Here is a 60,948-nt window from a genome sequence, read left to right as displayed (position 1 = left end):
CCATTTTCCTCATAGCAGTTTGCAGGTAACCCTCACCTGGTGAGAGAATAAGAGCAGAGTCCCCTTTATTGCCTTTTGCCCATCTCGTGTCCCTAGCGCCCCATGGAACATCTGACCCATTCACCCATTGGTTTATTCATAAATACTTACGGAGCACACGCCACATGTTTTACCACTCTGGACATGCTTAGCGCCTGTCACACAGAAGACAACTTACCGAATAATTGGTGGATTAAGTTGAACTTATGGAGAACCCATCCACACTAATGAACTGGTTTGTTGGTAATACATTAATGAAGTCCCCATGGGCCGTGACATTCTCACAGGTCCTGAGCAAACATATAATCCGGAGGAAGCTCGATCGGTACCTTGAATCTTCACCATGAAAGAAATCTTAGAGCTCACTTAGTCCGTGGGGTCCCCACTCAGATCTCCAGGTGATTCTGATGTACTGCCAGGGTTGAAAGTCACTCACCTGGTCCAAGCTCTCACCCCCCAAAAAATGTCTCTGCTAAGTGTCATGCCCCTCTTGCCTTGCCATGGTCCACAATACGCGACGTGATCTGGAGCCTGACTGCCCTCCTTTCCCGCTGCGCCTTCCCTCCGTTCACGACTTCCAACCACCGTGGCCCCCCTCCACTCCTGAGCACAGCAGTCTGGGCCTCGGCCCTTGCTGGGCCTTCCGGTCACACGGGACATCCTTAAAGTCATCACCTCAGAGACACCTTCTCTGACCACACAATATAAAGTTCGATCCACTAAACACACACGTGCACACATAAACACACATCCACATGCAAGCACACACACACATATACAAGCCCACAGTTTTTCTTGTACGTCCTGGGCTTATTGTGCTGCTGACGATTGTCCTTAGCTATGAGTATCTTTTTCACTATTTGTTTGCTTCTTTCTTGACTGTCTCCACCACTGGCATGGAAACTGCATGACAGTAAGAATCTCACATGTCTTTCTCACCCCACATTCATGTGCCTAGCACATCGAAGATGCTTCATTAGTACTAGTTCAATAAACGAATGTATTATCAACAAGTCGTCATTGCATTGGTGGAAAGGGATCCTTGAACTCCTGCTTACGCACTGCTTACACAGTGATGGTGGGAAGGATCTCTCTCCCACCCAAGGCAACCGCTTCCCACTTGTGGCCAGGTGAGATTGTTAGAAAATGCTTCCCAATATCGAGCTGACACCTGCCTCCCTCTCCCCTCCCGTTGCTGGCCCTCCTTTCACTCCCTGTAGCTGGTCCTGCTGCCACATGACAGCCCTTCAAATATTTGGAGACTGCTCTGTTTCCTCAAAACCTCCTATTGTCCAGGTGAATGACTTCCGGGACAGGCCGTCCAGAAACACGGCTGTGCCCATAAAACACTCCAGCTTCCTGAATCTGCAAATGGCCTGTGTTTTTATTTTCCAGAACAGCTGCCGCTCATGACCAGGGTGTGGCCTGTGCTTGCATTTTCCCATCTCCGAGCTGTCACTGATAAGGGTCCAAGTGTCCCCTGTAGATGTCTGAGAAACACGCTTCTGGCCATTATGAATTTCTATAAGAGGTTCTGGGGGCCCCTTAGAAAAACAAAGGAGAGGGACGGGGAAAGGAAGTCTCTACAAGACCCTCGGCAGTGTGGGCATAATGAAAAAACATAACGTTTGTCTTCCTTCCAATTCTACCTTTATCTCCTGCCCCAGCCTTCTGCCATCATCCTTTCCAAAAGAGCACACACTCCCAGTCCCAGCACTTCCCGCCCGGGTCCAGTGCTTTGCTTTCTTTACAGCACTGGCCCTGTTTATCTACTTAGCCCATTATTTACTGTCTGTCCCTCAGCCTAGAACATAAGCTCTACGAAGACAGGGACCTCAGCTGTCTTACGGAGCGTGGTAGCGTGCCTGATGCGATGTCAGGGCTCAGCAGCCAAGGAGAGAGTGAACGAATGGTCGTGGGATCTTAGACCAGTCACCTCCTGTCTCTGAGCCTTGGCGTTCTCTTCTGCAGACTGGGGAGAGGGAGTCGTGACCCTGTTCTCCCCAGGCTGTGGAAGGAGGTCCCCAGGTCCAAGTCCACCCAACGTTCACGATCCTCTGTCATATACTCCTGCAGGGCTGCTGCCACAAGCAGAAAAAATCAGTGGCTGTCCCCCGGAGTGTGATTCCAAGGGCCTGCCCACCCCACGGGACTCTCCCTGATGGTTTGACTCTCTGAAAATGCCACCATTAGACGTTCCTTTCAGCACAGGCTTCGTGTTTCCATGGAAACAGACACGCTCCCCTCAGTTTGACAACAAGAAGGTAGAGATAATGGAGGAGGAGAGAGCTTCCTTTCTCTTGATCTCAGCTCCTATCAGCCCTGCCCCCGAGTCTTGCTCGGGTTTGCGACACTTAGATGCGTGGGCCTGCCCTACTTCTACGGCCACTGTGTTTCAAACTGAGGGACGGACTTCGCTACCACCGGCCTGTCTTTCCAGCCTGGCGTAGCACTTCAGAGGCATTTTCCCTCTGGCTGGCTCTCGGTCCTGTCCTGCACACATTCCACAGGAGGGGGACCTAACCATCAAGTGTTTCCTGCCTCCCTCTCCCGGAGAGAACACTGGACTTTAATGACGCGACCCCAGGCAAGGCTTTGGCTCGCTCAGACAGCCCTGGCGGGATTTTCACCATCTGGAAACAGAGGCAGGGTATCCCCTGTGTCTTAGGCATGCTGGGAAGAAGTAAAAATGAGAGAAGCATTAGAGCAGCTCCCCACCGTGAGGCCTACACTCCAGCCAGCCCTGCTGCCTGCCTGCCCTTCCCGAGATCCTCCCTCCTGCTCCCACATTCCAACCCTGGCGCAGTCCGTCCCTCGAAATGCCGTCATTGGCAGGGGTTTGGCTCTGCTTTGAGCTGGGAGCATATGTGATCACTGACCTCCAAGACCTCAGAGCCAATTGCAAGGACCAGAAAAAAACAGCAAGCCAAAGGCAGAGCAACACACCAAATCCTGGGCGCTGAGGTGCTCAGAGGGGGAAATAGAGGGTCCTCTTGGAAGGTCTGGGGATGCCTGTGAGAGGAGGTGGTAAGCAAGTCTTAAAGAACAAATGTGAGCCAACCCCAGAGGCATCCTGCAACCCTAGGGAACAGAATATGCAAAGGGAGAGTAGGGTACCTTCAGGGTCATGCAAGAAGTTGTTTGGCTGGACTGAATCATGGGGGTGAGGCGGTAACCAAGGAGACCTGGAAAAGCCAGTGGGGTCAGATGATGAAGACCTAGCATGGTGTGCCAAGGGGTCTGGCCTCATGTCATGTCATGTCCCTTATACCCTAAAGAGGGAGCCATGAAGGGATTTAAAAGGGACCAGGGTTGCATTTAGATGAATTGCTGAAGCTATAGTTTGGAGAATGGTTCTGGAGAAGGAAGCTTGATGGAAGAGTGGAGAACAAATAAGAAGCTCTGGTTTAAAAAATAACAAACACCTCAGTGATGCTAACACCTGGAATAAGGCGGTGGAGCTGAGGGGAGGAGCTCAGTGTGGGGTAGGTTGCACCCCAGGGCTTTGGAGTCAAATGGGCCTGGATCCTTAACTCAGCAGTGCTCTGCCTGCTGGTGTGGCTCTGGGCAAAGCAGAAAGCTTTCTGCCCAGTCCCTTTATCTGGAAAAAAGGAGATACTAAAACCCAACTTTCCAGGTGGTGAAAATTTGAGCTACAGAAGTCAAGTACCCAGTACAGAGTCAGGCACATAGTAGGTCCTCAACACACAATAGCCTTTATGTTTATCCTTACTACTGAGGGAGAGAGGACCAAGAGGCTTCATCCGCCAACCCTTTGCATTAGCAATGCCAAGTCCAGTGGTTATGGACTACCTGACACTGTATAAGACTCGGAACGTCATACCTAATCCTCAAAAGGTGCAGACAACTTTTAATGTCATTGTCTTAATAAGGATAAAAACCAACGGGAACCCGGGCAACCATCAACCCACAGGTATTTGGTTGCTGCCTTCTGCACGCCTAGCCCTGCATTAGAAACCATAGAGACCCAAAGAAGAACACAACAGAGTGCTGGATGTAGCTCTTGACCTCAAGAAGTTTGCCATCGGGCTGGAGAAATCAATTACAAACCCATAAACCCACAGGAGAACAATACCTCTTTTCATTTCTTATCTTAGTAGACTTCTTTACAGCTTTGTCCCTTGTAACCTTGCCCTCCTTCCTGACTCACTTCACCCTTAATTTCTAGAGAACCATTCTCTATACTGATAGATTTTTTTTTTTTTTTAATCTCTTTTCCTGGTTCTTCTTCCACCTGCCTTTAACTGTTGCTGTTCCCCTGGAGTTCTTCAGTTTCTTGTCATTCCTGCACATAGCTTCTTATGAACAGCACCAAGTTCATGACTGCAGCTAGCCAAACCTCTATATTGAGCTTAGAGCTGAACTGCTACCCCTACTTCTAGGCAAAACCCTGGGGTGCCCCACATAGGGCACACATAATATCTCTAAGGCTGAACCCCCTGTTTTTCCCTCAAACCCACTCCTCCTTCAGGTCATACCCAAGTTCATGGTTTTACTATTCCCTTAGCCGCCCAAGATCTCTTAGGCAGGTGGTAGGTAACATAGTGTTTAAAAGCACAAGCATCAGAACTAGAAAATCTGGCTTCAGGTCCCAGTTCTCCTGATCTTCTCTGTGACCTGCCAGTCACTAGACATCTCTGTGCCTCAATTTCCTCACTTGTAAAACGGGCACTTCCGTAGTAGCTATATTATAGAATTGTTGGGGGGATGGAATGAGTTAATATTTCTATGAAGTGCATCAAACCATGTCCGGCACATTGTGAGTGACATTTTATAAGGGTTCACAATTATTATTATTATCTCTGATTCCTCCTGTTCCAACAAATGATTTGTTCTCAACTCCAGTAAATTCATCGTACATAGATTCGCAATTCTTCATTCCAGTTGCTTCTGTCTGTGTCTCGGCCACCACTGTCTATGGCAGAGATTCTCAAAGCAGCTGCACCTCATTCCACACCTGCACACTGAAGGTCCCCAGGGGTTGAGGCCCAGGTGTCATCTGGGCAATGATCATGAAGCTAATGCCAAGACTTTCTAACTCTCAGATTCTCTGGTTCTAAAACCTTGGTGTCTAGGCTAGGTCCGCATGGGTGAGTGTAGGGTCAGAAAAATGCTGCCCGCTTCACACCCACTTAGACCCCCAGATTTCATTCCCCTGTCTGCATCTTTTTTTTTTTTTTTAATTAGTATTGAGAGAGAAAGTGGAAGGGGGAGAGAAAGAGAGAGAGAGAAACATTGATGTGCTGTTCCACTCATTTATGCATTCATTGATTGATTCTTGTATGTGCCCTGACCTGGGATCAAACCCACAACCTTGGCGCATTGGGATGACGCTTTCACCAAACTTCCTGGCCAGGGCTGCATTCTTCCTACTTGGTTTTCCTTCCTTTAGTCCTTCTTCATTTCAGTCGAAAGACAGGTGGGAAAATGAAAGCAACCTGGCCTTGTGGATCCCACTTGCTGTCCCTGAGGGTCCCCTCCCTCTGCATTGATAAGGGTGAGAACATTAAGCCACAGATAAGACCTCAGCTCCCCAGCTCCTACCCCTCCACTCCCTCTGGCTCAGCTTTGAAGTTCCCAAAACCCTGCCTCCATAACCTGATTGTGTTATCTTCACAGCCAAGGTGAGAGAGGGTGGAATGACTTTATGGTTTCCTGTAAGCAGCCCTCCCCAAAGCCATGATTTCTTATAACAGGAATTAAGTGTATGCAGGGGCGGTGGCCTGAGAGGGAGACCAGCATGGACAGTACTGTCCCACACAGAGCAGGGGCCTCGTGTGGGTTTAAAGTGTGGCAGACACAGAGCAGGGAGTTAGGGCAGGGGTCCTCAACCAGGGGTGACCTGCTCCCCAGGAGACATTCGGCAAATCTGGAGACATCTCTGATTATTAGAATCTGGGGGGTGGGGTGCACTGGCATGTGGAGGGTAGAAACCTGGCGATTGTCCTAAACATCCTACCACGCATGGGCCAGCTGCCATAGCAGAGTTATCTGGTCCAAAGTGTGAACAGTGCCGAGCGAGACTCAGAAACCCCAGTTTCCAGAATGGAGGGGAGAGGAAAGGGAAGAGAGAAAGATCCATACTTCTGTAAAGCATAACATACCACAGCAACAGCTACTTTGTAATCTCCAAGTACCTACTAAGAGGTCTCCAATCCCGCTCTGATACTACAAAGGGAATAGGCAAAGTAAAATTCGTGCATTTCTTGTCCCACAAGAGCTGACACACTCGTGCGGGCGAGGACACACGTTCATGGTTCCCAGACACCTGATTCTGTCCTGGCTCAGCCCCGGAAAACCAGCCACGTTCGGGCAAGTCACCTCAGTGGGCCTTTGTGCCAAAGGCAGCAGAGGGGCGCTGGCTCCTGGCCCAGGGCAGAGCTGGGGGGCCTGCAGGGGCTCAGGCAGGGGGCCTGGAGGGTGTATGAGACCTCAGGAAAAGTCGCAACGGAGATGGGCCCAGGACAGGGCAGGACAGGCGTGATCTGACAGATCGAGACGAGAACGAGGGCTTTAACCAGAGAGAACCTCCCGAGCAAAGGCGCGCAGTGGAGGGGCTCCTCAATGCTGGCCCTTTTCTCCTGAGGAAAAACAAGGGGAGCAGAGGAAGCTGAGTAGACAGGGACCCTGGTCATGTGACCTGAGAGTCGCCCTAATTACTGCCCCAAGGCAGGCTGTTTAGTAACGCCTCAGGACAAGAATCTCGGAAAGAGCGCCAAGACCACCTGCTTCAGTGATTTGCCAGCTCTCTGGGCATGAGAACCCCTTTTCCGTGTAATTCCTCATAGCTTTTCTCTCATTCATATTGTCAATTTATGGGCATATACTGGTAAAAAAAATTGAATCCTGTGAAGTAGAAATGAATTTGTGTTTTTGCAATCACAGTACCCATGGGATTTTTTTTCTTTCAATAGACTTTCTTTTTGGTAGGAGTTTCAGGTTCACAGCAGAATTTAGGGGAATGATACAGGCACATCCTCCCCCACTACCAGCCTCCCCCACCAGTGTGGTACATTGGTTACAGTTGATGAACCTACGTTGACCTGCCATTATTACTCAAAGCCCATAGTTTACATTAGGGCTCACTCTAGGTGTTGGTCATTCTATGGGTTTGGAAATTGCATGACATGTATCCCCTAGTATGCATCATACAGAGCAGATTCAGTGCCCGAAAAATCCCCTGGGCTGTGTTTATTCATCCCGCCCTCCCCCAACCCTGCCACTAGGAAATAAACTACATCCACAGTTTTGTTTTTCCAAGAATGTTATACAGTTGGAATCATACAGTATGTAGCCCTTTTGGGCTGGCTTCTTTCACTTAATAATACACATCTAAGGTTCCTGCATGTCTTTGCATGGTTTGCCAGTGCATTTCTTTTTCAGCACTGAATCATATTCCATCGTCTGGCGATATCACAGTTTATTTATTCATTCACTTACCGAAGGACATTTTTGTTGCTTCCAGTTTTGAAAATCATGAATAAAGCTGTTATTATAAACAGCTGAGCACAGGTTTCCATGTGGATGTAAGTTTCTATCCATGTGCTTGTGAAAAATAGCCATGTATGTATGAGGTACCATTGCTGTGATCTCAGGGCAAGTATTCATAGAATAGATGGCTGGGTTTTCTGGAGAGATCCTGCAGACCCCATAGATTTTTGGCACATAATAGCTTGTTAGTAACTGGTAGCTAGAAAATAAAAACTCGTGTTGCTTTTGTTTGTCTGGTATTGCGGTTAGCTGGCTTTATGTTCCCTGAGCATGGCAGATATTTAAAGCTGACTTGTTTTCTTAAGGAATGCTTTTGGGAAAGCTTTGGAGACCCCTCTCCAATTGGTGGGGGTCTCTGACTCCAGCTCCCTTGATGGAGGGCATGCATGCTCCAGTTCCAAATAATGGTTTTCTCCTTCCACATCTCCTGAGAATGTGGCCCTAGCCCCAGCCAAGGGCTGAACCCAGCTCTTGGCAGCCCTCTGGAACAGTCAGTTCCAGTCCCACATCAGCTCTCTTGCACATGTATCCCTGCCTGGCCCATGGAAATAGTCATGCAGCCTTATCCCTGACAACCTCCCAGAAGACAGGCTGCCCAGCACAGCTATCTTCCCTTCATATCATCCAGCATAGCTGGCCAGCCCATTTCTCGCCCCTCAGATGTCCCAGAAGGGAGTCATACTTGGGTCCACACAACCTCCAACTTCCAGAGACATGGTCAATGCTCTCTAAGTGGTCCTGCTAAAGCTCCTCTCCATATACTTAAGGTGAGGGCCAAGCACCCCACCCCTACCCCTTCAAAGTGTCTTAAAGCCCAGAAAACAATCTTCCTCTGCCAAGTTCTCTTCCCACCAAATCATCTATTTTACCAACACTCTCATATCCTGACATGGGTGAGGGCTTACGAGGTAGCCAACTGGCCCGTGACCGCCTACTTTTCACAAATCTTTCTGGGTGGTCCATTTCATTCCACATTTTGGTGTATGATAATCTGTTGCCTTATGATCTCAGCCAAAACTTCCATGTTGATGTCCTTTTTATATAACTCCTGACTGTTCTATAACTTCGCCATGAGCAAAGTCCTGATCTCTTCATCTTTGCAGCCCAGCCTCAGACACTGTGTTCAAGAGTCATTTGTTCAAGGAACATTTAAGATCTTACTCCAGGCATATGCTGTGAGTTTGGCTCAGATAAACTCTTCTTTTTAAAAAAAAATTTTTAAGTTGTTGGTTGAATGAATGAACAAATGAACTGATGATGGATGTTAAAGAGATATACAAAGCATGTTCCTGTAACATGAAAACATCAACTTGGATGGAATAGAAAGGTTATTTAGTAAAAAATCAGAAGCTAAGTTAGGAAGAAAGACTCAGAAATATTTGGTGCAGAAAAAACTATAGAGATTGAGGACCAGAGGTAGGAAAGAATGGGCATCAAGAACAGACAGATCCAGGTGTACACTCGGTTCTGCCACTAAGATTAACCGTGGATCAGAGACAAGTGACTTAATCTCTTCAACTCTTAGCATTCTCATTATAAAATAAATACCAACACTCTTAGCTGGTAAGGCTGATATGAAGTTTAATGGCAACAATGCTTATGAAGCACCTGCTGTGGCGCTTATCACATATGACATATGGTCATAATAATAATTTAAAAATCATCTTTGAGTGCAGCCTATGATCAGGGACTGTGCCAAATACTTTATAGGCATTATTTCATTTAATGTTTATATTGCGGTACAAAGCCCACGAGATAAGAAGCCAGTTAGTCTGACTTTAGCACAAGACATTGAAGGTAGACGTCTTTCTCAAAATCACAGAGCTAGTGAGAGGTAGATCCAGGGTTTGGACCCACATCTCTCGTTCTGCAGAGCATGACATCCTCATGTACCTTTGATGAAAAAAATCATTGCATGTCTCAAGTTAAGAGACTCCAGGAAGCAAATGAAAATGGTACCAGATCTCAAAGAGCTACCATGCTTCCATGCCATGCTAAGAGCAAGTATAAATTCTCTTTTCTTGATTAAAGAAAAATAAGTGATGTTGGGACTAAAATAGTTTCTGAAATTTCTAAGGAAAAGGGACAATGGACCTGCAGGGCCATCGAAGAGGGTTACCCTAGGGGAGCTCCCGGTTTGCTTCCAGATCTGAAACTCCGTTATCCTTGGACATGGTGACTCCAGCAGGTCCCAATAAACAGCAACAATAACTACAGGAAGCTGCAAAACGCTTTGCCACTTACACGTCTCTTTCAGATACATTACCTAAGAGAACACTCTGCCAACTTGCACTGCTGCAAAGAGGAATCCTTTGATTGCTTGACTTACTCATTGCACAGATTCCTTTTGCAAGCCTGCTATATTCTAGTCGTTGTTCTAGCTGCAGTGGATACAGCTGTTCAAAAATAAAGCAACCCCAGCCTCAGAGGGTTCATAATATATTAGCTGGAAATAGGTAATAAATACTTGTATCAGGTTGTGTTAACTTCTAAGAAAATAAATAAATAAAGCCATGAAAAGGCATGGAGGAAACTTAAATGCGTATTACTAAGGGAAGGAAGTCCATCTAAAAAGGCTACATGTTGTATGATTTCAACCACGCAACATTGTGGAAAAGGCCAGACTATGAACGTATTATAAAGATAAGCGTTTGTGGCTGGAGAGAGGGAAGAAAAAAACAGACACAGAGTTCTGCTGGGGCCCTTTAATACTGAAGATTTAGAAGTCAGGGGACGCTACCAAGCAAGAAGGCTCTCACCACCAAATGAAGAAATGATTTCAAGACGAGGATGATTCACAGGTGGCCAAACGAGACCCCCTGAGGATGGAGCATGAGGCTGAGGGTGCTAGCATTGCGGAGGCCACTGGTGGTCTTGGTAGAAGCTGGTTTTACTGCAGTCAAGTTCACCAAAGCCTGCTTGGAACATGTTGAGAGAGAATGGGAAGAGAAGAAATGGGAACCTCAAGTCGATACAATTCTTTTGACAATTTTTCTATAAAGGTTTGTAGTGATATGCGGTGGTTGATGGTAGGTGTTCAGAGTCAAGGACAAAGCAATTTCTTTTAATCTTCTCTTCCAACCACAGTAGCTGTAGAGAAGAAAAGTTCATTTCTGCGGGCTAGAAATGATCTATTGATTGATTCATGCTGGCTATTTAATTATCTAGGGGTCTGTATTAATGAGACACTTGCCTGGATGTGACACACTGGACCACCCACGACTACAAAGAGCAAAGAGGCCGCTTTGAAAGTGTCCCACACTGAGGTGGGCACAACACCAATTATCTGCAATTTTCTGAAAGAAGAACGCAGGGGCGAGCAGATAGGTAGCACAGGAAGATATCGAGATAGAAATTCGGGCAATCTCAACAAATCATTACTTGAAAGAAACATTTCCTCAGCAATCTTCCCTTTTCAACTGGACAAAAGTTGGAGTCGCTCAATTTAAAAACTTCATTTAAATGTAAATCCGTTAAGCCCTTTAAGCCTTCTCACCCTGTCACGAACAACACCAAATGTCTGGAGACAGGACAACCACTTTGTTTTGCGAACAGAAGCTGCAGGTCAGGACGCAGAGGGCACAGGGGAGGGTGGCTCATCTCTGCCCCACATCTGGAGCCTCTGTTTGGAGGACCCGAATGGCAGCTGGCAACTCTGTGGGCTGAGGGCTGGACACATCTGCAGGCTATTCACGCACCTGTCTGGCTCCTGCCCTGGGATGGCTTCAAGGCTGTTGACCAGAGAGAGACCTCTCCAATGTGGTGATCCCATGGCAGTCGGCCTCTTACCTGTGTCTCAGAGTTCCCTGACCCAACGCCCCAGCACAAGTGGCAGAGGCTGCAGAGTCTTTAGGACCCTGCCTGCGAAGTCACAATGTCACTTCTGTTATACTATGTTGGTCAAAACAGTCATACCCAATTCATCCAAACTCAATTCACCCCAATCAATTGCATTTTACCCAGATTAAAGGGAGGGGACAGGGTCCTCTCAAAGAACCTGCAGTCATGTTTTAAATCCACCGCCCTCCATTTAGCAGGGGGAAGAAAATTAAGACAAGGTGGTTAGGTCACTCGTCCAAGGTCATACAGCTGGGTGCTCAAGGTTAAGTCTGGCTTCTCAGCCTCTACACTCCACTCCTTCCTGACCACCCTATACAAAGAGCAATCCCATTCCCCTCCCCTCCACGGATCCCGGTCACACTGCTTTGTTTTCTCTATAATACTGACCATCCCTGCCATGACCCATGGACACTGGGACGTTGTCTCATTCACTCTTACATCTGTCAGCTAGGAGAGTGCCCGGCAGGTAAGAGATGCAAATTAATTAACTAATTAATTAATTTAATTAAAAAAAACCAATCTTGTTTACTTGACCAATACTAAATATTTAAAGAAACTCTAAAGTTCCCAAGAGGTCAATCTTTAAAAGCTAAAGTCCGCTCAACCACAAGCCTTACAGGTGGGAATCAGAAGCCCTTCAAACACTCTCAACCATATCTCTCCAGATACTTGGATTTGTCTCAAGGAGGCATTAGGGGGGTTTGCTCTCACACAACTATTTGAGAGGAGGCATATTTTGGGGCTGTACATTTTCCTGCTGATAAGGAAATATAACCACCACCACCCTGATAATACCTTTCCTACACCTGCTTTAGCTAGCCTTCATAAGAGCCTGCTCTTTTACCTCTACCTGTTCAGGTCATTTGCTGAGACCTTCTAATCTCTCACCCCATCCAGCTTCAACCTCTCCTCGTTCCTATGCAGGCCCTAGGCACCAGCCCTCCTAAACCCCTTGCAATGCCCCCCAACTATGTCATGTTTCCTATGCCTCTGTTACTATTACTGCAATGTCTCTCCCCTACTCTTACGTGGTCTCCTGGTTCAAATTAAGCGTAGCCTCCTGATCCCTGAAACCTGTGCATGTTACCTTGTAGATTGCTACCTTTGCAAATGTGATTAAGTTAAGGATCTCCAGATTATCCTGGATTATCTGTGTGGGCCCTAAATGCCATCACACGTGTCCTTAGAAGAGAGGCGGAGAGAGAACAGGCACACAGAGAAGAACAGAGGTCATGGGGCCACAGAGGCAAAGATTAGAGTGATGGGGCTACAGATTTAAAATAAAAATAAAAAAATTCAGGCAGCCATCAGAAGCGAGAAGAGGTAAGGAAGGACCCACCCCTAGAGCCTGCAGCAGCTCAGCCCAGAGGACACCTTGATTTCAGCTCCGTGCCACGGGTTTCCGACTTCTGACCGCCAGACCACTGAGGGAAAACATTTTTGTTCTCCTAAGCCACCCAGTATGTGGCAATTTGTTACAGCCACCACAGAACACTAACACACCTTTCCCAGAACACCTGCCGCAAACAACCCTGTCCTCCAAGTCTCCACTAGGTGGTCCCGACTGCAACCTGTGCCTCCTTCCAGCAGAACTAGGGGCCACACACTCACCTCTCCACTGGAGAGCAGGTAACATCCGTGTGTGAAGCGGCTGGGTGGAGACTCTTACACACCAAATGGCACGTCCTGCAGAGTACCAAGAAAAAGAGAGAAACCACAATAGAAAGATGGGAAGAGAGGATAAAAGATACCTTACTCAAGAGGCTATGCAAATGGCTATTAAGCATATGAAGAGGTGTTCAAATTCATTAGTAATCAAAAAAAATTAAAATAAAATGAGATGTCACTAAAGCTGGGAAACACCAGAGTTGGTGGGACTAAGAATTTTGGAATGTCCACACCCCACTGGTGGGTGGGAAATGCAGCTGTTCTGGAGAGAAAAATCAGATACATATGCAACCATATGACCCAACCCTCCCACTCCCAGATGTGTTTCTCCAAAGAGTTCCTCCCACAGGTCCGCCAGGGGAAGGAACATGGTCACTCTGATGATCACAGCAAGTCACAGAGAATGGGAGCAGCCAGGTAGTCATCATTGGAGCCAGAACTAGGACTACGCAGAGGACATTCACCCCAGAGGACCAAGTACTAGCAGCAGTTAGAAGCTACCACACACACACACACACACACACATGCTCACACTCACAACAACAGCATGACGGATCTTAAAACCCAAGGATGAGTGCAAAAAGTAAGATGCAGAATGAGATTTCTGTAATAACACCTTATGTAAATTAAACTCCGCATATACAAAGCACTGTATATCATAACAGAACACCTACGGACAGAAAGATAAATGTCAAATACATTAGAAGGTGTCCTATGGGGAGAGGAGGATGGGCATTAAGGAAAAGCAAATAAACGGATAAATAGATGCAACCATAAATGGGAAGGGCTGGGCAGGGACCGATGCTATTAAGAGGACAGTGCGCACACTCTTTGGAGATCTGGGGGGAACAAAAAGGCTTCCAGTCCCTTGACTCCTTCCATCGATGTAGCAGAATGGATGCTGCGTGACTTCAGAAGCTAGGCCACGAAAGGAGTTCTCCCTCCAGGACCCTTCCTCTCCGAATCCAGCTGCCATGCCCCAAGATGGAAGTCAGGCCACACGGCGACGTGGTTCAGATATGCTCGGTCAACAGTCTCCCAGCTGAGCCCCACTTTAAGTCATTTCAGCCCAAGAGTCAAACATGTGAACAAAGACACCACGTTGGAAGGAGACCCTGAGCTACAGCTCTGCCAGCTCCCAGCTGTTGGAGTTACCACCAGAAAGTCTTCCCAACTCAGGCCCCAGACTTCATGGAGCCAAGACAAGACATCCCCTTCTATGTCCTATTCAAATTCCTGACCCACAAATCTGGGAGCCTAATGAAATGGTTGCTTAATGCCACTAAGCTTGAGGATAATTTGTAACTCAGCCACGGACAACCAAAACAGGCCTTATCTCTAGAAGCAACTGCTATTCCACTTCCAGTGCAATGAGCACCTAGATTAGCTAAATATTCTGACTTGTTTTTTCAAAAGAACTGGAAAACTCCAGGTATTGTTTATGACTTTAAAATGTTAGCAAATCACTCAAAAAATTTTCTGAAGTACAGTGCAAGGGAACCAGATCCCACCTGTGCTTCCCAATTAGCCTGGGCCTCACTGATTTCTGCATCTATTCGGGATGATAACCAAGTCCTAGAAATGGATAGTGGTGATGGCTGCACAGCATTGCAGATATACTTAAAGCTGCTGAACTGTATGTTTTAAAATAAGAAAATATTTAAAAACATCAATACCAAATATGATTATTCTACTTCCAATGTATAGGAAAAACAAGACACAGAGTCACATGTGAACTGATACCACTGGGATGTGGTTAAAAAAAATAATTCCCAATTTTAAGAAACTCAACAAGCCACCGAAGGAGAGATGAAGGGAAACATGTAAATTATAAGAGACTTGGAAGAAAGATCTATATGGAATCCTAATTTGCATAAAAACAATTGAGGCAATTTAAATACTGAATATTTGATGATCTTAAGGAAGTACGGATCATTTATTCTAGCATGATAATAATCTTGCAAGTATGTTTCCAAAAAGAGTCTCTAAGATGCATACTGAAACACAGGTGAATGGATACGATGTCTAGGATTTGCTTAAAAACAGCTGGGAAGGAGACACAATGTGTCAATAATGTATATGCAAATGGCCTGGGGATTTAATTTGCCCCAAGATCAATATGAGCCAGGAAAGTGAGGAATCTGCTATAAAAGTTAATCCCACCTTAGGCTAACATCCCAATAAGATCCTCTGTGTCTAGGCCTGCTCAGGTATGTCTAAGGTATTGGGTTCAATTCTGGACCCCAGAACTTACAGGGGCATTGTCAGAGTACAAGCTACTTATTGCCACATTAAGTCTGGAGAAGAGAAAACTCAATTAAGGATACATTGGTGGACATTCCAGGGAAGCACCTTTTGGCTAAATATAGGGATAATCTCCACATCAGGAAGTAGCATGGGACATCACAGAATTTTTCAATTTATTCTACTCCCTTATCTCTAAGAGCAAAGTAGGAGGATAACTCTATTCCATGTGGTAGCAGCACAAACTAAAAATGTCTCAGAAATTCGTCTGCTGTTTAAAAATCATGTGAATTTCCATTCTACACAATAAATAGAAAGATGGTGATGTAGAAGCACGCATGCCTCTTGTGGTTTGCTCTGTCACTCATACACTATCCCTTATTGCGGTGTGAGAGGAGCTTTACCCCAGGCTGGAACTCAGAGAGGTGTAGACAGAGCTCCTGCCCCTTCTAAGCTCCGTGCCCTTGAGCAAGTGATTTAACCTCTGTGGGTCTCGGCTGTACTCATCTATAAAATCGGACTACTTATACTTGCTTTACTGGGTTGAAGACATGGATGAATGATGCTCTACATAGCAATTACAACTGTCATTTCTTGTGCATTTGCTGTGAATCCTGTATAGCCAGTTCTGCTATAATGATTATTTTGAAAACAGGAATTTGTTCCAGCACCACTGATATAGGAGGGAATAATTTGAGAATAACGCCAATTCCATGTTTACTTAGGTAAGATTCCATCTGCAAGAAAGTCTAGGTGCGCCCAGCCAAACCACGCTACGTGAGAACACACAAAACACCGTGAACATGGACCAGTTCCCTCAGTGGGAAACACAGGGCGTGTATGTGAGCCGCACCCAAGTGCATCTGGTTTAGTCTCTACACCTGATTTCAAATAACTCTTCTCTTACTGCTGCACAGTAACTCACAAGCCGCGGTCCTGCTGACACCCACTTACGCAAGTAAACTTTAGGTCCCTCTTAAGATGAAGTGCCATTTACTGTGGTATTTATACAGTTCTTAACCCTTTAATGAGCCAAGCTGTGCTATCATTTTATTAGGTCCTTATCATGTATGTATTTCACTGCTGAAGTTTTTGGGTGTTCTTCCCCAAACCCCATTTTTCCCTAAGCCCTGTGGTTTTTAATGTGTGATTTTTGCAACTTTGCATAGTATGATGAGTTTTAGGAGCACCTATGTTGTGTTACAGCAGATCTGGCTGCACTAAACAGCTTGCGTGCTTTGAATTTCCAGTAACTCGGTGCAATGGATGCTATTACTGTCCTGACATTTACATGACAGCTGCTGCTGTTACTAACAGTAACAATTAAGAAGGTTCAGATTTGCAAAAAGGCCCCTTGTCGGTGCCTAGGGCACTTGACCTTCATGGATGGTCTGGAAGTTGAATGAGCAGTGATAGGTTTTTGTTTGGAGGTGTGGACCCTCCCATTTCTCACAGTCTCCAATTCTGGAGTTCTTGGGCCTGGGAGACCCAATGAGAGGCCTCCATGAGCCAGTGCCCTGTCTGCCACTCACCTGCCTGACAGGTCAAACAGGCCATGGCCTTGGCATCTCCCTCCTACTCAGTGCTGGGAGCTGCCTTCTTAATGTGTGACTCAGTCTCTTCACTAAAAGATCAACTGATCGATTGTTGGAGATGCTTATTACAGTTCGGCCAAATACTTTTCATAAAATCTGCATGATTACTTATGGCCCAGATGTCTGAAACATCTGTCACTTCCCGTCCCATGTTCACCATGAAATGAAGGCCCAAAATGAGTCATTGGAGGATTCATGTAATGGATCAGAATTGTTTCCACATGCCCTCACAGGTCCCTGTCATTCTCAGTGTGTCTGTCTCCATAGGCCTCCCTTCTGGGGAGCTTTTTCTGGAATAAGTGACCCCTTGAAATCAAAAGCTAAGAAGTTCATTTCTTCATTAGTCAACACATTTGATTGACAGTCTCCTATGTGCTAGAAGCCATGCCTGGTGCTGAGAGTGCAGCTGGAGGCAGTATAAATACAGACAACGCCATCCACCTACATGGCATGTAGTCTAGTGAGGCCCTAAAATCGAACACAAGTCTGCATGTATATTTTAGAGACATGTTTGCACGTTCCATGTGGCATTACGGGGGAAATGCCCACAATCTCAGATTTCTAGGGTAAAAGGGCGGGGGGGGGGGGTGAGTTACAACACCAGCTTTGTCACTTCCTAGATTTATCTCCTAGAGTGACTTGTTCCCTCCTTGGTTTTCTCGTCTGTACACGGGGACCGTGCCTATATTGAAGTGTTGCCATGCAGATTACGGAGTCCATGGCGCAGAAGCCCTGGCCAGGTTAGAGCACCATCCTGACATGCCAAGGTTGCAGGTTTGATCCCTGGTCAGGGCACACACAAGAAGCAACCAATGATGCATAACTAAGTGGAACAACAAATCAGTGTTTCTCTCTCTCTCTCCCTCCTTTCCTCTCTCTCTCTAAAATCAATCAATAATTTTTTTTAAAAAATATATGGTGTATAAAGCACCCAGCACAGTGGTACATATTAAAAACATGTCTGTTGTTTCGCCCTTTCAACTCGGCCATCAGGCGTTCGGGGGAGCAAGCCCAGGGGTGTCCGAGCCAGGGTTTTCTGGAGGCTCACTCATTAAGGAGCACTCTGGTTACACCTGGGAGCCTCACTCCAGTTCAGGTCCTATGGACCGGGGTTCGGAACATAAGCAAGCCTGGGACTGAGTCCAGAAAAGACAGTTTACCGAAGCCTTGGTGTGAGATAGCCTCATCAACCTGCAGCCCCCCACCCCTCGCCTGGCCCCTGGGAAAGCCTGCAGAAAACCAACCATTTTGTTGATAGAAAAAGAAGCAACAGAAGCCACAAGCCCTTCCCCACCCACATCTGCATTTGCTCCTCTGAAACTGAGTTTTCTTGATCCTTCTTAAATGGTAGTTTTTAATCCATTAATCCACTTCTTAACTGTGTTCGACATAAACATTTAGTTGCCGGCTCATTTTTCACTGAGGGCTAAGGAGGAAATAATTCTAATATCAATCAAATTCACAAAAGGTTATTTTTTTTCCATTACGAAAGGCAATAATACCTTACTTTCCCCAGCATTGTCAGGAAATGAGCTGCAAAGAACCAACTGTGTTACCTGAGAGCCATGACTTAGATTTGGGTTTAGGCAAGAGAATTGCCAGATACAATATTGCCCCCAGAAGTGACTTTTCCTGAGAACGTAACGGAACTTCATTAAAACATATTGAGTGTACTATGTGCTAGAACCTTTCAACACATTAGCCCTAACCTCTCCACACCCTTGGAAATAAGAATTATTCTCAGCTTTTTAATAAGGAAACTGAGGCCCAGGGGTTGAGGCCAAAGGATGCTTGCTCGCCCCTTTTTTGGAATGGCCTTTCTTGACTCTACTAGGTCCCCGCAGAATTTATGCCACAGAATCCAACTGTGCTCATGGAATTATACTCATCAAAACTGTATTCAGCAATCCAGTCCATTTTTTGTTGTATTGTTTTTCCCTCATCAGTCAGGCCCCCACAGGTAAGGATGCTGTTTTTCTTGTTCATTCGGTCAATAACCATGTGTGTCTCCTGAGTGCCAAGCTCCAATCAAACCACTGGAGACTCAGTAGTGAGCGTGATGGCATTAGGGCTTCAGGAACTTCTAGTCCAGCTCACAGCCCTGCACTCCCCAGCCCCCGGCTCAGGGCCCCGCACACAGCAGGCGTGGCATAGATACCCTGAGTGTCCGAGGGCCCAAAAGTCAGGTTCCCTGCTCCCAGGTCCTCCTGTGCTCATGCCTCTCCCTCTTCCTGTGTCCTTCACAAAGTCCTTTAGGAGCTGCTACTTCCTCCTGCTTCTTTCTCACCGTCTCACCTGCCCTCTTCACAACTCAGCCGTGCCAAACCAAACAAGCCTTAGTCAAACAAGGCTCTCTCGGGTCTCCCTGCCTTGGAACACACCATTCCCTCTGCTTGCATTGCACGGCCCACCGGATTCAAACCCCACCCAACACCAGCTCCTCTCAGAAGCCTTCACTGCAGACGAAGCCGTCTCGCTGCACCACCCCAAAGCACCTGGCTTGTACCTATATTAGGGCATGCGTCCCACTGCGCTGGTGGTATTTCCTGGCTGCCTTTGCAACTTGGCTGGGAGCTCTTTGAGGATAGAGAGGGTCCACACGTTGCTCACTTTTGCATCATTTTGTGTCTGCTCAGTGGCTTCCAATTCCAACTACAAGTAATAGCCAATGCAACTAACTGGCTAGAATAATGAAGACATTCGTTATCTTACAAAATAAGAAGATTGGGGTACAGAGATCACAGGAGTGCTTAATTCAAAACTTAAATGAACCCTTCAATGAATCAACATTTTCCGTAGTCGCGCTCTTTCCTCCATTAGCGATACCTGCGCTTAGTGATGATAAGATGGTGGCCACAATTTCAGGCCTCTCACCTGGACACAGTAATTAATGTCAGCAAAAGGAAACATGCAGAATGGAAACCTCTTTGTAAGATTAAAAAACCCTTTTGCAGGCAATCGAGGAGATTTCCCTTCATATCTTACGGGCCAGACAAATGGCACTTGTCCATCCCTAAACCAGTCCCTGGAAAGGGGAATGAGACCATGTTGATGGCAGATACTAACTTTTCTCTCCTTCTGAAAGACATAGCTTCAGGGAAGGGTGAACAAAGTCAGGGATCTGTTAGCAGGGAAGAATGGATCAGGTTGACACACCAGTAAACATCTGTCACACCCCTGGTGACTTTTCACTCTTCTCCCAAATAACACAGGTTCATGGCCAACAATGGACTATTGCTCATGGTAGACCTGAGACAAAACTAGCTTGTTTATTGAAGGAAGTGACCGGGTCAGCTCTAGTTGGTTTTTCACTACGCAGGCCCACCTCCCTCCAGTCCTACTGCTCATGCTGGATCGGTGCTGTGAAATTTATTCACTCACTCAGCAGAAATGTGTGGAATTCCATCATGTGACAGCTCATGAACCAGGTGCTGGGGACACAGGAAATAAGCCACAGATCCCACCCTCAAAAAAATAGGGCAGTTTACTGCTCAGTCTCATTTGTCTTTTTTTTTTCCCTCTCTCTCTCCAGAATATGAGATAGGCCAGGAAGCTATTTCCCTTGTACAGACTGAGAAACCAAAGTACAAATTAGCAATGTGATGTTCCTGCCAGCACAAAACCTCGTCTCAGACAGAGATGATCAGAAATGCAACTGGCCAATTATAGCTCCAACACCAATTTCAGTCAGCTTGCAGTGACCCTATCTGAGATCTACTCCAGGGATAACGTGGGAAAAGAAGCATTTCATCCTATGAGATGTTCCTGGGAAGGAAAGGGTCCAAGGTCAAATAATTACGTGAAATGCTGCCTGGGAGCCCTGACTTGCCCTGAAGAGTCACAATTTACGTTAATGGACTGAGGGCTCTGAGAAGTCCTACAATAAATAAGTTAGATTCGTTCATCAGGTCAAAATTTTATTTTCTCACAGAGCACTTTCTTACTGCCTCACCCCTCCGAGCATCATTTATCCATGAAATAGTCACTGAGCATCTTCTACGTATGTGACATGCACTACATACCTGTGAGCAAAGCATGGATCTTCATGGACTGTATACAACAGTGGTTCTCAACCTTCCTAATGCCACGACCCTTTAATACAGCTCCTCATGTTGTGGTGACCCCCAATCATAAAATTATTTTTGTTGCTACTTCATAACTGTAATTTGGCTACTGTTATGAATCGTAATGTAAATATCTGATAGGCAGGATGCATTTTCATTGTTACAAATGGAACCTAATTAAAGCATAGTGATGCATCACAAAAACAATATGTAATTATATATATGTTTTCCGAGGGTCTTAGGCGACCCCTGTGAAAGGGTCGTTTGACCCCCAAAGGGGTCGCAACCCACAGGTTGAGAACCGCTGTTAGACAGTAACAGAACAAAATCCCACATCAGCAGAAACAGTGCTTCCTGGGGTAATGAATAGTAATAGGAAACAAGGAAGATCACGTGAAGGCGGGAGAAAGCAAGGCAGGGAAATATGTAATTGAATGACAGGGTAGTCAGCCAGATTACGGGCTCCCTTGAGGGCAGTTACCCCCTGAAGGGTCTGGAAAAGAGGATTTCTCCTGGCATTTTAAAGGTCTGTTAACCTAGATGCACAAGGACAATGGATGGGGCTTGCTGAAGGTGAAGGAACAGCTTTCAGAGGCTTGGAATTGACTGCCCTGTTCAGTTAGGAATTTATGATCAGATCCCTCTCTGAGGTTACTTTCGGTCACTGAACTTGTCAGTTTATTCGGTAGCCCCTTTTTCATTCACACCCACTCCTGGCTCCTGTAAGGCCCTTTCCACACTGCTGCTTTTGGCCTTTGAAAAGAAACCAAATGTGTGTGTGTGTGTGTGTGTGTGTGTATGTGTGTGTGTGTGTTCATATACATAAATAGTCAATCTGCTTTCAAAAAGTGGAAGGACCTTAGATTGTATTTGGTTCAGTGTTTTTCAAACTTTATGTTTAATCATAAGAATCACCTTAGGGCACTTGTTAAAAATTCAGGTTCCTGGGCCCCACCCTCAACCTACTTACTAGGAATCTCCTAGGGAGGAGCCTGGGAATTCCTTTTTAATAAATACCTCAGGTGGTTCTTATGATTAGGCAAGTTTAGGAAATCCTGACATAATCTCTTAGTCGGAGTGAGATTCAGCTATGTTGTCTGTAGGTGCACAATCTTGACATAGGAGGGCTTAAATAATATAAAGGTTGAATTGTCTCATGCCATGGGAAGTCTGAAGATAAGTCGTTCTGGGTTTGGTTTAGCAGCACTGCCCTGGGCTGGCATCTTTGCGAGTCCCTTGGTCTCGCCTCATAGTTACAGAATGGCTGCGTCAGCTCCAGATATCACAGCCTTACCTGACAATGTCTCAGGCAGGACAAGAAGAGGGATGGGAGCAAAAGAACCTTTCCTTGTGCCATGTTCTCCTTTTATTAGGGAGAGAGATTTCTTTTTTTCCCTGAAGCCCAGAAGCAGGGTCGTGGCCAGAGCAGAGTCGCATGCTCGCCTCTAATCTAGACCAACCACTAGCAAAGAGAACTGGAACCGCCATGGTGACATTAGAGCAGTGGTGATTGGCCCCCTACAGCTTGGCACACGACCACCCTAACAAAGCCAGGGTTCCATTAGCAAAGAAGAAGGGGAAATGACTGTTGTGGGCCCTGGAGAGCCTCAGTGCTGTTCACGAAATAATTCTAGTTCTCCGCCCCTTCCAGATACATGTGGGATCACCCTTTTCATTTCTGTCCAGTGAAATGTGAGCGAGTCATGTGTATAGCTTCCACGAAAAGCTTTATGAGCCAATGCAAGATTTACTACATTCCCTTTTCCTGCCTGGAAATTCATGGAACCAAGTTCATGGGGCTTCTATTGACTGGGTCCCTGAGTGACGACCTGAACCTCTCTTGCCAACCCCGTGGACAGGTAGCATGAGTAAGAAAGAAACCTTCATTGTGAGAAACCATAGGGATTTGGGGGTTATTTGTTACTGCAGCACAGATCAGCCTGTCCAGCTGGAAGGAGAACATGTAGACCACTCCAGCTGGAAAGGGCAGGCCAGAAGCACCTGCTGGGAAGACCGCACAGAAGTACCTGCAGGAAAACGTCATTTGGTGGCAGCTGGCATAACAGCTGGACCATCTCTCTCTTGACTGCGTTTCTGAAAAAAAGAAAAAAATTCTCCCTTTGAAAGAAGCAAATGATACCCATGGAAAAGATGGTGCCATTTTTCTATCTCTCCCCCACGAATTCTCACAAAATCCAGAAGACAATAACCCCTGAGACAGAAGCACTTTGCTAAGTGCTTATTAGATGCTGAGCCCATGAGAGGGCTGCTGTTGTTATCACTCTAATTTTTCAATGAGGAAATGGAGTCCTAAAGAGTTTAAGTAACTTGTTCTAGATTATACACATAGTGAGTATTGAAGCTGCAACAGAAAGTCCCTTTGGCTCCACTCCTGCTTGATATATTATAAGGTCTGCATCCTGGGGCCAAGGAGAGTTCCAGCTGTGAAATCTGAGAATTTTGCTACAGGTGCCTCCTTTCCTCAGGGACCAGGTAAGTATATGATCCACACAGAGCCCATCAGAAGTGCACCCAATCACCAGCAAAAGGGGCCACTGGAGAAGAATCAGCATCCTCCCAGGCCAATCTCCTGCCCAACTATTTATGAACCACTCTCCATTCTACCTTCATCTCTCTGCAGCAGCTCCATGATGATACCAGACTAACAAGAGCATCCATCCAGATCCTTTAGTCAGGCCTCACCTGGGCTGGCCCAAGTCATAAGGGATACAGAGGCTTCGACTCTAGAAAGGGGAAGAGGGGTGTTGTCTAGACAAACACAGCAATGCTCACAAGACAAAGAAGACCCCTTCATTGCCTTTCTCCTTCCCTGCTCCTGTCCCCACTCATGTGTCCCTGTGTCTGTGTGAGATCTTCTTCTCAACACCACCTCCTCATTTCTATACTCTTTGTATATACATCTGTCTGCCCCACTGGACAGAAAAAGTGTGAAGCACAGGGAGTATGTTTGCTTCATCTTCATTTCCCTGGTACCCAGCCCAGTGCCTAGCACAGAGTGCATGCTCTCTGAATACATAAATGAAGACTATTGCTCACGTGGGGCCTGGATCATCGTCATTCTGCAACACTTTACTGCCTACAACATTCTTTGACTTTTGCGTTTCTCAGCAATGCTTGTGAACCAAGCCAGGCAGATTTTATTCCCCTTTTTATGGAGGAGAAAGCAAGGCTCCAATATTTCAAGTTTCTTGGCTAAGATCACCAGAGAGCAAATGGTACAGACCCCATTACAAATGTAGCGGGAGCACTATAAGTATTTGTTTGGCAGCTAGGAAAAGAAGCAGAGACGTGCAGAAAGAAAAGAAAGACAAGTAATTTGGATCCAACCCTCATTCAATGGTCTGACCATCGGCCCATGATAATGTGGCAGGGCCCACACTGAAGGGCTGAATCAATGATTGTTTTTGTTTTTGTTTTGTTTTTTTTTTAAATCAAAGCTTGTTTTTATAGCCAGAGAGAAGTGGACATATTTTCACATTGACTAATTATCAAACGGCAATTTTAGAAATGTCGTTAGACTGTAATAGAGATAAAATGCAATTTAGATATGCATTTCCCCGTTCTAATTATCATTCATCCATCAGCCATGGAGGTCAAGTTGTGTTTCATCTTCCTCCGCGGCCACTGCTTTCGGTTTCAGCCTTCCTGTAACTTCCATGCTGTACCTAAGGGGAAAGGCATGTGCCTGGAGGCCGGCAAGGTAAGGTGATTCTCTTTGTTAAAAGAAGACCAGAAAGATTCGTTGTAACACTGGTTTTCCTCAGCTACCCGGTCTTGTCCGCACCTTCACAAACACACCCACTTGGATACACTGTGTATATTTTAAGAAACTCCTGATGGTTCTACAAACAAAGATGACTCTTTGCACGAAGGTTTTCTGCAGCCTTAGCAAGCATCATGTCTGAATCCTTGAAGTCATCTATTTTTTATGTGTAAACAAACAGTGGGAGGAAAGGAGATGGCATCCATACAATTTTAATGAACAAAATTCCCATCAGTCATCAAAGGGAAACAAAAGGTAGCTTAATGGGCACAAAGAAGCTATTTTCCTAGTGATTTTTCTGCGCAGCTCTCCTGGGAAGAGGAGTGGCTTCTAAATTAAAAAGAAAAAATGATGCTCTGAGTGGATTTTTTCCTGTCATTTCATTGGCTTTGATCTTACATTTCCTAAGAAAAAAGCATTTAACCTCCAGTGTCAGATTAATGTTCGAAACGCATGCTTTATTTTAAATTCATTTTTGAGACCATAAAAACTCTTTGGATCAGGCCAAAGCTGTATCTTCACACCTGAACTTACAACGATTCAGACAAAGGGTTGTATTCAAACAATCAATTTGCTTCCAAACCATCCGCTGGATTCAGGTATATAACTGATTTTTTTCATTGACCATGAATGACTTATTTTTGTGAGAGCACCTATTTTATAAATAAAATTTCCTTAACTAAATTTAACAAGTCATACTGTGTTAAAACCATATGAATACGAAATGGATTCTCCCTTCACCAGAATGGTGGATTCTCCACGGATTTCTCCCAAAGGGCAGTCAAAGGCCCCTCCAGTGACATGAACAGTCTATCATGGATCTGTTTGAATCCCCTTTTCAAGGGAATGAAGTGTATTATGTTGCCAGAAGGACACTCCATCATCTATAATAAATATTCATCTGCATGTATCGTGCACTTGCGCCGCATGACTGATGAACTCCAGCCCCAGAAATGAACGGGAAACTCTCTAAGACAAATGTCACCTTTCAGGGCTGTTCTTACAGATAAATTGCAGTTAGATTTCAACAAAGTCGGTAATTTCATGCTTTCCAACTGGGGCCTGATCTAGCTCAGACAGTCCTCACTCTATATGAGGGTGTTAATACCCAATTTGATCAGTTGGGTTTTGGCAAGCTCGTCTCAGGAATAATCAATGATTTGTGCTCAGTTGTCTTATTATTGAAATACAGTTATGCTAAATATACTTGCCCAGGTATTTATGCAATGTGGTCCATTTAAAATTTGGGCAGCTTCGTTTATGGTGGGTAGGAGTATACAGAGGTATAGCTCTTGGAAAGCAAATTGCCCCCTTGCCATAAAATTGTACTCATTCTTTGACTCATGAATCCCCCATCTGGAGATTAATTCAGAATCTTTATAAGGGGGATTATTTATCTCCAAGTCTGCTGAGTTCCTTTTACAGGGGAAAATGCCACACCCTAGGAAAGTCAGAGTTCTCCCCACTCTCAAGCTGCCCCAAGTGGGAGAGAAGGACCCGGCGGACAGTTTCACGTGGGAGAGGAAGCTCAACAAGTCTTCATAAATATGTGAAACTCCCTTTCTCCATGCTGCCTTCTGGGAGGCTTGTTTTGTTCTCCATTAAGTAAGAAGAGATGTGACGCTCAATTCAGAATTTTTAAAAAATGTTGGCGGAACCGTATAGCTGATATCTTACTCGTCATCCATCTCCTCCTAGCACTCCTCTCATTGGTACCAGATCTTGTAAGTAAAAGAGAAAGGCTTCATATATTAGCTTTCATCAAGCATCAATAAGCTTTACACTCAAAGATATCCACTGTGGAGTTATTTATTATTCAACAGTGGGAAATTTTTAGGAGCATAATTCACGCGCTATAACGTGTGATATTAGGCAGCCACTGAAAATAATGTAAACACAATGTGTCAAATGTACTTTAAAATAGAAAAGCAAAAAATATAGAGGGAGGGATGAAGCAGTACTGGCAATACATCACCAATTGTTAAAGCCAAGTGGTAAAAATGTTAGTGTTCATCAGACTGATTTCTCTCTAAAAATAATCAGGATAAAATGATATGTGGGTCAGACTCATTTAACTTCTCTGGAAACTATTTGGGTGTTTACTTGATTTGAATTTTTATTACTTTTCCATATATGATAGTAAATGGTACCCCATATCTGCAGAGGAAGTTTTTTAACTTCTACGATGGCAGACTGGACAAAGTTTACTGATGTGACCTCATTAAAAATAGCATGTACTGAAATATTTAGATCTGGAAAGTGCTTATGAAATGTCTATACTGAGACATTTGCCTTATTTCCAGTTTCAAGGCCATAGGCATTGATACATTCACCACTATCCACCGGCCCTCTTGCCCTCACTGAAATGTTTCAGGTAGGGTGGTTCTTTAAAAGGTTTGTAGAGAACTCCTAAAAAGAAAAGTGTGTCTAGACTTTTTAAATATACAATCCAGCAACCGTTCCCTTTGTTATGTACCCAAGAGAGTTGAAAACTGAATCCACACAAAAACCTGCAAATATTTAGAGTAGCATTATTCATCATTGACAAGCCTTGGAGCAAGTAAGATGCCCTTCAGTCAGTAAATGGATAAATAAACTGTGCCACCTCCAGACAATGCAACGTTAGTCAGTGATAAAAGCGTATGAGCTATCAGGCCATGAAAACACATGAAGAAAACAAATGCATATCGCTAAGAGAAAGAAATCCATCTGAAAAGGCTAGATACTGTATAATTCCAGCTATATGGCGTTCTAGAAAAGGCAAATTATGGAGCTAGTGAAAGATCTATGGGCTTGAGGAGAGGGAGGAGAGGATGATGAGATGGAGCACAGAGGAATTTTAGGGCAGTAGAACCATTCTGTATGATACTCTAATGGTGGATACATGTCATCATAAATTTGTCAAGACAATAGGACATATAAAGCAAAGGACGAACCCTAATGTAAACTATGGGCTTCAGTTAATAATAACGTAGCAGTATTATGTATTCATAAATTATAACAAATATACCATATTAATGCCAAATGTGAATAATAGAAAAAATGTGGATGGGAGAAGGGAGGTATAAGGAACTTTCTTTCTTTTCAGTTGCTCTATAGACCTAAAATTGCACTTAAAAAGAAAGTCTATTAATTTTTAAAATATAATCCTAATACGATGGCTGAAATACTATCTCTGCCACTGAATACAGAGAGGTGGTACCCCAAGTGGTTGAGAGGGAGGTTTAGCCAGGCATGGCTATCATAACATCACTTCTCTGACATGTTGTTTTCATGGCCAAGGCCAAGAGAAGTGCTCAAGGCCTTTGGAGATTTTGCCTGCTTGGACTCTGCCTGCTCCCCAGTTCCGTCACTCTTAGGAAAACTTACAAGGTTGGAAATAAGTCAGAATCTAAAACATCTGACAGAATGTAAATGCCAGACAACTCATACATTCAAACAACATCAATGATAGAACTAATATTTATTGAAACTAAGCAGCAAACTCAAATGCTTAGGCAATGCTGAATTTAGAAAGAAAACACAAGGACACAAAGTCCTTGAGCATGCGACAGAGATGAGAGTGCCTTGTGACTTGAGATTAGGTTTAATATATGACTGTGTGGCCCTAAAAACTCAGAATGTGTGTAATTTGATTGGAATTACAGTTCAAACTATACTTGAAAACCTGACAGGAAAAAAAAGGGGGACAGGAAGGAACATTTATAAAGTCGGAGTCGAGATGTTAAGATGCTGGGATTATGTGTGATTTTAGCATGCCTAAATGACTTTCATCATTTAAATGTATTTTGGGGGGAAGTTGGTCATCAATCATTTGCTTGTTGAACAATGATTCTATGTACATACCATGCCTTCTTAAGGAGCGGGTCCTTGTGTGTGGCCAATATCTTTTATGTCTCAAGCTCAAATATAAAATAAGGAAATGGGATCAGAAATGCGCTGAAGTCCTATCATTGGTAAAACCAGAACTAAAATACAAAGCTGAGGTTCTCGTTCCCTTCTTGGGGAAGCAGCTCTAATACTTTGTCTACCACCCCCTTATTAAAATTCTTGTCGACGCATGCCCCTAGACTGAGCAACCTTCTCACCCATTTCTGCCTCACCGGTACTTAACCTACTGCCTGATGCAAAGTATTGTCCAATAAGCAAACACGCAAGTGCCATCAAATAGTACCGTGTGTTGTTTTTTCATTGATCCCGTATCCAGAATGGCAAATTTTTGACAACAAGGATGACCTCAGCTTATATCCTTTTAGCATCTTTCCAAAACATACAATACCAGGGCAGTCAACGACCAGTGAGTTGATCGATGTTTGAAGACAAAATTTAAAGCCAACAAATATACCAATCCATTTGGCCTCATTATGGGTCATTGACCTTGAGAATTTTAAACCTTACAGAATTATAATAATGCTTTGCATTTATTAAACACTTACTGTGTGCCAGACACGGCATGGGGCATTTTCTTGGTCATCACAAAGCTGTGCAGTAAATATTGTTCATGTCCCTATTTTCTAGTTGAGTAAAATAAGTCTAAGGTCCACAGCCACCGAGAGGTAAAGCTGGTATTCAAGCCCAGGCAGTCTGGCCTCAGAGTCCAAGTTCATAGGCATCCTTTTCCCATGCCTATTTCTTACAAGTTAGCTCTTCCCTGGAGCAGAATTTGCAGGATAGGAGTACGCATTTTATCCACCAAGGATTCTAGTATATTTTCATTATTACCAAATAGTGTTATTGGCATCCTGGTGTTACCATCCCTGGTTTGCATGCAGCATTATCTCTGCCGATGTGCGGCCATGTTATTTGACTTACCACGGACACAAAGACAAGAAGCCAGGCCACAAGTAATGCTGTCTTGATTTCCAAACAGATGAAATCTGGCAAACCATCTATTTTTTGACTTCACGTTCACTCCAACACCAAAATGACGGAAGCTGGCAGGAAAACAGCAAACGCAAAATGTAAACATTGTCAGCGCTTTTAATAAATGATAGTTAATAAAACCTGAAAACGTGGTAGCTCAGAAACTTAACTTCCTTTTTCCCATTATTTAATAATTTATTATATGAAATCCATTGACCTTTCAGGAGGCTTTTTTTTTAGAAGAAGCTGGAGCGTTAATTATGGTTTAGCTACTTTATTGAACAACATTAGCATACAAATAGGACATCAATAACCAATTATAATCTCCATCATGGAAAAGCAGGTCTCTCCCAGAGCCTCTGTGACGGCTAACTCAGCCACTTAAAGATCTCAGCACTTAGTGATGGTGGCATTCAAGGCTCTTCTCGATGGATCCCAAGGGGTCTCTCTAACCTGACATCCTGCTCCTCCCTCTGATCCAGCTGGTCCACCTGCTGCATCAAAGTAGAGCCTGTGCTCGCCCACCAGTGTTTCGTACCTGATCCCGTCCACCCAGCCTCCGGTCCTTTGATTTCTGGGTTCTGTGCCCTCGCCTCCCCTTCTCCATTCATTCAGCAGAGGCACACTGGACCCTGACCGACCCCAGTCAAACTGGGTGACTTTGGGGGAACACCAGGCACAAGGGAGACAGGGCCCCTCCCTGCTGAGGTGATAGGCTAGTGCAGGGCTCAGCCAACTTTCTCCCTGGAGGACTAGACCGTGAATGGTTTAGTCTCTGCAGATCATATTGTGTCTGTCACAATGACTCAGTTTTGCTGTAGTCGTGGAAAGTGGCCACGGGCATGGCTGTGCAGCAACAAAGCTTTATTTACAACAAACAGATAGTAGCCTGGACTTGGCCCAAGAACCGAGTTTTCCAGCCTCTGCCTTAGAGCCTGGCCTCTGGAGTCAAAGAGAACTGGGTTAGTAGTCCAGTCCAGCTACCCAGCTTACCACTGTGTGGCCTTCAGTAAATGACACCATTTCTCTGAACCTCCGTTTCCTCATCTGTAAAATGGGAATAATAGATGCACATCAGACTATGTTGTTCCTGTGTTAACCCCTTCCAGGGGCTTCCCTTGGGTCAAATCCAGACTCTTCAACCTGATTTATAGGGAAGGCCTTGAACAATCTGCTTCCCACTTACCTCTCAAAACCCCTTTCTTACCAGGGTCCCTATCCCTGATTCCCCTTCTGATCTTCTATCCCAGCCCAGGGTCATAGCGATGCAGCCCCCACTGCCTGGGGCACTCCCTGCTTGTCACCTGCTCAGTTCCCATCCTTCAGGGCCCAGTCCCAAAGGCAGTTCCTGCAAGGGGCTTTCTGTGATCATTCCATCTCAAGGGACCCCCCACACACAAGGAAAGATGCCACCAGTCCTTCTCTCTCTCTGTCCCTTATTTGTTTCTTTTTGGCACACTTGTCCTAATTTGCATTTGTTACATTTTTCATTTTTATGTCTTTCTGCTGAAGTATCAGTCCGGTAAGGACAGAGACTACACCGCTGTATCTCCAGCACCTAGCCCTGTGCCTGGCACAAATTGTCAATAAATATTTGCGTCATTAATAAAGTAAATCAATAAGTGTCAGTAAGTGTATGCATCTCAGTCAAGGAAATAGCCCGGTGTTTTATCCCTCCTGCTGTAATCTGAGCCCGATAGACCTGTGACTCACCTTTTCTCAAAGACTTGGTTTCCTCTAACATTAATTCTCCCTTAGAGCATGGTGCTATTTTGATTTCTAGAATGATTAAACCGTTGACTTGCAGCATGTAATTTGAATGTGTCGCAAATGTCACACAGTGAGCTCCCGCTAGGATTCCTAAGATGTTCTTCTTCTTGTTTTGGGGTGAGATGCCTTTCGTTCTACTGAAGAACCCCTTCCGGCTGAGAACCAGATGGGCCAAGGCATGACGAGTTGAGAGGCCTGGGTTCTGGTCCCAGCTCTTTCGGTTTAGCGGTTTGACCTCAGGCAATTCAAGTGACCTCTCTGAATGTGGGTTCTCCAACTGCAGCGGAAGAATATGAAGAGTTTCGGGAACAACCACCGAACAGTCTCTGAAGCGGCTTCCAGCTTTTGAGCCCCTGGCGTGGGCAGATAAAAGCGAGTAAGAAAAATATTTGAAAGCACCTGCCTCACAGAAACGGGCCACTTCAAAATAAACCCTTCCGTGCTGTTCAGCCTTATAGCTCTCTAAGCCGGAATGGGCTTTCTGGGGCCAAGCCAGCGCCTGAAATGATTAATTATTGTAACAGCAGAAAGGTAGATGAAGAAGCGACAGATGGCCCATGTGAAATAGTCTAGAATCACCTGCTATGAAATTAATTTCACATCTTGGAGCCTTGGGGCTCAAAACACCGTGCAAAAAATGACTGTTGATAAATTGTGTGTGTTTGTATGTCAGCCTCTCCGCAAACACCCAAGTAATATATGTCGTGTCATGTTTTCTTTCCTCCGTCTCCTTTTAATACATTATCATTTATAGAAAGCTGCCGGGAAACACGGAACATCAATCAAGCCATTAATTCCTGAGATTATGCTAATGGGGTGCCTGGAGTGTTTGTTTCCCAGAATAGCTGCTCCCTCAGGAGGATGCTCTGGACCGTTCCCAGCTCAGCCCTCCCTGCTTAGGTCAGGAGCCATCCTGCCAGCATGGTTCCTCTCCAAAGGGCACCCGGCCCGTCATCGCTGACCCTGGAGAATTGGCCCAGCCAACAGTGAAGGCCAGCAGCTTCCACAGCAACTGCCGATGAACCTGAATGTGTGAAACACTGGGGGGAGGGGGATGTGAGACCCCAGCTAATGAGCTTAGAGGCCGCCGCCAGTTCTCGCTCCTGCTGGAGAAGCAAAGTGGGAGAAGAAGACAAAAATGAAATGAAGAACCTTCCAAATAAGATGCTCTGTCAGCTGGAATGGCGAGAGGGGACCAGAACATCTGTGACTTCTATTCCTGGGGAAGAAAATCGTGATCATGGGCTCGAGGCCAGAGGAGAAAAGCCGGGTTGACAGGAACTAGTGCTCACTAGGCTGTCCTGAGCCTCTGCCCCATGTCACGGCGAGTGCTCTTTCTGCCTTTTACCCACGGGGCTGGGACGGGGACAGGGGATTCGAGGTTGCCCGGTTCGGACAGAGATAGCTGTGCTGTGCCCAAAACCCAGGTGTTCATTGTTTTGCATATTGGATACATATTAAAACTTTCTGGGTTTAAAGACACCCTTTCAAAGTCCTCCAGAGAAACAGAAAATGGTCTTGAACAGTGTCTTTAAGATGCAGCAAAAAAACAATCACAGGCTAAAAATGAATAGCACAAGGCAGCCGTGTGTGATGAAGTTGCTCTGTATCTTGACTGCAGTGGTGGTTAATCAAATCTTTATAAGTGACAAAATTATATAGAAACACACACACACAGAGGAGGGAGAGGAACACTGGTTCAGATCAAACTGATGTCGACATCCTGACTTTGATATTGTAGGATAGCTATGCAAAATGTTACTACTGGGGTTGGGGACATGGAACCCTCCTGTACATTTTTTATGGACTAGATGTTCATGACACCCCCCAAAAAAATTCATTTGTTGAAGCCTTAAGCCCCAATATAATGGTATTTGGAGGTGGGGCCTTCTGGAAATCATTAAGATTAGCTGAAGTCAGGAGGGTGGGACCCCATGATGGGATTAGGTTCTCATAATAGAAGCACTAGAATGTTCTCCCTCTCCCTCTTTTCTCTCTCCCAAAGATACCATAAACTAGAAAAAAAATTTACAATGCATATAATCAACAGAATACATATAATCCAGAAAGCCCTGGCTGGTTTGGCTCAGTGGATTGAGCGTCGGCCTGCGAGCTAAGTGTCGCTGGTTCGATCTTCTAGTCAGGGCACATCAGAGAAGGAAAACTCTGACTCCAAAAAACCTCCGCTGCCTTGCGGCATACCTCTTCAGGGGAAAGGCTAAGGGAGTAAACCCCGACAGAAAATCCGGAGCCGGAGTCCCTAAGGCGGTTTGACGTTGTAGTCAACACCGGCAACTCCTGCGGCGCACCTGAAGCCAAGCTGTATTGACTCCGTCTTTCCCTTGGACCCTTCAGCTGCGAAGAGAGGGGGGGTCTGCTGCATGGGCAACAGCAGACCCTCCATATCACCCTGCCCAGGCTCTGTAGCTTCAGCTTCACTGGAGAGGACACTCCAGCGTCATCGCAAGATGTCGATCCAACACGGGAGGAGACAGATACTGTGTCACTCCCGAGTCGGACTGCACAGCCATTCTTGGCGGTGCAGATAGACTCTTAAGAAGCTACACCATCATCTCTTGAGACGGACGGCTGCCGATGATGATGACATATAATCCAGAATACATGATCATACATCCACATATATGTGTGTGTACACATACACATGTGCGCACACACACTTCTGTATATATAAAGAACTCCTAGGAAAACAATATACAACCCAATAAAAAATGAGTAAAGAATAGGAAAAGTCAGTGAAAACACAATTGGTCAATAAACACATATAAAGATGGTCACCCTTATACATAGTCCAGGAAATACAAATTCAAACAATAATGATCTGTCATTTCATGTCACCAGATCTGCAAAAATGTAGAAGTCAGACAAGACCAAGAGCAGATGAGTCACACAAAAACAGAATTTTTATAGATTCTGATGGGAGTGTGGATTTTTTGTGACAAGTGGGCAAGCCATTTGGCTGCACTCAGTCAACCTGAAGGTGTACACACCTATCAGCGGCTACCAGCATGTGCCTGGAGCTTTATTTATAAGAGGAAAACATTTGACAACCAACTCACCATCTATTCCCAGGAGGCTCTGAATCCAGGCAGTTGGTGCCAAGTCGGGTTTCCGTAACTCGTAGCTGTCCTCCCCAGTTTCAGCTCAGTCTAGGAATTTTTGACAGCAACGGCATCCGCTGGAGACACTGGGAGCTGAAGCCAGGCTACCAGAGCTTACACTGCGCTTCTGGTTTTCTCTAAGGCCATGTCCAGGGAACCCAAACACAGCTGGGAGGCATAAACACACTTCACGGCCTAAGGGTCGCCATCAAGGTAGGGAGCTGAACTTGGAGTTGGAAAACATACCTTAAAACACGACTTAAAATGTAGGGAGTGAAGTCTTTTGAGAAACAACCTGCCAAGGTGGCCAGTGTTTGGGTTATTATGTCACAGTCCTTTCCTACAGAGACCTCGGACACAAAAATGTCAGTGACAAAAGTGTTTTGCATTGGTCTGGCTCTAGCACATGTAATGCTTCATTTGACCTTAACCATAACACCCATGATGGTCACTGGGAGATCCATGGTCCAGAAAATGAACCAAAGATGGCCAGAGCAGTGAACATGTGACAAAATACAAAACCATGAAGGAGAAGAGGCAGAACATCAGCCCAAGGCTGCTGACTCCAAATCGTCCCTTACTACAGCAATTTCATTTCCAAAAGCACCTTTCCTATAGGATCAATACCTTCCACTTGTTTTTTTTTTCCAGTTTAAATAGCTAATTCTTTAATGACTTTCAACTTCCACTTGAACCCTAGTAATGACTTTTCCCCATTATGACATTAGTGTTGGGCCTTGTCTACCCGGCAGACAAGAGGCTTTTTCCTAGTCCAATAGAATGAATGCCCCAGGTGAGAGACAGTCACTCTGGACCCCAGCCTGAGCTCTCCTATTCATGTGTGGTACGGCTCCCTTCTCTCCCCTTACTTTTATCATCTCCAAATGGGAACTGCAGGCCTTCACCATCTCGGGGGGTTGTTGTGAAGACAAACTGATATAACCTATATAAAAGCATTTTGAAAACGTTACAAACACTATACACATTTAGGCGTCATTATCATGAAGGCAATAAAAGAATTAATCACACAGATAAATGGTGAGTGAGGTTTCGCGCCTCCCTGGTTTCCAAGAACGGTAGTAATTGCACTTGGCAGAGATATCCCCGGCAGTTAACCAAAGCCGAGAGCATTAGGAAAAGGCACAACTTGGCCAAATCCAAATGATTTTAAAAGACTCTATAAAAATAAACAGCTATCCCAAAGTATCCCAATATAATGAATTCCAGTTCCTTCCATCCTTCCTGCTACTTGGGGCAATGTGCCTTGTTATGTAGCAATTACCCTTTGAAGCCTTCTAATCCCAGCTGATCATTTTCAGCTTTAATTGTCTTGCTGGGTTTAAAGGTTGTTGTATTTCAAATGCAGCCAATTAGCAAGGGCCCGGCCCCCTTGTGAGGCTTCACGTGCAAAACACACGCCTTGAAGCCTCTGGTGTACTTTGTCCCAGATTGTCCCAGTAGCCATAGTTCATGTGCTCAGGTGCTGTTAGTGGGAGGAAGGGCCACCGGAGGCTCAGAGAAAGCCCCAAAAGCAGTAGCCCCTGTTTGCCAGGGATGCTGCCTAGAAGGGTGTTGCATCAGTGGGGGTAACATTTGATGTTATCCAGCTTCAGCCCTGCCTGACAAACCTTAAAAGCAAGACCTAACAGGATCAGACTATTTCCAACGAACCTAACTGCATCCCATAACCAAGCTCAAGAGTATTCATAATAATAGAAAAATATCCAAGATAAAACAAGGTTAAGAGTCATGACGTCTGGCATGTGATCAAATAGAAGCAAAAAAAAATTACCAGTCAGGTGAAGATGCAGAAAAATATGACTCCTAATTCTTCTGCTCTTTAAAAGACACAGGAACAGACTAGAAGAAAATCTTTGCAAATTACATATCTGATAAAGGACTTAAACTCACAATATATAAAGAACTCTGAAAACTCAGCAATAAGAAAGAAAAAAGAAAAAAGAAAAAAGGATTTGAACAGACAGGTGGCAAATAAGCACATGAAAATATGCTCATCATCACTAATCATTAGGAAATGCAAATTAAAACCACAAGAAGATGCCCCTACCCATCTATTAGAAAAGCTACAATTAAAGAGTCTGACCATACCAAGTGCAAGCAAGAATGTGAAACACCTAACCTCTTATGCACTGCCAGTGGGATTGTAAAATGACAAAATCTCTTTGGAAAACAATTTGAAAATGTCTTTAAATGTTAAATATATACCTAGCTCATAATCTAGATATTCTTCTATCTGCTTAGCCAAGAAAAATGAATACATATGTCCATACAAAGGCTTTTACATAAATGACTATAGAAGGTTTATTAGTAATATCCAAAACTAAAAGCACCATGTGTCCATCCATAATGAATAGATAAGTAAATTGTGGTATATCCATACAATGAAATACTATGCAGCATTGAAAATGAATCAACCTGCATCAACTTGGATAAATCTCAAAATACTTATGCTGACTAAAACAAGTCAGACCCCCAAAACACACACACACACACACACACACACACACACACACACACACACACACACACACTGTATAATTTCCTTTATGTAAAATTCCAGAGACTTTAAATTTATATCTGGGAGGGTGGGGGCCAGGGGAAGAAAGATTACAAGGGGGCACAGATGCTCTTGGGAGTGATGGATATTTTCATTATATTGATCATGGCGATGTTTTCATGGATGTGTACATATATAAAAACTTAACAAATTGTATACTTTAAATAGGTCGATTTATTGTGTATCAGTTACACCTCAATGAAGCAGATGTTCACAGGAAAAAATGCCTGATATACTGACGAAGCGCGTGAGAGAAGAAAGAAGAGCAATGAGAGTCAGGAGCGGGAGTGTGGGGAAGACCTGCATGTCAGGTGTCCTTCTCAGGCAGAGCCATGCTCCGCACTGTATTGCCAGAACGAGACTTTGAGCAGAGCTGAGGCAGATAGAAAGTAGACTGAGAGGATGCTGAGAACACACTGGTACTGTAGCCTGGAGTAAAATTAGAAGTACTGGGGCTGAGCTGGTGAACTAGAGGTGCGTGTGATTAAAAATGGTCGGTGACTTATTTAGAAAGGAGCAAATGCACACATGTGCTTGGGAGCCCTCCACCTTCCCTCCCACACACAGACAAGCTTCAAAACAGTGCCAGTAAACAGTACAACCAGATGAGAATGCATTTGAAACCAGCCAAATGTTTGGCTGGAAGCAATTGTTCTGAGCCTCTCATATCGCTCATGTGGCAGACGGTGGCAGCGGGCAAGACCTGAATGTGAGTTTCAAAAGCAGGCGTCTTAGTGAGTGGAAAGGCTGGCCCATAAAGGGGGAGGAAAGAGATAAGACCGAGCAGAGGGGTGTAAAAGGGGCAAGGCAAACCCCACCTGCGGGTTCATGTCACTGCCCAGAGGCACGGTTGAAGTTACCCATGGACCGGGTTACCAATGATACAAGTGAAGAAGGGTTGAGAGGGTTCACCTGAGTATAGCCATCCTTTGGGGGGATGAAGCAGCTGGGGTCCCTAGCAGAGAACTAATTTTCTCCCAAAGTCTAGCTTTTCATGAGTGTACACAACAGTGACACCCGCCCCCCCACACCCACCCACCCCCCCACCCCCACCACATGAACAAGAATCTGAACCAGTCAGTGGTAGAGCCAGGTTACCTGGCCTTATGTGCTGTTTCTCTCCACTTCCAGGGAGTCTGACGTTATTAAACCTCTCAGTTTTCTCATCTATAAAACGGAGCAAACTAATAATAACACCTCCCTGGGGTTGTATCGGTCAGCGTGCTCCAGAGAAACAGAACCAATAGGATATGCATATGGAAAGAGATAAAGAGAGGTTGGAAGAGAGAGAGTTTTTAAGGAGTTGGTCCGTGCAATCGTGGGGGCTGGTAAGTCTAACACTTACAGGCTGGAGGCCCAGGGAAGAGTTGTAGGTCAAGTCCAAAGGCAGTCTTCTGGTAGAATTCTTTCTTCCTTCCAGGAGTTCAGTCCTTTTCTATCAAGGACTTCAGCTGATTGAATGAGGCCCACCCACATCATGGGAGGATGATCTGTTTCACTCAAAGTCTACTGATTTAAATGTTAATCTCATCTTCAAAAATACCTCTGGTGAGGTCAGCGCTATAACATGTTGACTTAGAGGCTCGGGAATAAGTAGTGATAATAACGTGAAAATCATCAGTGACATTTGCCAAGCATTTTCAGCTCCCTGCCTTCCGGGCACATGGTAGGAGGGCACTTACTGGACCCTTGTGATTGGGTGGCTCCATGTGCCTGGGTCCTGCCAGTGAGCTGTGGGTGGCTATACTGCATGCACGTCTCTGTTTCAAGACCTTCAAAAGTTCACCTTCCCTCTTCCTCGGAGACCAGAAGCATCTGGCTGCTTTGTCAGCCTGGGTCTTGGTGTGAGGAGGCAGGGCATGGAGCCCGGGTTGGCAGGGGCCATGCAGTGTGAGCAAGAAACAAGCCCTTGGTTTGATAAGACCACTACTGCTTTGGAGCTGTTTGTTCATGCAGCACAACCTAGCCCATTCTGACGCATGATTACAGAAATAAGAGTAAACCCTTATAAACCACTAAGGTTTGGGGATTGTAACTGTAGCATAAGTGAGACCAAGGGGATGGCAAATGACTTGTCCGAGGACTCAGTCTCCTTTCTCCTGCTGAGCCACTGCCACTCCCTAGGGTCTCACTCTCCCATCAGCACCCTCAGCCTGCAGCCAGAGAATGAGGGAAGATTATGTAAGAGCCACTTAATAGGAAATCAGTAAATATTTATCGAATACATGCATGCTTATTATTATTCCCAGGCCTCATACAGACTCCTAGGGAGCACCTCCTACCTCAGTCAAAAATAAACACATCTCCACATCCTTCCCTGGCCAGGTGACTGCAGGGGAGGGGTGCCCTCTGAGGCCTTTTCAACACTGCGTCACAATGGAGGAGGTCACTCAGGCAGCTGCATGGTGGTTCTTGGGTAGTTTTTTAAGCAATGTATATTTTGAACTCCAAAGGGAAAGTATTATGTAGAAAGGGACATTGTATCATGAATTTCCTCCAATGTTATCTTACTTACTTTAAAATTGAATGTGTAGGGGTGTTTAAACTTGTCTCTGGACTCTTAGTCACTCAAAGCACAAACACACTCTGTAAAAAAGTTTGCCCCCCAGAAGATCTACAGGCAGAGACTTTTGACGATCTTTCCCGTCCTTCCTCCCTCCCTTCCTCCCTTCCTTCCTTACTTCCTCCCTCCCTTCCTTCCTTTCTTCCTCCCTTCCTTCCTTCCTTCCTTCCTTCCTTCCTTCCTTCCTTCCATCCTTCCTTTTCAGATGCAGATGTCACTCCTTAGCTCAGCTTAGCTGCACCTACACACCCTTTTGGCATGCTGTCTCCACGAATCTCATATCTCCCTCACTTTTTTTAAGCTGCTGTCTTTCAAGAGGTCTTTCCAGGGAAATACACCCTGAAGAGCCTCATCAAGTCTCAGTCGTGTTTTCTGATTACATGTTTGATCAATATGAACTTGATTTCTCTCTTCTGCCTCTCTTATCACAACAATTACAGTCTCTCCCAGATAACATCAACACACCAGCCCAAAAGCGCCATGATGAGGAACCCCTTTCAGGACAAACACCTCTAATTGCTCTGAATTTCATTACAAGAAACAGAGGAGAGGAGAGGGGAGAGGAGGCTGAAAGCCCCCGACCCTCTCTGAGTGCCAGCCTGAGGCCCCGCTGGGAACAGAGATGGAGAAGAGGGTGTGGTTTGTTCCAGAGCACAGCCTCTGTTATCGTCACTTCAAACCTGCTTTGCTGTCTATTAATTCCCAAAAAGCAGTCAAGGAGACTCTAAAATTTTATATTCTTGATAACCCACCATCTAATGCTCATGCTCCAAACATAATAACTTTTAGTGAGGCTTCTTTTTTGGATTGAATTGTGTCCCCTGGAAAGATAAGGTGACGTTCTAACCAAATAAGGTCTTTGCACATGTAATCAAGTTCACAGAAAGTCACATAGGAATAGGGTGGGCTCTCATCCAACATGATAGGTGGTCTTGTAGGAAGAGAAGACAGACACACAGAAGAATGCCACGTGGTGAGGGAGGCAGAGACTGGAGCGATGCATCTCCAAGCCGAAACATGGCTTCCACCACCAGAAGCTGGGAGAAAGGCATTGAGTAAATTCTCCTCTAGAGCCTTCAGAGAGAGCATGGCCCAGGCAACACCTTGACTTCAGACTTCTCTCCTCCAGAACTGTAAGAAAATTAATTTCTGATGTTTTCAGCTTCCCAGTCTGTGATACTTTGTTATGGTAGCCCTCGTGAACTCACACAGCTTCCAGTCAGCTCCTGCCTGCCTCTTCTCCTCTCTGCGGGACATGCTCTCTGCCTCCATGACCTCACCATCCCCTCCCAAGCCTGTCCCAGCCCCTTTGGCTTCCCCAACTTAACACTTTCCAGGCTGAGTTCTGAGGTCTCTCTCTGCCCTCAAGGCTGTGCCTTGATCATGGTTGAAGGCTCTGCACAGAGCCTACTGCTTAGGAGACACCCAATAAATGTTGAAAGAGGAGGAAAGTGAGGGAAGCACTCCAATGGAAGAAATGGGTCACGTCTAAGTTCAGACGTGACAACGTTCGAACAAGGGGTGCAGCTTAAAAATTAGGGTTACAAACGACCAAGATTATCATTTATTGAACAAAGTTTAGATGCAATCACCACAAAAACAGAATGGCTTTGGTCGGTCAGAGGCACAGTAGGGTAAAGAAAAGTCCAGTTCAAAATGCATACGCAGAGCGAAGGTGGACAATTAAAGTCGGTAGATATGAGTCATCAGCATGCACAGAGGAGCTTACACGGGCCACTTCACGGGGGGCGAAGGCTACAGGCCTACTCAAGGGAACTTCGAATCCTGCAGAGACATATATTGCTGGCCTGGGGCACTGACACCCTCCAAATTCAGCTTCGGACTCATCTTGAAGGCAGTGCTCCCTATCTGACTAGCACGAACAAGGATTAGTGTGCCAACCCCAGCACACGCAAACTGGGGGACAGATGCTTCACGTAGGAAGCTTCGTGAGGGATCTTCAGAAACCTCCTGATCCAGCCGGTGGTGGGCACGTGGGATTTTACCCCCCTGAGAGAATAATGGCAAACAGGTGAGGTGCCACGGGGCTACTATAGCCTTCCATACAATTATTTTATTTAGGCCGCACATCCACCAGGCGAGGGAGATGTCGTTACCCCATTTCATAGACAGGAAACCTGAGGCTCAGCAACCCGAAGTGGCTGCTCTAAAGGCACCCAGCTAGCGAGTGCTTACCCCATCGCCTCTTGCCCAGGCTGCCTAAGACGATGGGCATAAACGCACTTTGATATTCGTTGAATGCTTTGAAATAGGAGCAATTATTAATATCCAGAACTTGCTAATGTCCAGAAATCCTCAATAGTGAAAACAACTGCCTCAAAAAGTTGTGTGTTTGCCCCCTGTCATAATAAAAAATCACAACACAGAATATTGTCTCTGCAGGTAGACCAGATGCCCTCAAAAACCCAGCTTGCTCCCATGAGTGGCCCTGAACCATTTGTCTTCACCTGGGCATATATTGTTCCCGTTGCTCTCCTCCTTACACTGTCACTTTGGGTCACTCTGATGAAGCATTCCCTGCCCACTCCACTCCCCTGGAGGCATCATAGTAATTTTGAAAGAAAAATGTCTGAAGAATGACATACCTCAACATCCTAAGTCTATGCCCAGTATATTCTTCCAACTCACTGGCTTACCAAATAGTTGTTCATGCAAGACCTTTCAAATTTTTCCACATTGTAGATTACTTCATAATGGCAACAGAGGGATTATTAAGAAGGGGAAATTACTAAGACATCTGGGATCAATCCCCTTGCAATGTTAGTGAATACTTTCTTCTGTTTATTACATGTTACAAACGGATTAATCATTTATATGCAAAACCAGCATGACAAGAGGCCAACCCCAAGATCAGCAAGTGGATCAGAGTGGGAGAACATCCATTCCTCGTTATCCTTCCAGACTCACCTAAGATTTCTTTTCCTCCGGGAAGCCTTCCTTGATTCTCTGCCTTTTCCAACAAGACAAATTCCTCCTTGCTCTCTGCCTTTGGTATACCATGCTGCACCTCCATTTCTGTTTGTTTCTTGTGTGTGAGTCCGGCATGGGATCATGAGCTAACTTTCCAAAGGCAGGACTGATGTGTCTGCCCTTGCCAACCCCCCAGGGCTTATCACCGTGACTAGCACATATTGACAATGACCAGTACGAGTCTGTTGAATCACATTGAAAAGAGTCTAGAAGACAAACCAATTCACAACTTGTCAGGTCTCAAAAATAAACCTTTGGAAAGCCTTAACATGGGCTTTAGCATAAGTAAATTTGTCTGGGAATTCCACCCAGGCCAGCTGTAGGGATAAATTGCTTTGCTGAACTACCAACAATATGGCTACCAGCTTTCACCACTCCAAAGTCTCCCATCTGCAGGAAATTAAATTCTTCACTAAAGGCATGGGAAAAAAAAAAAAAAAAAATCAATGCATCATTCTTGACCAAAATGTGGTTTACAGTTACCTAAACTTCTCCCACAAAGAGATGACCCCTCATATACGCAGGCTCCTAATTCTCTCGGGGGAGTTTAATTGATTGGCTATTGACCAGATAAGTCATCCAATTAACCTGCCTGCTTGGCCTCAGCCCAGATCTCCAGCCTTTGCCTTCGGAGGCCTGATTCATGCCTATGACACCTGCCAGCCGGGCCCCTGACCTGGTTCCCAGGGAAGGACAGGGCAGCTTCAGAGAGTAAGACAGAGAGGCAGGGCCTGAAGCCAGCGGGGAGGGAGGTTCCTCAGAACCCAGATGTAAGCACCGCTCTGGGCACACACACTGGCTGTTTACCTGGGAGCCTGACACTCAGTGTTGCAAGAGTTCTCCACGGACAGATTGCAGCCTGCAGATTACTCAGCAGCTGAGAGGGTGAGCCTGCGGGAAAGCAACAGCCGCCACAAGGAAACCAGCCCACGCCCAGGTTGCACCTTTTACCTGGGGAACTTGCCCTGGGCTAATTCCTATGCCCACTGCCAAGAAAGCCTGGCTTGAATGTGCGCAGGAGAGGTGGTGCCGGCTGGAAAGCCATGGCAGGGCCTGGGACTTGCCTCCCATCCTCTCTCCATTTTCCACTTGTCTGGATTTTCCCTTGTATTCTAGAACCTCCTCTTCTGAGAGCCCAGGAAGAGCCAGCAGAGACAAGAATTGAGGGTGTGTCCCAAGGAAGGTTTTACAAAGGGAAGATCACAGTGGATGTTTGCAACAGCCTTCTAGCTGCCCTCTCCCTGGACTGGGGTTGCAACACCCACTCTGTCTTCCTCCCTGTTCCAGAGTGAACTCTCTAGAAGGCGCATCAGAACCTCTCACTCGCCTTCAAGGGCTCCTTGTCTGCACCGGTAGGAACTCATTAGCAAGGGCACTGTCTGCCCTTGGTCTCCCCAGACTTGCTTCCAAGTTCAAAGGTGGTGCCAAGGAATGAGAGAACAGCGGTGATCCCCGTCACCTCCTTAGTGGTAACTCATTCTGTGATGTGCACTGTTGACTTTGCCCAATCATGTGCAGGGGACTGTGCCCACACAACTCCACAGTCCCCTCAAGTACCTCCCCAAACTCCCTCAAATAGAGAGAATTTGGAGACACCGTGCCACACCCTCATCACATGTTAGGTGGCAGATGACAAGCCAACTCACAGTTTCTCAAATGTGTGCCATGCGGCTTCTTATCCACTTAATAACACTACTTCTTGGCCCTGGCGATACCGTCAGGAACCACGGTCAGGCCCAGTCTTCACAGACTCCCCGGAAGGGGGAATAATAATGAACGAGCACTGAAGCCTTCGCATGGGCTGTTCCCTCTGCAGGAATGCCCTTCCCCCTGTGTTCCCTGCCCGTTTAGCAGAGACCCTGCTCCCTCTTCAAGACTCAACCCCAATGCCACCTGCTGTGTGAGGTCATTGCTGGCCTTTTCCTGGTGATACACCCTCTGGATTCTCGTCGTATGTTGGTCTGTTCTGCTGTGTGTCTCTCCTTTTGAGATTACAGCCTCCGTGGGGGCAGGAATTATATGGTCTCCTCATGGCATGAGCACAGTAAGTTATGGGAGGAATGGCATAGCAACATCTCATAGCTCTTCAGATCACCTTCAAACCAGAGTCCAGATCTGACTTGCTTCCCCCTCCACCCCCTCTGCTGGCATCCCCTAGACTCTACCGCAACCAGCCCCTCATCTCCCTTTTTCTGGTCTTCCTCCCTACACTGTTCCCCATACAGAGGCCAGTATGACCCCTTACAGCATAAACCCAGTCTCATCACTCCCAGTTCAAGATCTTCCTCACTTAGCATCACGTCCCAAGTCCCACTGATGGCCTCCGGGGCCTATGTGAATGGGCCCCAGGGATGCAGGTACCTGCCCTCTTCTTCCCCTCCTCAGTCCCTGCATCTCTGCCAGCCACACTGACCTGCTTCTGAACCCCACCTGACCACCTTTGCCCCTGCTATTCCCTCTGCCTTGACATATTTTTCCCCAAATGCCCCCACCTCACTTCTTCCCTTCCTTGGGTCTCGGCAGTTTGCTGGTCCTCTATCTGAAGCAGCATCCCCGACTCCTGCTTAGGGGCTATTTTCACAGCGTGCCTCAACGTCAGAGAGCATTGGCATCGTTAGACAGGCTCACTTATTAGCTACGGCCTGTTGCCCACACTCTGTGCCCCCAGGGCCTTGGGCTTGTCCCAGGCCATCTGTGCAGCAAGAACCTGTTGAGTAAGATGCCCTCTGGAAGCCCCAGTTTTCTACTCCAGGGGACAGATGCTGGGGGATCACCGTGAAGGTTAGACCCCACCTTCCCTTTCTCCCAGTCCTGCATGTGGAGGCGTGGTCGTGAAATTCCTGGGGCATCAGCTGGACTGGAGGAGCCCACTCAAAGCTCCACGCCCGACAGGGCTCATTCTTAAGGCCTCTGTCACCTCGCAGGACTACTCACGAGGGTGGAGTGAACCGAGATACCATCTGCTTCGGCTAAATCACACTCCTCTAACCGTTTCCTGGCAGAACATGGGGCAACTTGAAAGGCGAGGACCCTACAGATCTACCTGTGTGTGCACTACAGCCACAGCCATCACCATGCTCCTCTGCTTGACATCCCTCAAGGACTCCCCCAACCTTGGCTTCTTCTCTGTGTCCTTTGGGGGCTGGCAAGACTTTGCAGATGTGACTCCTGGCTTTCTCTCTCCTCCTGGTTCTTTACAATTCTGACTCTCTTGCCACTCACTGTTCACAGTTTCTGTCACAACGCTACTGAACACACTTCCACTTCCACTGGTCCTTCTGCCTGGACTGCCCTTTCCTCTGTCCCTTGGTGAATATGGTCCATTCATCTTTCAAGCCTCAGTTCAAGAGACAGTACCTCGATGAAGTATTTCCTGCCACCTGCTCCCAGTTTGCCCCAGTCCGGGCTCAGATGCCCTCCTTTATGCCCTCCATCCCCAGAACACATCCTAGCACAGCACTTTATGTCAATTTTATAAATGTTTGTGGAGCTTTCTCCCCCACAAGGTCATGAGCCCCTTGAGGGCCGAATCCTTATTCACCATGGCTCACAACAGTGAGAGAAATATTGGTAAACTACAAATCAGCTCATGCCACTCCCTTGCTCAGAAGCCATCTCTGGACCTCACCTCACTCAGAGCAAAAGGGCAAGTCCTGACCTTGGTCTATGAGGCCCTACAAAATCTGCACAGCCCCCCGGCCCATCCATAGCTCTCTGGCCCTACATCCTATGACTTGAGCCCTCATTGGCTCTCCTCCAGCTACATCAGCCTCCTTACCAGCGTTTAAACGTACTGGGCACATTCCCACCTCGGGGCCTTTGCACCAGCTATGCCTATTTCCTCAAACACTCTCCTTCCTCGGCTATTTAGATGGCTGCCTCCTTCACCTTCCCAGGACAGCCTTCCCCGACCAGCTCACTTAAAATCAAAGCCCACAGCCTGCGTTCACTGGCATTTCCTATGCTCTGTCTAACTCGCTTTTCTCTGAAGACTTTATCAAAGTCTAACATATCATGTGTTTTATTTATCTCTTTGATTTGTTGTTCATCTCCCCCACTGGAATATATGCTCCACAAGGGCAAAACCTTGTGTCTGGTTGTCTCAAGAGTGCATATTCAATGCCTTGAGCCATGCCATAGTGACTTAATATTTTCTGAAGGAGTAAATGTATAAATGGATGGATGGTATTCCGAGCCTCTAGCATACTTCCTGGCACATGGAGGACTCCCACCGAACATCTATTGAATGAATGAAGGGAAAGAAGGACAAAGACAAAAAGACACATGGAGGAGGAGAGAAGAAAAGGAGAAAAAGGCAGAAGAAAGGCCTGGAGAGGGGGAGGTAGGTAGGAGGGAGAGAAGAAAGAAGGAAGGAAAGGAGGGAGGGAGAAAGAAATAGAGAAGAGGCCAAGCAGGCCCAACCGGCCCCAAGTCCTCAGACAGTTGTGTGTGTTGTAGGCTTGGGAGGAGAATGTTGCCACTTAGAACTTACTTGCCTTAGATTCTTTGAGAAAGGTCTCGGCCTTCAGCTTCTTTTTGCCGGCACAGACCTGGCCGGAGAGGAGAACAGGAATGCTTCACCAGCATGCGTGGCCGTCCCTCTGGGCCTCATCCTTGACAAATTCTACACTGCAGACGGCCTACCTGTGATACCCACACACTTGGCTCATCTCAAACTTTAGTCAAGAACCCCTCACTCAATATTTTACAGAGATTTTGTTTTAAGAAAAGTGCATTTCTTGACTTCTGAGAAAGAAATACATAGAATGTCATACAGAAGAAAAAGAGACCATGTGAAGCCTTGTTTTCTTCTTGTCTTGATTCTGTACACGTACATCATTTTTAAATTAAAGAGAGAGTGCAAAGTGCATGCATGTGTCAGATCACATAGTTCCCCAATGGTGTCATAGAAGCCCCGGGACCCTGGCCATGTCCCAGCACCATGCACTTGTAACATGTAACTGCAGCTCTCGGCCTCAGCGCCTTGTGTTGGCTGGAGAAGCCCACATGGCCAAGCACAGGGCAAGTGCAATGGGTGAGGTTTGGACAGCGCCCTCCCCCATCCATGGCAGGGGAGCTGGTGGGTCACAATAACATGAAGGCATCCTTATCCCCAGCAGGACTGGGCAACCCATTTCACGACACCCCTTTTACTGGTTGCTTTTTCCTCCCTGTCTCACTTCTCCCTTTTTCTTCTGCTATTTCCTAGAAATCTCATCCCACATACGACACTCAAGTGCTTGTCCCAGAATATGCATCTGGGGGAAGCTACACCAAGACCAACTAATGGCTTCCCTTTGAGAGTAGAGACCAAATTCTGTGCCATGACCCACGCTCGGCCCCCTGTCATTCTGCCTCCCGTTCACTCCACGCCCACCGTGATGGCTTCCTGGCTCTTCCTGGAACATTCGAAGCATGCCTTCAACCCAGGGCCTGATCTTTCCTTTTTCCTTTGCTTATATGTTTATATGTTTATGGCCTCTAGCATCATCCTTCCAAGTAGAACAAACACTCAAGGAGGGCCCCGACCAGTGTAGCTCAGTGGGTTCAGGCAGCATTCCACAAAGTGGAAGTTCCACCAGTTCAATTCCCAGTCAGGGCACATGCCTGGGTTATGGTTTTAGTCCCCAGTCAGGGCACGTACGAGAAGCAATAGATCAATGTTTCTCTCTCACATCAATGTTCCTCTCCCTCTCTTTCTCCCTCTCTCTCTAAAAAGAAACAAATAATACCTTTAAAAGAACAAAACTTAGGCAGGGAAGTGATTTTCCTCTGTTTTATTTACTGTACCATCAATCTCCAGTGATTAGAATAATACTGGATATATAGCAGATGCTCAACAGATATTTGTTAAATTGTTGAATTCACAATGTCATAAGTGAAACTTGATTAGCTTCAACAAAAGTCCTTGCAAAACACCTGGTAGGCATCTAGCTATTATTATTAGATCCTCTGCAAGGAACCTTTTACTTATTATGAATTCTCTAGTCTTTTCACCTCCTTGGTGATGAGGATCAGAGAGGGTGAGCCTGTGGCCTCATATCACACAGCTCTCCAGCAGCAGACCCAAGGGCAAATTCTAGCTCCACCTGAGTTGTGGAGGGAAGAAATCCAATCAGGCTAGGTATCATCTAAGGTCAGCTTTGTGCCTTCTAAATAAGCAGGGCAATTTTCTTCATCTTTCTGTGTAGCTATGTTCTCATTGGTAAATCAGCAAATCTGGACAATAACAAAATAATGAGTGTGAAAAAGCTTGGCACACAGTAAGTATTCAACAGATGCTCATCACATCTAAAGAAGTGCTCAGGGTGCTCGGAAAAGATGAGAGCATGCTGACGGTAATAACAGCAAAGCTTTGTGGAGACAGGCCCTGTCCCAGGTGCAATGTTGGGAGAGTCTACATGCATCATCTCGGTTAATCCTTACAACACCCTCTGAGGCTGGGGCTCATTTCATCCCATTCTACAGCTGAGGAAACTGAAGCTCAGAGAGGTTTTCTAACTTGCCTGAGATCCCAAAGATAAACTCCCATGCTCTCTATACTGCTTAAAGAGCAGTGACTGTTATTTCCTCCAAGAGCTTTTGAATTTCAAAGACACATGAGAAACAGAGGACCAGGCTCAGGCATTGTCAAAGCCCAATTAATAGCCGGCCCTTTGAAATGCCTGCAGAGGGAAGCCCTTGGAGATGCATTAGCCATCCGTTCCAATGCTTCACAGTCTTCAAATCTAGAATCCAAACTTCACTGTAAGTAAGCCCATCTTCACCTAGGTAGGAAGCTTCCCTCCATAAAGTGAAGTCACTGTGCGTGTGTGTGTGTGAGCACGCGTGTGGTCTCTCTTCATCTCTTTCTCTCTCTCTCTCTCTCTCTCTCTCTCTCTCTCTCTCTCTCTCTCTCTCACCCGCGCTCTCACACTCACCTTAATTCACTGACTTCTCTATGCAGTGGGACCCAAAATTTGGCTCATGGGTCCCCAGCATCAGCATCACTAGGGAATTCCCTGGAAATGCAGAATCTCAGGCCCTACCCCGAGACAGAATCAGGCCCTCTGGGGGTGGGGCCCAGCCCCCTGCTTCAGAGAGCCCTCCAGGGGATTCTTCCAGACACTGACCCCTGAGAAGGCTTCCCTTAGCCTGCCAACGCGATCTCTCCTTTGACCCACCCTCCTGTCTCCAAAGTGAGCTTAAGAATCAATCACAGCTCTTTTTGGCCTTTAAATGCCAAGGATCCTCAGCTCAGAGCACAAGGGCCTTGGCTGGAAAGGCTGAGCTCAAGCCTTGGCCCTGGGACTGCCAGAGCCCCGCCCCGGCCGGGGTGGCACTTGCAGCCCCCTCGGAAATCACAGCTTCTCGGAAAGGCCGCTCCCTCTCACTTAGGAACACAATAAAACCCACGCTGGGAAGGACGGTATAAAAAAGGAATGTGGTCGGGGAGCAGCAGACTCCAAACGGAAGGAGCTGGCCCGGGGGAGGGGCGGGGCCGGAGTGGAGGGACTCCCGGGCCGGGCTGCGTGGCCAAAGCCGGGCGGCAGTCGCTCCCTCCGCCAGCCTCCGCGATGGCCCCATTTGGTGGCCCCATTTGGCGCTGCTCGCCCCTTCGGTCGTATAAAGAGCGATAAAGGAAGACAAGGGCGGAATAACCTCTAAATAAAAGATGAGGTAATTTTGAAGGCACATTAGGATTTTATGTGTATTATGGCTCGTGGGTTTTGTTTTGTTTTGTTCTTTTTAGTCGAACACGGGGGGGGGGGGGGGGGCAGCCACCCAAGTGTGTCGGGATGTCACCCTCATAAAGGGCCAGGGCTAGCGATGCAAAGGGCCAGGGCTGGACTCTGCATCATGCCGAAGGCCTGGCAGAGAGAAGGAGAAGGCAATGTGGTCCCCGGAGCCTGGGTTTTATCACACTGGGCAGGGCCACCATGCACGTAAAAACGAACCGTCCTGGCCCCTGCTTTTCCCCACGGGCCTGCGTCTCACAGAAGGCGGGGGTCAGGAAGAAACCTCCACAGGACGAGGGAGACCCGTCCTGAGATGATGGGCTGGCTCAGTGTGGCCGGCGCAGCTTGGAAGTTCCACTAGAGGGTGAAGAAGGAAGATGCTGTACCACTCAGACAACATCGACTTTGCAGAATCAAAATGTCCAAATGCCACAGAAACCTGGAAGAAGACAAGAAGCCCCTTTCCTACAGGGCCACGAGGACTCAGTGTGGGATAGGGTGGGAAGCCAAAAGGGATGACCCAAGGTGGGTTCCTTTACAATTGATCGGTGTTCAGGCCGCGCAAGACAGGAAGAACGTCGAGCTTTCCTGGAGGACAGCAGCCCTGAACCTGACCATGAGCCGCTTTGTCACACATTGAACTGGGGCTGTGCCGCAGACGCTCGCGGCGTGGTCATTATCGCCATGGGCAGCATCCAGGACAACGTTAATCCCCCAGCACTGACAATCGCGTCCGCCCTAAACTAAGGGCCTTGCTCGCATATCTCAAGCACCCGACAGGGCAGACCCTTGACCCCCACTTAACAGAGGTAGAAATCCAGGCTTACAGAGGTGTAGTAACTCAACCAAGACCCAGGAGAGGGGCTGGGAGGGGCTAGAAGTGACGGTGACTAAGACCTGCTCCCTGCCTTCACAGTCTAGAAAACATACAGAAGGGGAATAACAAGGGCAAAGGTGACTTTACACTTGGGGCTTTGGCAAACCTGGGGGCCTCTGTTAACAGTGAGGTCCTGGTAAGCCTGGCCACCTAGGAGGTGCCACTGGACTTGTTCCCTTAGATACATGCAGACACCACCCAGCCTCAGGGTCCTCAGTGTCAGCCAGCCCAATACCCCGAGTCACAACAGGAAGATACAGATAACACCCAGATCCTTTCAAGGACCAGGTAGCCCAGTGTCTTCCAAGTCCAGGAAAGGGCATCGAGGTGTCCACACCCTCCGCTGGGATCTCACAAGGGTGTTGCTTCCAGGTGGCCCTGACCGTCTGTCGATACCCTGCCCCAATGTGACGCCCCTCACCCTAGCAGAAAGAGGCAAGGCAAAAACAAAAAAAAAAAAAACAAATAAAACAAACAACACACTGGAAAACTAGGCTGTAGGATTATGGAACTGGGGAGACCAGGAATTCCCCTTTTCCAGGACGTCTGCTCCACAGCTATAGGGCCTTAGGGAAGTAGTGTAACCTCTCTGCATCTCTCTTTCTTTGTCTGCAAAACAAAGGTATTAATTGTACTCCCTTACAGTGTGGTCCTGAGGGATCAATGGTTAATAACGGAAATCTTTTAGAGGAGCACCTAGAATTCATAGGAACTCCATTAACAATGCTAATTGCTACTGAACACTTCATTTCCTGAGTACCAGCTGAAGCTAAGCTGGGTGATGTTCACATGGCTTCTACACAGCACCGTGCCAGACATGTGCCAGGGTGCAGTAGCCGTGGACCAACTGAGGAGTCCCAGGACCCCGGCAGGGGGCGGGGCCCAGCGTGAAGGGCTTCATGGTGCACAAAGGCTCTAGATCGAGACAGCCTAGGATCAAATCCTGATTCCTCACTAGCTGGGAAACCTCAGACGACCCAGTTATCTGTTTGAAGCCTCCATTTCTTCATCTGTTAAAGGGATGCAGAATAGTGCTCACCTCCTCGGGTTTGCTGCAAAGAGATAATCTATGAAAAGCACACAGAACAGGGCACAGAGCCAATGTTCAAAACTTGGGCTATTATTATTACAGCAGTTCTCCCAGTGGATGCCACGGATAGTATCTAACCCTCTATGTGCTATGTATTTCTCAGTATCGTCGTCGTCGTCGTCGGCAGCCGTCTGTCTCGAGAGACGATGGTGTAGCTTCTTAAGAGTCTATCTGCACCGCCGAGAATGGCTGTGCAGTCCGACTCGGGAGTGACACGGTATCTGTCTCCTCCCGTGTTAAATCGACATCTTGCGATGACGCTGGAGTGTCCTCTCCAGTGAAGCTGAAGCTACAGAGCCTGGGCAGGGTGATATGGAGGGTCTGCTGTTGCCCATGCAGCAGACCCCCCCTCTCTTCGCAGCTGAAGGGTCCAAGGGAAAGACGGAGTCAATACAGCTTGGCTTCAGGTGCGCCGCAGGAGTTGCCGGTGTTGACTACAACATCAAACCGCCTTAGGGACTCCGGCTCCGGATTTTCTGTCGGGGTTTACTCCCTTAGCCTTTCCCCTGAAGAGGTATGCCGCAAGGCAGCAGAGGTTTTTTGGAGTCAGAGTTTTCCTTCTCTGATGTGCCCTGACTGGAAGATCGAACCAGTGACACTTAGCTCGCAGGCCGACGCTCAATCCACTGAGCCAAACCAGCCAGGGGCACCTATTTCTCAGTATATACTGATGATAAAATGTAAACTACTCTTGCTCTTTGGGGCCATTATGAAGTAAAATATGGTGACCTGAACACAAGCAACAGTTGATCTGATAACCAGGATGGCTACTAAGTGAGTAGCGGGCGATGAGCATGTACAGCGTGGATACATTAGACAAATGGGTGATTCATGCTGCAGATGGAATAACACAGGAGAGCATGAGATTCCATCGTGTGACTCAGAATGGTGCACAATTTAAAATGTGTGAGTTGTTTATTTCTGGAATTTGACTGCAAGTAACTGAAAGAGTAGAAAGCAAAACTGTGGATAAAGGGGCTAATGTATATTATTATATGACCCATCTTTTCCAACCCAGTTTAGATGACACCTCTTCCAGGCAGCCTCCCAAACTCTCCCTGATAAAAGTACTAGCTCCTATTTATTTCAGCCTCTGCCTTGGGGACTTTATTGTTTTCTATTTGACTTAAATTATTTATACTCTTATTTGATCTCTCCCATGGCCTGTAGGCTTCTTGTGAGCAAGGACTTTGCCTATCTGTTACAAGATGCTCTGATCAATTTCTGGCAAGGGCTAGGTATCCAGTAAGGTTTTCAGAACAAATGAATGAATGAATGAATGAATGAGGTAATCAGGCTAAACCTAGAAGGAGAGGCGGGGTTAAGGCAGGTGGAAACTGAAGAAAGAAAAGAATAAAGGTGAACAAGAGCAGAGGTGCGAAAGGAGCTTTTCCTGTTTCCCCTTTAGTTACCACTTAGTGCCAAAAAACTCTCTAAAAACTTCATGTATATTAAACCACTTACCCCTCACAAGAACCCTGTGAGGCGATTACTATTATCACCCTCATTTTGCAGATGAAGAAGCCTACCCTCTGGTCTAATGAGCATTAGACCAATACTCACAAATAATTCATGACTGTGTGATGAGTATTTCCAGACATAAGAAACCGAGGGAGAGTGAAGGGGAAAAGGCCGGGGGGGGGGGGGGGGGGCGTGCTGCAGGGAATCCTTGGCTGAGCACGGCTGTGTTCCAGGAGGGACTGGTCTTCCTCCCTCCTCCTTAGAAAGGCACTGCCTGCTGGTGTTTGTGGACAGTTTCCCGAACAAGCCCTCATGACCTCCATGTTGTAGACGTCCCGGCAGACCCGGCCTTTGCCCTCCAGGAACATTGCCTTTGATGTTCTCGTTAACACATGTGAAGATGGCAAATGAAAGCTGCCGGAGGGTTCCCGTGCACACATCCAAGGCGGGTGGTGCTTCTCCCAAGAAGGAGCCAAAGACTAGTCCCCGGCAGCCGAGAGCCGAGCGCTGAGAGCATTTACCAGTGATTGTCCGGTAATTGAATGAGTGAGTGATGCAGAGAAAGTGAGAACAGAAGGAAGAATCTGAATCCAATTAGCGAAAAGGATGACTCAAAAGTAGGGTGACAAGATGTCCCAGTTTGCCAGGGACAGTCCCAGTGCCTGTCTGTTGTCCTGGCATAATTATGGATCACACTTCCCCTTTCCTCTCAGAAGTGTCCCAAGTTCTGTGATCCGCGAGATGGCCCCTCACCCGTAAAGCACTTAGAGTACATTTTGGGAAGGAATGCGGCCCCGTTATTCTTCAGGTGATCACTGCAGAGGCAGTGAACACCATCTGTTTCAGCCCAGCTGCAGAGACATGTGCTCCTGTGGCTCATACAGAGGGTCAGGTGTGTGCGTTTAGAATCTTGCCTTCAGCTGTGACCTTGGAGAAACCCCTGGAGGACCGAGAGTCTGTTAAAGGCAACTCATAGGCAGCAACTCCATAATAGGTAGATCGAAAATCCCAGGTCTGCCAACGTAGCGGCAACAGTGGGCATTCTATCTTATAAAAGTTAAATCATTCATGTACTGTACCTTCAAATTTGTTGTCTTTAAAATGTGGGGGATAATACGTGTTCCACCTTCTTGCTGAGCTATTGAGACGATCCAACAAGTTAACGGGTATGCCTTCTAAACTGTGAAGTGCTAAACCTATGCAAGATGTGATTGGTTGTCATTAATTAGCTAGATGCCCTTATAAAGCCCTCACTATTGAATTATACCAGTGTTTGTAAACACGGCTCACGTGCCCCTCCCCCACCACACCTCTATGCGGCCCTGAGAACTAGATCACTCCCTTTTTTTCCCACTGCCCTGATCTGGTCCTCTGTCCCCCCATTTCAGCTGTGACCTCCTTCAGGGAAGGGACCTTGTCCTGCTCCCTCCTTTAGCACAGGGCAAAGCTTGCTGCTTGGCACCTTAGAGACACTCAATAATTTTTGCTGCTGAAGGAAAGACATCCCAGCCTGCCTCATCTCCTGCAGGCAGAGCCGTTCACCGGGGCCTCTGAGCAATCCTAGCTCCTCCTGTACGTTCTTCATCAAACTGGGCTGCACTGTGAGCACTGATTTTACTCACCGAATCCTGCTCCTCCAGGGCTACTTTCTCTCTCCTCGCAAGTATCGGCTGCCTCTCCACCAAGGCCCTCAGCCGCGGCTGTGGAATGGATGCTTTGCATTTCTTTAGTCTGGTGCTTTCTGCACATGTTGTTCCCGCTGGTGGCACGCTCTTCTCTCTCTCTTTCACCCACTTCTTTCCTATCACCCTTCAGATCCCAGCTGAGGCATCACTTCCCCCAGGCACCCTCCAGGCCCTCACTGACTTGCAGGAACCCCTTTTTGTAAACCCTCTCTGAGCATCATGGACCTCGTGTTCCTAGTGCTCACCTCAGCAGGACTGTTACATTCTGGGGTTCTTTCTTAAATGACTGGCTCTGGAACTAGACTGTAAGACAGAATGGAAGCAGAGAATAGAGCCTTTGCCTGCTTTGTGCACTGCTCTATTCTCCAAACCCAGCACAGTACTTACAGGACAATACAATGTGGTCTCATGAATGAATCAAGGTGATGGGAGGACACCTGGGTGGAAATGTCCAGGAACCATGTAAGATCAGGGTAGGCACTCCACTGGCTCCACCAAAATCATCCCCGTGACCACCTTTTATCGAGTATTCCCAGTACATCTGGCCCTGAGGTTAGCGCTTTTATAAATGTATTAACACATTTAATCCTCCCAACAATGCACCGAGGAAAGAGTCCTATTTGACAGGTGAGAAAAATGAAGCACACCTTTTAAATCTAAATTAAATCAGGGAAACACTCAACTGAATTATTTTCCCAACCATGACAAACAGGAGGTGTGCATTTAAGAATGTATCGGAGAGCTTTGAAAAAGCCTAAGGAATGTTATTTTATAATGACTTTGACTTCTCTTGTGCTAGTCCTGTTTCTTGTATAGATGAGGGCGTAGGAAAGCGAAGGGATGTAATTTTGTTTCTCTGCTTTCTCCTTCGGGACATTTTAGCAATTTTGGAACCAGGGTGGGAAGAGCGCCCATCTTGGATTGCCCTGGGCAAATCACTTCCCTCTGTGTCGGAGTTTGCTCATCTACAAAAGGTGGATGTGGATTTGTAATACTTCACTAGGATCTTAGAGAGTTAATTAACACTTGCACGGCACTTTGAGATGGAAGATAAAAGGACCTATTATTAGAGTCAGCACCTAGGGGTATTGGTCTCAGGGGAAATTGATTCAGGATGAGGAATTCACCATGGGGCCCTTCCTGGGCCATACTTTCCTCCATTAGAAGCCATACTGATCTTCCACTGTTCCCTAAACTTGGCATTCTTGCCACGTGTAGCTCAGTGCCCAGGTCATTTCCCTGCCTGGAATTCCCTCCCTCCTCTTTTACGCATATTTAAACCCTTCAGGGACACCTCAGGTCCTGTTTGCTCTGCAGTATTTTCTAATCATCCTTCCTTCCCTCCTTCCTTCCTTCCTTCCTTCCTTCCTTCCTTCCTTCCTTCCTTCCTTTCTTCTTTCCTTCCTTCCTTCCTTCCTTCCCTCCCTCCCTCCTTCCTTCCTTCCTTCCTTCCTTCCCTCCCTCCTTCCTTCCCTCCTTCCTTCCTTCCTTCCTTCCTTCCTTCCTTCCTTCCTTCCTTCCTTCCTTCCTTCCTTCCTTTCTTCTTTCCTTCCTTCCTTCCTTCCTTCCCTCCCTCCCTCCCTCCTTCCTTCCTTCCCTCCCTCCCTCCTTCCTTCCTTCCTTCCTTCCTTCCTTCCTTCCTTCCTTCCTTCCTTCCTCCCTCCCTTCAACAAGGCTTTGTTGAGTGCCAACTGAACCAGTCGCTGGGGACACTGTAAGCTAAATATTCTTGTCTCCATGCAACAGTAGAGGAGACCACAGCTCAGACAGGGTATACAATTCACCCAAGATCACACATCAAGTTAGTGACTGAATCCAGATTGAAACCTCCATTTCCCATGGTCCGAAGTCCGTAGAGTTCCCTCCACCTGGGTCACCTCCTGCCACAAATCAAGGTCTATGATCCAGTGAGAAAAGACTTCTGATTCACCTGATTATAACTCACAAGCTCAGTGCAGACTAGGTGACTAGCTGTGACATAGGGGTTGTCCTTGGAATTCCTTTTAGAACTAGGTCCCTGTCAGTAGGTTACCAAGGGGGGGCCCTGGGACTGGAGCAAGGGGAAGGGAAAGCACTCCATTCCAAGAAGGAAACATACTGTGCTCTTCTGCAAACCCTACTTCACAAGTCCCCTGGCCCGCCCTCCCTCCAATCAGACTGCTGTGGCCAAGCTCCTCTCAAGTAAAAACTCGAAGACCCCCATTGCTTTCTTGTTTTTGATAGAAGCGAGGAGCACGTATAGGCATGTGGACTTTGAAGAGACCCAGGGAAGATTTCTGCCCTGCCTCCTACTGGCTGTAAGACCTTGGACACGTCAGTAAACGTCCCTGGGACTCAGTTTCCTCACCTGTGAAATGGGCACAAAGCACCATTCTCCTAGGGCTGCTGTGAGGATTAAGCGAACGACTATATGTACAGCCTCATGCCTGACGTATAATAAGTGCAGGATAAACTCACTGGCTTTAGGTATAACCATTCCCAAGGCTACATGCCAGTATCTCAAAAAGTCACACTAAGTAGCCAGCCCTCATGTCTTCCTACAGGCACTGACCTTAATAAATGCACACAGGGCTCACTGTCCATGGTACTTAATTCCCTTAAGTTCTGTGATTTTGCTTTGATACCTTTGCTGTAGGAGTGTTGGGTCACAGGTGGCTTGGCTGCGGAGCTATGGAATTCTGCATGGGGATTAATACTGACTTCTTTTCCTCTCTGGGAGTTCGGGGGAATTTGGTTGTCCATGGTCACAATTTAGAAAACCATCGAGGCAGTTAATCACTGTACCAGTCACATGGGACTCAGGCTAACCCAGAGGCAGACGACAAAGGTATGTAGTCAGCACGCGAGGGAAGCTAAGTTTTCCCAAGACTCATAAGGAGCTCTTGAACAAGAACCTGCAAATGGGGGGTGGGGGGGGGGGAGCGGGTAGAGGGCAGTGGGCCACTGAGTGGTTTAGGTTGGCTACCTTTGGAAAATTAAATTTTATATTAAAATACAGTGCCTGGCTTCTTTTGACACATTGAGAGATATGGCATATTTGGGCCTATATCCTGGGGTAGCAGCAATCAGCTGGAGCAGAGGGACCTGGGCTCCCCACTTCTCATTGGCTGGACCCCTCACGCGCCGTGTCATACCATAAACTCTGGACTCACTTGATTTCCTGACTAGGCCTGGTAGGCTTTGAGCTTTCTAGCCCTAACTGAGCAGTCTGCAGGGCTTCCCACACATTCTTCCTCCCATCTGGGAAGTTCTTACCACCTCAACACTCTTTCTCTGCTGCACTCAGGACTCCTACTCATTCTTCAGGACAAACTTGATTATCACCTCCTCTAGGAAGCCTTTCTAGATTCCTACCTCTATCTTTGCCACCCTGGGTTCCTAAGTATTTCAGTTATCTACTGGGGCATACCAAATGACCTCAAAGCTTGTGTGACTTTAAACAAGAAACATTTAGTGTTTCACACTTTGGGGGGGGTCAGGAATTTGGAAGCAGTTTGCTGGCAGGTTTTAGGCTCAGGCTCTCCCAGGAGAGTGAAGTCATCCAAAGGCATGACTGGGGCAAGAGCTCTACTTCCCAGATGGCTCACTCACAAGATAAGCCGATGGCACTGGCCAGTGACAGGAGGTGTCAGTTCCTCACCTCATGGCAATATCCATGGGCTGCTTGGGTGCCCTCATACCATGGCAGCTGGCTTCTCCCCGTGACCCAGGGAAGAAGGCAAAAGCCCCAAAGTCGTTTCTGACCTAGCCTTACGAGTCACACACCATCACTTCTGCAACATCCTCCTCCGTTCAGTGTGAGAGGACACTGACTACAGTGGGTGTGAGAGATGAGGCAGTGAGGACCATGGGGGAGGGGAGGCGTGGTAGAGACTAGACGCCACGCTGAGCTTCCGTCAGGCTCCCGCCTCTGTCACACCCTTTTCTTGCTGTGTTACAGTTACTGCCACACTCATCTCTCCCAGCAAAACTTGGACTTGCTAAGGGCTTGTTGCTTTCGTCTTGCTGTGACCTGTGCTGCCAAATAGTAGCTGCTCAATAAAAGTATATAGACTGTCGCTCTTTTTTTTTTTTTTTTCAGAACCCTCCAGTTTCTCCCTGTTTTACTCAGAGTAGAAGCCGAAGTTCCCACAGTGGTCTACAGACCCTACATCACCTTTCTGACTTGCTCATGTATTTTCTCCCCTTTGCCAACCCTGCTCCAGTGACTGAGACCTGCTACTCCCAACCTGCCAGGCCAGCTTCTCTCTTAGAGCCTTCGACTGGCTTTTCCCTTTTCTTGGAATGCTTTTCCCTGTGTATCCTCAAAATTCATCCCCTCACCTGCTCCAAATATCACTCAGACATTATACTCGAAGAAAGACCTACTCTAAGTGGACCCCACCCACAAGCATTTTTGACTCCCATTAACCACTTTTATTTTTTCAATAGTACTTATCACTATGAGAGATATATATATACACACACATATTTATTTATTTATCTATTTACCTATTTATTTATTTATGTTTATTGATTAGCATCTGTCTCCCCATTAAAGAGCATAATCTCCTGGAGCACAGCAGTCTTTGTCTTGCTGGCTGATAAAGATCTAGCACCTAGAACACAGTCAATGTTCACAAAAAAATTGTTGATATAAACAAATAACAGGAGTGACTAATCCACTGGTACCCCTTGAACTTAGATGTCAGAAAAACTGCCGTACTATTTCAAGTCATAAATTAAGAAAATTCAAGATTCGCTTTTGGTTTATAGAAAAAGTTCTAGAAGAGGCCCAGAGATGGGTCAACCCATGAACATGTGTTCAGGACACAAAGTGAGACCCTGTCAGCTAAGAGATCCTCTCTGCCTGGTCCTGTGCTTGGCATGCAAAGGGCACCCACCCAGAATTAGTTTCTTTTACTTCTTTCACCTGTCACTGCTGGAACAGGAAGGGACTTTCTGTCACACAGCTGTGAGCATCCCCATCGTTCAGTGCAGTCTGATGAGCTAGTGCATGAATTCACAAAGGACAAATTGGGGTCAATCCCCAACTTTTCTACTTATTAGCAAAAGAAGCCTCAGCAAGTCATTGAGCCCCTCTGTGCCTTAAGTTTCTTGTCTATAAAACGAGAGTTGAAATAGATGCCTTTTCCCATTTTTGTGCTGAGGACTGAATGAAATTGTGTGTGTTACTTAGTACAGTGCCTGACACAATTATAAGAAGCATTTCCTAAATGCTAACAATTATCATTCTCCAGTACTTACACTTCAAGGCTGCAATAGAATTGGGGGGGGGGGGCAAGAAAAACCCAGAACTATCTTCTGGAGGGTGGGCCCCTTGTAGTACAGGTTTCCCCCGCTAGGTGAGTGTTCTAGGAAACCATCTGGATCAGTGTGCCAGCTGGTGTTGTTGTGAGAGGTTGCATTTGGCTTCAGTGAATTTTTTTTAGAAGACTTTCGATGTGTTTGCCCATTTCGTGATGGGTGAGTTATGAATGCACTTGC

The 60,948-nt window shown here is 46.5% G+C and overlaps 1 long non-coding RNA gene across 1 annotated transcript; it reads right to left on the bottom strand.

Moving 5' to 3' along the window:
• Nucleotides 1-10,258: 10,258 nt before the first annotated feature.
• On the bottom strand, nt 10,259-29,670 carry LOC150003983 (uncharacterized). The gene is made up of 4 exons (XR_016512252.1): nt 29,559-29,670; nt 13,003-13,077; nt 12,731-12,815; nt 10,259-11,412 (listed from the first exon to the last, which is right to left on the bottom strand). It is a non-coding gene; the product is annotated as an uncharacterized LOC150003983 (long non-coding RNA).
• Between the last annotated feature and the right edge of the window lie 31,278 nt (nt 29,671-60,948).

Source organism: Furipterus horrens, unplaced genomic scaffold (assembly GCF_987537825.1).
Source record: "Furipterus horrens unplaced genomic scaffold, mFurHor1.1.pri manual_scaffold_7, whole genome shotgun sequence".
Classification (NCBI taxonomy): domain Eukaryota; kingdom Metazoa; phylum Chordata; class Mammalia; order Chiroptera; family Furipteridae; genus Furipterus; species Furipterus horrens.
The sequence above is the reverse complement of the archived record's forward strand: the minus strand, read 5'-3'. Positions and strand labels throughout refer to the sequence as shown.